Source organism: Lithobates pipiens, unplaced genomic scaffold, assembly GCF_037356315.1.
Source record: "Lithobates pipiens isolate NorthernLeopardFrog02 unplaced genomic scaffold, aLitPip1_a1.2 Scaffold_22, whole genome shotgun sequence".
In the NCBI taxonomy this organism is placed as follows: domain Eukaryota; kingdom Metazoa; phylum Chordata; class Amphibia; order Anura; family Ranidae; genus Lithobates; species Lithobates pipiens.
The window spans coordinates 259,914,119-259,975,066 of NW_027507784.1; the positions used below are offsets into that span (position 1 = coordinate 259,914,119).

At 44.3% G+C, this 60,948-nt stretch overlaps 1 protein-coding gene across 1 annotated transcript; it reads left to right on the plus strand.

Moving 5' to 3' along the window:
- Positions 1-24,157: 24,157 nt before the first annotated feature.
- UQCRC2 (ubiquinol-cytochrome c reductase core protein 2) lies at positions 24,158-60,243 on the plus strand. Its single transcript, XM_077448995.1, has 14 exons — positions 24,158-24,285; positions 27,042-27,119; positions 27,321-27,470; positions 32,000-32,064; positions 34,222-34,278; positions 34,522-34,646; positions 34,764-34,861; positions 35,351-35,408; positions 46,046-46,141; positions 48,281-48,480; positions 49,681-49,761; positions 53,375-53,451; positions 53,873-54,026; positions 59,932-60,243. Exons 1-14 carry the CDS (start codon positions 24,253-24,255, stop codon positions 60,013-60,015), a joined length of 1,356 nt encoding a protein of 451 aa, XP_077305121.1. The 5' UTR covers positions 24,158-24,252; the 3' UTR covers positions 60,016-60,243.
- The last annotated feature ends 705 nt before the right edge of the window (positions 60,244-60,948 follow it).

The window sequence follows — 60,948 nt, forward strand, 5'->3', positions numbered from 1 at the left end:
GAGACCTCAGATACCTCCAGCGGTTACCGCTTATCCGGGCAACTTTACTTGTTTTGCACTCCCAGGGAACCGTAGCGCGGTGGATCTTGGGTCATTACCTGATGACTACTGTGTGGAGAGGATTAACACGGACAACGGTGACTGGGTTGAACATGACATTCAGAGAGCTGATGTCTGGTGGATGTGTGGGGATAAGAAACTGCGAGCTAGACTACCAGCCAATGCCCAAGGGGATTGCGCTATGGTCCAGCTGGCTATGCCCCTGAGAATCCTGTCAGAATATCCGTGGACTAAGAGTCACCGACAGTATCGTAGGGACACCTCTCCCTTGGGGTCATTTGACTCTCAGATCTACATAGATGAGATTGGGGTTCCTCGCGGGGTGCCGGACGAGTTTAAAGCCAGGAATCAGGTGACAGCTGGGTTTGAGTCTCTTCTCTGGTGGGTGACTATAAATAAAAATGTTGACTGGATTAATTATATATATTATAACCAACAACGATTTGTAAACTATACTAGGGATGCTGTGAAGGGACTAGCAGAACAGTTGGCCCCCACATCTCTAATGGCCTGGCAGAACCGAATGGCTTTAGATATGGTCTTAGCTGAAAGAGGAGGGGTATGCAAAATGTTTGGTAGCATGTGTTGTACATTTATCCCCAACAATACAGCTCCTGGAGGGACCGTGACCAGAGCCTTGGAAGGACTGACTGCGCTATCGAATGAATTGGCGGAAAACTCAGGTATTAATGATCCATTCACAACTTGGCTTGAAGGATGGTTCGGTAAATGGACTGGATTTATCACATCATGTTTGATCTCAATCGCTGTGGCTTTGGCCGTTTTGGTCACTTGCGGATGCTGCTGCATTCCCTGTATTCGAGGACTTTCACAAAAACTCATTGAAACTGCAGTCTCAAGAACAATGTATCAAACCCTCTCTACCTCTGAGGATACCTATGTGGACATTGAAGCTCAACTTAATGACATACAGTCCGAAAGTGTATAACACAGGGACTATCATCGAAATGTGTTGAGATAAAATAGTCACACAGAGGAGGGAATGTTAGAAAAGTTTTAAATGTTTATTGTGTGACTGTTAGAAAAACAATAGTCCTGAGACTGATTTGTTAAAAAACTTACTTCTGAGCACATTATTGTACTAACTCATCGTATTGTTTTGTCCTAATTAACTCCATAGTAAGTTGTAGAATCATTAGATTTAACTAAATATGATAGCCTAAGAATGTACGGGAATATGGATAGCTAATAAAGGTACTAGTTCGTACCATGACAAACGTTATTTATGTTCCCTCAGCCAATAGAAGCACAGAGATGTTATTCTTATGGGGTATGTGAGGGCGGGACACAGTCTTTTGGGAGACATTTTTCTTCAGCTTTCGTCCTGTAAGCATGTCTCTCTGTTGTGGGCCACATCAGAAATAAATTTTCCTGCTTCTCAGACTACCCGGAGTTTTTACTGATCACAAGGGAAATTCCTAACAGTGTTTGTCTGTGTGGGAAAGTGAATCTGTATGGGAGTGGTTTCATAATTATCAATTATCTGCTGCACCTGCAGAGCTCTGAGGAAAGATGCAGGGTCTGCATCCCTTTAGACGTGTTCCTATTGGGAGTATCTCACCAAAAATTTAATTTTTGTTGCAGGGGATGCCTGATATCTGACTTGTATCTTAGTGCAGACTTCTGGGAAAATCAGTAAGCAAGCAGGAAATGATGTTCTGTGTAAAGAACACCTCCAGGTTGCCATATTGCATTGAATTTTACAGAAAATTACAGAGCTGCAGTGAAAAGGAAAGGTCATTTTTAACCACTTAAGGACCGCCGCATGGCAATGTACGTCGGCAGAATGGCACCGACAGGCACAAGCACGTACATGTACGTGCTTGCCTTCCAGCGGGTGGGGGGTCCGATCGGACCCCCTCCCGCTGAATGCGGCGGTCCGTTTCGCTTCAGGAGCGATCCGGGATGAGGGGATGGCCGTTGGTTTCTGGCCATCCCCTCTCAATCGCTCCTGGCGAATTAGAAACTTCCCCTGCTGTGTAGTGTAAACACAGGCAGGGAGGAAGTGATGTCATTCTCCTCGGGGCAGTCTTTTTGACCGGACTACAAGGAGAGGACATAGTAAGTGCACCAAACACTGACACGTAGGCACACATAGGCACACAAATCCCCCCCCATCACCCCCCTGATTGCGCCCCCCCCTCCCAGTCACAGTGTCACTGATTGCAGTGATCATTTATTTACTGATCACTGCATTTAGTGTCAGTTGTGACAGTAAAAACTGTCAGGGCAGTTAGTGTTAGGTCCAGGGTAGCCCACCTACCACCCCAATAAAGGTTTAACCCCCTGATTGCCCCTAGAGTTAACCCTTTCACCCCCTTTTGCCAGTGTCACTAAGCGATCGTTTTTCTGATCGCTGCATTAGTGTCATTGGTGCCGTTAGGTAGCTAGTTATTTTTTTAGGTTCACCGCCAGGTTTTTATAGCGCTAGGTACCCCCATTTACTACCCAATAATGGTTTTAACCCCCTGATTGCCCCTAGTTAACCCTTTCACCCCCTTTTGCCAGTGTCACTAAGCGATCGTTTTTCTAAACCCTGCATTAGTGTCACTGGTGCCGCTAGGTAGCTAGTTATTTTTTTAGGTTCACCGCCAGGTTTTTATAGCGCTAGGTACCCCCATATACTACCCAATAACGGTTTTAACCCCCTGATTACCCCTAGTTAACCCTTTCACCTCCTTTTGCCAGTGTCACTAAGTGATAGTTTTTCTGATCGCTGCATTAGTGTCACTGGTGCCGCTAGGTAGCTAGTTATTTTTTTAGGTTCACCACCAGGTTTTTATAGCGCTAGGTACCCCCATATACTACCCAATAATGGTTTTAACCCCCTGATTGCCCCTAGTTAACCCTTTCACCAGCGATCACCATATAAGTGCCACTGGTGACGCTGGTTAGCCAGTTAGTTATTTAGGTTCTCCGTCAGGTTTTTATATAGCGCCAGGGACCCCCATATACTACCTAAGATTTTAACCCCCTGATTGCCCCTAGTTAACCCTTTCACCAGTGATCACCGTATAAGTGTTACGGGTGACTCTGGTTAGTTAGTTTGCTTTTTATAGCATCAGGGCACCCACCATTTATTACCCAATAAAAGTTTAACACCCTGATCACCCGGTGGGTGATATCAATTAGGTTTTATGGTCAGGGTCTGCGTTGCCCCAGGCAGCGCTAGGTTAGTGCCAGTACCGCTAACACCCACGCGCAAAGCATACAGCTCCCGTAGCGGTATAGAATCTGAACAGATCAATATCTGATCTGGTCAGATCTATACTAGCGTCCCCAGCAGTTTAAGGTTCCAAAAAAACGCATTGTTAGCGGGATCAGCCCAGATACCTGCTAGCACCCGTTTTGCCCCTCCGCCCAGCCCACCCAAGTGCAGTATCGATCGATCACTGTCACTTACAAAACACTAAACACATAACTGCAGCGTTCGCAGAGTCAGGCCTGATCCCTGCGATCGCTAACAGTTTTTTTTGGTAGCGTTTTATATTTAAATCCTGAAGGCAGTGCTTGGTTTTTGGGGTCCCGTACGTGGCTGGGCTCCCAAAAAGTCCCCCACATGTGGTATCCCCGTACTCGGGAGAAGCAGCAGAATTTATTTTTCGGTGTAATTTCACTTATGCCCATAGCATGTGTGAGCAATATATCATTTAGTGACAAAATTGTAATATTCCTGCAACTTGTGGCAAAATATAAAATATTTCTTGGACTCAACATGCCTCTCAGTAAATAGCTTGGGGTGTCTATTTTCCAAAATGGGGTCATTTGGGGGGGGGGGGGGGTTTGTGCTATGTTGGCATTTTATGGCCTTCGAAACTGTGATAGGTAGTGAGGAGTGAAATCAAAAATTTGCACCCTTAGAAATCCTGAAGGCAGTGATTGGTTTTCGGGGTCCCGTACGCGGCTAGGCTCCTAAAAAGTCCCACATATGTGGTATCTCCATACTCAAGAGAAGCAGCAGAATATATTTTGGGGTGCAATTCCACATATAACTATGGCATGTGTGAGCAATATATCATTTAGTGACAACTTTTTGTAAACTTTTTTTTTTTTTTGTGTCATTATGCAATCACTTGGGACAAAAAAAAAATATTCAATGGGCTCAACATGCCCCTCAGCAATTTCCTTCGGGTGTCTACTTTCCAAAATGGGGTCATTTGGGGGGGGGGGGGTTGTACTGCCCTGCCATTTTAGCACCTCAAGAAATGAGATAGGCAGTCATAAATTAAAAGCTGTGTAAATTCCAGAAAATGTACTCTAGTTTGTAGACGCTATAACTTTTGCGCAAACCAATAAATATACGCTTATTGACATTTTTTTTACTAAAGACATGTGACTGAATACATTTTGGCCTAAACGTATGACTAAAATTTAGTTCATTTGATTTTTCTTATAACAAAAAGAAGAAAATATCTTATTTTTTTTTACATTTTCAGTCTTTTTCCTTTTATATCGTAAAAAATAAATATCGCAGAAGCAATCAAATACCATCAAAAGAAAGCTCTATTTGTGGGAAGAAAAGGAAAATTTAGTTTGGGTACAACATTGCATGAACGCGCAATTACCAGTTAAAGCAGTACAGTGCGAAATTGTAAAAAGACCTCTGGTCCTTAGGCTGACAATTGGTCCGGGGCTGAAGTGGTTAATAACATTTAATTACAACATGATTTGTGTTTCAATTGTATATCCTATATTATTTTTTCTTTATTTGCTATTTTTTTCCCCACAAAAGTGAGGATCTTCTCCACAAAAGTGAGGATCTTCACCCGGTTATAGCAAAATTGAAGACAGCAGCTATAAATACTGACTTTTAAGAACTTCCCAGCCTAAGCCCCTGTACACACGGTCGGAGAATCCGTCGGAATGTGTCCTATCGGACCGTGTCGTTGGATAATCTGACTGTGTGTGGTATGCATCGGACTGATTCCGTCAGAATATCTGTCGGACCCAATTTTCCAACATGTTGGAAATATTTCCAAACCAACTGGGCCGGTCGGACATACTCCGATCATGTGTAGCGAATTTTGATCGGACCAAGTGCCACGCATGCTCAGATCAAATTCCTACATCAAAGCTATTGGCTACTAGCCTGAATGTAGTCCCATCGTAACGAAATTACGTCATCACGTTCTGAAAGATCGGATTTTTCAACAACTTAGTCCGACCGTGTGTATGCAACAGTTTCGGACAAGATCCGACGGAGAAAATCCGACGGAGAAAATCCGACGGATTTGGTTGTCGAAATCTCCGACCGTACAGGGGCTTAGTCTAGTGCTGTCTTCCACACAGCCAATTCTGCACATGGTTTATGATTGCATTCAGGAGCTGGCTTTGGCTTACTGTCCTACTGCACGTGGGTAAGATCGTAGATTGTAGTGAGACCAGTCCTGTAGCCTCCCTCTGATGTGTGATGTGTATCCCAGAGGGCTGCAGGTAAACCAAAGGAACGTCATCCTTGCCTAAGCAAGCCTATGGTGGCAGCATGGATGCAGTCCAATAGCGGTTTTGGAACCTACCTACTGCCATCCACTGTCAATCATAGGCAGGGCAGACCTGATGGGGAACTGGTTTTTAAGACTTCCCATCAGTCTTCGTCCACCTGACAATTCAGGGTCTCTGCACCTGCTGGGTGCGGAGCCTGAAGAGGAACTGACAGAACAGTTCCTCGTAAGGTCCACCTTGTCTATGATTGACAGTGCACAGAAGTGGGTGGATTTGAAAGTGGCTATTGGACTGAATAGCGGTTATGGATCCACCCACTACTGTGCGCTGTCAATCAAAAATAAAACAGATCTGATGGAGAACTTCTCAGTTACCCATCAGACTCCACCCAGCCCTTGTACAAAATTTCTCGGCCATGCCCCTGTCAGTATGATGGGCACAGTGGCCAGGGGGAGCGAGCGCACAGAGGAAAGAGTGGACATTATAAACTTCAGTGGCCACTTACACCAAGACTCCTTACACATGGGCATCATCTGTTCAGATATCTTTTTGCTAAGAAAAAACAGATTCCATTTACATCAGTTTTTCATCTGCTTCTTTAAAGCGTTTTTTAAATGGAAGAAAAATGCAGACTTGTTCCAGTTAAAAAAAAACAGACCTGAACGGAAGCGAACAAAAAACTTGTAAACGGAAGGTATTCATTTACATCCATTTGCCCATAGAAATGCATTGCTGTCCATTTTTCATCCATATTATTTCATCCATCAACAGATGGATGAAAAATGGACAGAGGGAACGCCCTAGTAAAATGGGCCATAAGGCCTGGCTGTTTTTTTGCAGTGTTGATGTAACTCTCTGATGTTTAGGCAGGGTTGCTCTTAAATTTACCTGCCAGTTATAGTTGCCTTGGCTAATTGCTAGGGATCAACTGATTTCAACCTAAGTCTGGAATTGCTGCACTCCTCTCTTCTGCCGCTAGGTGGCTGGCTACCTGGCGACAGTAGATAAAACAAGGGCAATGCAAGGACAGATTAGGAGTATATGGGGTATCTCAGCCAATGGGCAGGGGTTTTCTTAAATCCCTTGGCCTGCTGGGGGAACCTATATATTTGGGTGGAGTCAGATGATCGGTGTTCTGTGCCACCTGGACAGCTGTCTGGGTGGACATGTGTTGTGCTGCTAGGCCGGAGTCTGAGGTGTATGCCGGGAATATCTGGCTGCTAGGCTGTCTGAGGGCCTATCCAGAAGCAAGATAGCAGCGTTGGATTGGGGTTGCCGCTTGCAGTACAATCAAAAGTGACGGTTCTGCTGGCTGCAAAATCTGTCATGATCAGAGATAGAGGGGAAGCTGTCGCCACTAAGAGACCATCCACCTTATTACCAGGGACCACGGTGAGTAGCTGAAGCAAGTACCGGAGCAGTTTTTTCACCAACCAGGGACGGTGAAGAATTGGGACACTTCAGCAGGTGTCAAGCCAGGGACACAGCCCATGGAGGTGATGCTTGCAAAGCAGTTTTGAGTGCCAAGCCAGGGACAAAACAGGCCAGTGGGGTGGCGCTTGATAAATATCTGAAGTGCCAATCTAGGGACCCAGCAGGGAAGCAGGGAAGATACTGAGTGTGAAGATTGGAAGAGCTCAGGGAATCCAGTGGCAGTGGATCAGTATGTCTAGTGAGAGAGACTGGGAGCTCAGTGGAGTAAAGATCTTCAAGAAGTGATTGTAGAGGAAGTATAGAAGTTTGTTACAACTTGTGTTAGAAACTGTTATAAGACTGTACCATAGGAGACAGCGATCCTACACATGCAGATGTGGTGTCTTGCTGGATGTCTTTCCTTGCATTGTTGTCTACCTATAGAAATCTCTGAGTCTCCTAATTAACATTGCAACTACTTAAGGATGTGCTGGCCCTAAACCCTCTCCCACAGTTCTGTTCAAGAGAAAAGAAATCTCTTTGCATTCAAGAAGTGTCTGGCACCCACGAATCTACCTTGCACTACACCCACCATGCCTTGTACCCACTCTACACAGAAGGATGTCCGCTGTCCCTAACTCTGGAGGTTCTCATTAGACCAAAGGGGATCCAGGAACTTGCTACATCTGTGATGTCCAGGTGCTGCATACATGCAGCCCACTGAAGTCTATTAGAACATGGGGCTGTATGGACAAGCTTGCTTGGTGCTGTGAACAGTCCCCAAAGCACATTCTGGGGAATTCATAAGGGATGTCTTAGAGACCTTGTGTGTGCAAAAGAAATGTGTGTTGCACCGGCAGCCCAAATTCATTAGCCTAGAGTTATGCTATTAATTGGGTAAATGCATGTTAAACGCATCACACTAGCAGTGCCCCTGCATTGTTGGGCACATTCGTACGCTACCCTTTCCAGTTCCAACCTTGTGCACACCACAGAACCCAGTGCCTGTATAACACCTAAAGTAGAACTATGGGCAAAACTTTTATCTTTGTTTTGAAAACATCAATGGAGGGTTATAGCCCCTGTCAGGTTTTCTTCGCCATCTGTGTCCCATTGTGGAGATATACCATCACTTCCTGTCCCATAGCCAAACAGGAAGTGAGAGGAAATCCCTGCAAATTAAGGGAATTCCTTGGAGACACGGAAGTCACCAGAACTAATGTCTCTATTGGAAGATTTCCCCTCCATTACTTTTACAGGGACAACCCAAAAATGGGGGTTTTCTTTTACTTTCACTTTCAACGATAATGATAAACAGGACAAATAGAAAGGGTGAATCTCCTTAATGGGTTCACAGAAAACAATAAACACTGACATGGGTTTTAATCCCTCTCCACGTTATACAAAACAAAACAAAAAAAAGTTTTGAATTTAGTTATACTTTATGGCTAGGTTACCCATGTGTGTGTCGGGAACGTGTGCAAAATCATGTGCTTTTCTGACATGCACAGAAATGTGATTCCCTTTAGCAGATGCGTGTCAGTGCCTTACATTGTAAGGCCTTGTTTAGACTAGGAGTTGGTGGGCGTTAAAAACATGCAGTTGAGCCGCATTCTTAGTGCCCCTCCTTAAAAGAGAAGTATGGGTTTGGGGGGTTTCCTCCATTATACTTACTGTCCTCCTGCCACCTCTACACAGAGAACCGAGCTGTAAGGATTAAGGTATATGTTGAAACAAAATGGTTGACCGTATGTCTTACTAAATACATGTATTTTTCTATCCTTCTCTGTAAAATAAGGACTCGTCATCTATTGTCACGTACTCATCAAGAAGAGGCCGCATCAGCCCTAAAAAGCAGTCTACGCCCAGAAGATTGTCTTATCAGCTGATAACACCCGGAGAATTGTCTTTTCTTTGAAAATGTTGTTTTTTTACATCTGCTGATGTTTGCCCTTTTCTGTCTATAAAAGATGTAATAAAGAAGCCTCAGAGCCAGAGTCAGTCAGAGACAGTCAGAGTTAACGACGGACTTCTGAGCAGAAATACTGAATAATACCTCCGTGTCTCTTTGCTTGGATAAGAACTCTAACTAACAATTGGGAAACGGTAACATAACCTGACAAATAGGTGACTTGTTGAGGTCACACCTAACATTTCTGGCGCCGCGAATAGGGACTCGCTGAAGAAACTACAAGAGGCGAACGAACATAAGGACGGAACGAAATGGTCGGGCACATCAAGAACCACAGACAAATCCTGCGCAGGTAAGAAAAGCTTTATTTTCTTATAAACTCTGTGCTTCTTAGATTTGTGCCCACCTGATCTGTCTGAATTGTTCTTCAGGTAAACACCAACCTCTGTAGTAAGCGGGTCTTGAACTTAATATTTTGGCTTATGTTACCGTTGTTTCTTGTCTGTCTACTTGTCATCTGTCTGTTGTGACTGAGATAAGCCCTGTTTGTATGGTGTGAATTGAAACATATATCATCCCAATGGGTAACGGAATGCGCCCTTAACTCGTAAGAGTACTTTGGGGGTCCGACACTTAAGTTTGATATACGCTTTTTGATTCATGAGCCTAAAAACGGGTTGAAAGTATAAGTCCTGACTGCCTCAATAAAGCAGGAATAAGAAACGAATGCTGAGAGATTCCATGGTAATGGGAAGGAAATAAGGTCTCCACAAAGCCCGGAGACCTAGTCATATGTGTTTGGCCACCAAAAGGGAATGCTTGTATATGTTGTAGCCGTCAGTCTGGTCATAATATTTGTCAGTTGGCTAGCATATAAAGTAATTCGATTTCAGAAATCTCATCTAGGAGAGGTTTTTAGTATTTTGGCACCCTAGGAGGAGAAGGCAACGAGACACTTAGTAAGTGATCCAAACGCCACCTAGGCAGGACTGTCAAAATGGGCCAGACACATGGTAAACCCCAGGAGGAATCTCAGAAATGTTATGCTGTTAAAGACATAATTACAATGTTGTATGGGAAGGATAAGGCACAGGGCACAAATAGGATTCTCAAGAAATTGGGGATGGATGGAGAAAATGGATTAAGTGTAGAAGGTTGGGAAGAAATAAAGAGAGACAGACAGGGAGAGATATTGAAAAACGGATGGGTATCACAAATACAATGTTTAATTAAGGTTTCCAACAGGGCTAAAGAGGAGGGATGGGAGTATTGTCAGGAAAAGGGTGGATGGGATATGAAGGTCCGACACAAAAGTCTTCCTTCTGCTCCCGGCGATAGGGTTAATACGGGAGATACTCCACCTCCTTATAACACTACCACACCAGGTAATGAAAGACCAAAACTTTATCCTTCCTTAAGAGGAAGAGGATGGGTATGCCGAGTATGCGGTACCCAGAATACAGACTGGGCACAGGAATGTGTGCATTGCGGCGCTCAAAGACCAGAGCCCGTAGCTCCAGTCCATAGTCGGACTAGGGTAATACAAGTAAATAATCCAAATGCGGGTCAAGCAGGACAGCCACCTACAGTGACCCGACAAGTCGTTCTGAGGACATGGACACCTTGGTCGGCTGACACTCTTATGGCATTAATACAGAATGCTCCTGATCCCGTAGCAAAACCTGCCGCATTCTGTAGATTCGTGACACAATTACTAGACACACATGAAGCAACTTGGCAAGATGGGGAAGATATATGTAGACATAAAATGACACTAACGATGTTTAATCAATTTATGAATGAAATTGCTCCACATAGACCGAATGGGGATCCTACCACAGATCCACCAGGAATACACCCTCGTCATATAGACTCTAGACCCCTGTTTATTGCTCAGTTACGAGAATTTTGCCAAGGGAAACAGCAGGAAAGGGGTTCGACAGCGCCCATAAAACAGGCTCCAGGTCAGACTGTTACAGAATTTTACCTCAACATGGAAAGCATGATGGCTGACGAAGGTCTAGATTTAGCCTTACCCGTCACCATTAGGGCTTTCAATCGACAGTTTATGGAAGGACTAGTACCCCAAATAGGTGACAAACTGAAGGCATGTACTCCCGAATGGAGAGCCATACGGGACAGAGGAACATTGTTGCAGAAAGCACAAGGCATAGAGGCTGATTTAGCAGAAACTAAACCCAGAAGGACACCGGGAGTTAACACTGTTGCCCGGGTCAATGAAGGAGGGAATTCCTCCCGTAAACCTCTTACCTGTTATTACTGCAACAAGGTGGGACATATAAAAAGAGACTGTAGGAAAAGGATAAAAGACGAACAGGAAGGAAACACGGACAGAGACACGAGGGACTACAGACAGAGGCGTACCAATGATAGGGACGATCCGACCGCATGACTTGCCCCAGTCCTAGCTGAATCAGAGAACAAAATGCTCCACATGTTGATGAAGGTGGAAGGTAAACATATTCCTTGTTTGGTTGACACAGGAGCGTCACGCAGTCTGTTGTCTGATTCAGTAGTCCCTCCACACATGACGTCCCGTGACACCATACCCATAAGTGGTTATGACGGTCTTTTGTCCGATGCCCCACTGACTAAACCTTAAAAAGTAAAAATAGGGGGAATGGCTACCACCTGACACTTGTGTATTGTTGCAATATGTAGATGACCTATTGTTATGTTGTCCGGATAACGATACTTGTTTAAAAGCCACTCTCTCATTGTTACAATTCCTGGCTGAAAAAGGGTGCAAGGTGAATAGAACTAAGTTACAGGTATGCCAGAAAAAGGTTGTCTTTTTGGGCCACTGTATATCCCAGGGTACTCGACACCTCACTGAAGACCGAGTCCAGGCCATAAGACAAATGAATGTTCCACGCAACTTTAAGCAACTTCGTATGTTTCTGGGAATGGTGTCATATTGTAGACAATGGATACCACATGCCAGTTCTCTGATGCAGCCATTATATGATTGCTTGAAAATAGTACCCTATGTACTCACAGAAGCAGGTCATGAATCTTTTAGCACCTTAAAAAGGTTACTAATTTCGGCACCTGCGATCGGGATCCCTGATTATACCAAAACATTTCATTTGTACATTGCTGAAATCACGGGACACGCAACAGGGGTGTTGACACAACAACACATCAAACAAAGGCCGGTAGCATACTTCTCGGCGGCTCTCGATCCTGTCTCTAGAGGATCACCGTCCTGTGTACGAGCAGTTGCAGCAGTGTCAATTATCATTGACAAATCCTCAGAAATTGTCTTAGACAATCCTGTAGTGGTACATACCACACATGACATACACGCCATCTTATCACAGGTCCAGCCAAAACACATATCAATGGCAAGGCAGCTGCGTCTACAATGCACCTTGCTCCTACCCCCCAATGTTACCTTTCAGCGATGCACTTCTTTTAACTTAGCACAGCTTTTACCATTACAGACAGATTTGACAGGGGGGAGTAATGATGATAATGGTGTAGATACAGCACAAGATACTCAGGATTCTGACACACTTTCATTTCATGACATAACATCTGATGAACACGATTGTTTTCAACTTATGGAACAAGAAACCACGGGGTTCCCACATGTCACAGACATACCCATTGCAAATGCAGAACACACACTGTACATAGATGGTAGTAGATTTGCCGATGACAAAGGTAAATATCACACAGGTTATGCTGTGGTAACGGACACACAGGTAATTGAGGCAAAGTCACTACCAGCACACATGTCGGCACAAGAAGCGGAACTAACCGCTCTAGAGAAAGCCCTAGAACACTTGGAGGGACAAGAAGGGAACATTTACACTGATTCCGCATACGCCTACGGTGTTGCACATGATTATGGCCACATATGGAAAGCTAGAGGTTACCTTACAGCAGCAGGCACACCTGTTAAACATGGTGAAGGAATCAAAAGAGTCCTGAACAATCTTCAAAAGGTTATAAGAGTAGCCATCATGAAGATAGCGGCACACACGAGCGCAAAAACAACTGAGGCAAAAGGAAACGCATTTGCAGATTTAACTGCAAAGAAGGCAGCTCTAGGGGAAGTAAGCCCTGAGACCTTAGCCACGGTACAGGTGAGTATGCCCGAAACCACATGGCAGCAGCTAATGGAACTACAGGAACAAGCAGGGGCTATTGAGAAGGACCGTTGGGTTAAGGAGGGAGCTGCACCAGGCCTTGACAATGTATGGAGAGAAGGAGACAAAATATGTCTACCCGCTTCTCTATACCCCGCAATGGCAGCGGCTGTCCACTTACCCACTCATGTCAGCTCCAATTCTATGTATAGGATTGTAAGCCAAGGATGGCTAGCCCCTGGATTCAGTAGTACTGCAAGGAACTACTGTGCTGCATGCCAAATCTGTCTGATTAATAACCCAGGACAGAGAGTGAAAACCCCACGTAAACATCAGGTCCGGGCCCAATATCCCTTTCAGAGACTGCAGATTGACTACATACAAATGCCTAAGAGCGGCCCCTTTGAATTTGTTCTCGTGTGCATCTGCCTATTTTCAGGCTGGTCCGAAAGTTATCTTGTGAAATCAGCTACGGCAAAAGCCACCGCCAAGAAACTGATTACTGAGCTGATACCTAGGTTTGGTCTCCCAGAAACAATAGAATCAGATAGGGGGACACATTTCACGGGAGAAATAATGCAAAATGTGATGGCAATGTTAGGGGTTCAACAAAGTTTTCATACTCCTTACCACCCACAGAGTTCAGGATCAGTAGAAAGAGTAAATGGTACAATCAAGCTGAAAATACAAAAAGCTATGCAGGAGTTGAACAAACCATGGCCTGAGTGCCTACCCTTAGCTTTGTTCTCTATAAGGTATACTCCAACAGGAAAAACAGGGTTATCCCCATATGAAATACTGTTTGGAAGTGCACCTAGATTAGGTTTATATTTTCCTCAAAGTATGCAATTACAATGTGATAGTTTAACTACGTATGTAATACAGTTGCAACAGCGTCTGACTAAAATCCACAAGAGTGTGTATTCTTCTCTTCCAGACCCTAATTCTGTCACAGGTACACATGATCTACAACCAGGAGACTATGTGTATGTAAAGAAACATACCAGAAAGACACTGGAACCAAGGTTTGAAGGTCCTTTCCAGGTGCTATTGATTACAGCAACCTCAGTGAAATTGGAAGGGAAACCTACCTGGATCCACGCTTCTCATTGTAAAAAGGAGCCAGTTGGCAAATGACAACATGTATCTTTTTATTGTTTCAGTAATTCTGGCTAATAGTTTGGTTACCTCACAGAATAAAATACACAAGGATGAAGGATTTTCTAAAAAAATGTTGTTACTGAAGTTTAAATATGCTTATGCCCAGAAGTCAGGATATGAGAAATGTTGGATTTGTAGCAAATTACACCCCAGCACAGCAAGTATACCACTGATGGCAGTTCCCATAAACTATACTGATCTTGCTAACAGTAGCATTAACATAATTAGAACAAATACCAGCGAGACAGTAATGTTTAAGTCAAATGGTCTCGCCTTTTCCCCTGATTGGTGTTTCAACTTAGGGAACACAACGGGAGGAAATGGAGAATGCCAAGACAGCAAGTTTAATTTGTCCATTGTCGTATTAAATGGAAGCTTCTACCCCAGTAATTCCAGCACACACCAGACATTATCTGACTTCCTCACTAACATTGTGGATAATAATGTTAGGTGGTTAGTATCCAACTTATCCCTCTATGGATACACCTCTCGTTATAGAAATGATATCAGTTCAAGATCAGTAGCTCTAGGAAACAATATATACATCTGTTGTGAGGATAAATGTTATACTTGGATACCTAGAAGGGCTCAGGGATGGTGCTACCTCGCAAGTTTAGTACCAGTAATGGGAGTAGTAGGTGATGAACGAGGTGATCACCTATTAGAAGCTAGCATGCACCCTAGATATCCCCTCAGGTATCGTAGTAAAAGAGAAATATTCCTGAAGAAGGACATGGCATGGGCTTGGTTCCCGTCCTGGACAGGATGGGGTATAGACTTAATGAAAAGACTAAATAACTATACAGGAATTATTAATGATGTTTTGGAGAAAAACTCTGATGACATTACTAAGTTAAATCTGGAGACCAGAGCCATCAGACAACAATTAGAATTACATGAATTAGCAATTGAAAGTATGAGTGCAGCACTGACAGGACTCTGTGAAACTACTGAGGACTATGAGTGCTGTACTTGGATACATAACACCAGCATTGAGGTACCTGACTATTATGACATCATTGCACAACACCGTACGGAAGTAAAGAATTTACAAGAGAAGGCCCGAAATATTGGTCGCGACTGGGATCCGTTTGGTGGAACTTTTAGTTTCTCAGGGTTATTTTCTTGGGTTAAGAAGGCAGCAATGACGATTATAGTGGTGCTCTTATTCGTATTTTTCTTTTATGCATGCTTTAAACTGCTCATGTGCTTTTGCAAGAAAGCCAAGGTAAATGATGCGGAAAAGATGGAACTTTTGTGAAGATAGGTGGATTTAGATCCTTGACATCACCCATCTGTCAGAAAAGCCACTCTTCCTGAATTTTAGATGTTGGTACTGTCCAGGGGGATGGGTGTATACCCCTCTGACAACTCGCGGTCAGGGAGAGTACTCTGGATATAGGCCGACTAGAACTTGTTCAGGTGGACCCAGGGCAAGAGGGAGGGGTGATGTCAAAGGGGGAAATGTAAGGATTAAGGTATATGTTGAAACAAAATGGTTGACCGTATGTCTTACTAAATACATGTATTTTTCTATCCTTCTCTGTAAAATAAGGACTCGTCATCTATTGTCACGTACTCATCAAGAAGAGGCCGCATCAGCCCTAAAAAGCAGTCTACGCCCAGAAGATTGTCTTATCAGCTGATAACACCCGGAGAATTGTCTTTTCTTTGAAAATGTTGTTTTTTTACATCTGCTGATGTTTGCCCTTTTCTGTCTATAAAAGATGTAATAAAGAAGCCTCAGAGCCAGAGTCAGTCAGAGACAGTCAGAGTTAACGACGGACTTCTGAGCAGAAATACTGAATAATACCTCCGTGTCTCTTTGCTTGGATAAGAACTCTAACTAACAATTGGGAAACGGTAACATAACCTGACAAATAGGTGACTTGTTGAGGTCACACCTAACAGAGCGATCGAACATCGCTGATGGCTCGGTTCTTACAGATCCCAGAGCACTCTGTCAATCAGCAGCTCTCTGCGCTCATTGGAGCGCTGAGCTGTGGAGGAGTGGAGAGCGTGCATTAAGGTGAAAAAACACCTGGCAGTCACTGGCCCCCCAGCCCCCCCCCCATTTTACTTACCTGAACTTACCTTTCACCTCTTCAGCAGGGACAAGCTGTCTCTCTCACCACGAGGTCCCTGCTCTTGATTGGATAGATTGATAACAGCGCAGCCATTGCCTCCCGCTGCTGTCAATCAAATCCAATGACATTCACTTTAACAGTCGCTCTTGGCTCCGTCCATCTACAAGTTTTGGCTCTTGCTACAGCCGGAGTGGGGTCATATGAGCACTTCCATTATACAGATACTAGAAAAGTCAGAGCCAGCCTATCAGAAGACTTATTCGAAGATTATTCAGATGAAAAAGTTCTTGCATGATCAGTTCAACCTTGGATCAAGAGTTGGGTTATGGCCACGTGTCAAGGTAAGGTGGACTTTAAAAGAGAAGTATGGGTTTTCTTTTTTTTAGGCTATTCATACTTACCTAGGTGGATGCCGCATCAGATCAATGCTGCAGCTGTCCCCCAGCGTCTCTGTACTGAGAACTGAGCCCCCTAACACCACCGGTTCTCAATCCTCCCCGAACGGATAGCTGCTCTGCTCCTCCACGCTCATTGGATTGCTGAGCTGTGGAGGGGCGGCCATCTCAGCGGCTCCGAGTCTGCCATCAGTCAAGGCAGCTAGCGCATCCAGACTTCTGAAGTTGGGATGACGCAGTGCCGGGACTGATATCTGTGATGTCAGCAGAGAGCGGACTTCAGCCTGCTCTCTGCTGAAAACGGGTCACACCATGCAAAAAGATTTGCACTCCTGTGACCCATTAGACCCCTTTCACACTGGGGCGCTTTGCAGGCACTACAGCGCTAAAAATAGCGCCTGCAAAGTGCCCTGAAAGAGCCGCTCCTGTGTCTCCAGTGTGAAAGCCCAGAGGGTTTTCACACTGGAGCGGTGCGCTGGCAGGATGCTAAAAAAAGTCCTGCTAGCAGCATCTTTGGAGTGGAGAAGGATCGGTGTATACACTGCTCCTGCCCATTGAAATCAATGGGCCAGCGAGGCTATACCGCAGCAATTTGCGGGTGGTTTTAACCCTTTTTCGCCCACTAGCGGAGGTTAAAAACGCGGAATATTTCCGCAAATATGTCAGTAAAGCGCCCCTAAAAATAGCAGCGCAGTGTGAAAGGGGTCTTAGCCCACGTACACACGGTTGGAGATTTTGCCAACCAAATCCGTCGGATTTTGCCCGTCGGATTTAGTCCGACGGATTGTGTCCGAAACTGTTGCATACACACGGTCGGGCCAAGTTGGCGAAAAATCCGATCTTTCAGAATGTGATGACGTAATTTCATTACGATGGGACTACATTCAGGCTAGTAGCCAATAGCTTTGATGTAGGAATTTGATCTGAGCATGCGTGGAACTTGGTCCGATGAAAATGCTCTACACATGATCGGAGTATGTCCGATCGAACCAGTTGGTCGTGAAATATTTCCAACATGTTGGAAAATTGGGTCGGACGGAGATTCGGACGGAATCAGTCCGATGCATACCACACACAGTCGGATTATCCGACGACACGGTCCGATAAGACTCATTCCGACAGATTCTCCGACCGTGTGTACAAGGGCTTAGAGAATCTCAGCCAAATTAGCTCAGGCTGATTTTTCATTTAAGCTGCAATGACAGCGAATAGGGGTATTTACATGCTAGGTCTGCAACACAACTATCCTACATATGAGGATCGACAGGCCCACAACCCATTCAAGCGAATAGGGAAATGCCACAAATGTAAGGCATGGCGGGTTTAGATGCATGTCCTTAATGGCACCCCATATATCTGCGGGCGGTAATGCATGCCAAACCACATGCATACCTCTCAACTTTTGGGATAATGACACCTATTAGCAAAAGTATGTAGGCATAGGACACACACCCTGCCACGCCTCCTTAAAGGAGAATTGTACAAAAGTAATGATTGGTTAAACCTGCGAGTGCTTTTTTTTACCACTAATACTCCTTTATATTGGCTTTTGGAATTTATAGATGCAGAAATTTAGAAATTGGATGAAAGGTTTAGCACTGGGAAACACTTTTTCATAGATAAAAAGTGCATTTTATTTACAACTATATGGCTCAAGACCAAAATGAGGGACAAATGAGAGGAAAGATGGACAGAGGGACTTTGTTCCAAATCACGGACAGTCCCTCGGAATCAGGGGCAGTCCCTCGGAATCAGGGGCAGTCCCTCGGAAACAGGGGCAGTCCCTCAGAATCAGGGGCAGTCCCTCGGAAACAGGGGCAGTCCCTCAGAATCAGGGGAAGTCCCTCGGAATCAGGGGAAGTCCCTCGGAAACAGGGGCAGTCCCTCGGATTTAGGGGCAGTGCTTCGGAATCAGGGGCAGTCCCTCGGAATCAGGGACAGTCCCTCAGAATCAGGGGCAGTCCCTCGGAAACAGGTGCAGTCCATCGGAATCAGGGGCAGTCCCTCGGAATCAGGGGCAGTGCCTCGGAATCAGGGACAGTTCCTCGGAATTAGGGGCAGTCCCTCGGATACAGGGGCAGTCCCTCGGATTTAGGGGCAGTCCCTCGGAAACGGGCAGTCCCTCGGAATCAGGGACAGTCCCTCGGAATCAGGGGCAGTCCCTCGGAAACAGGGGCAGTCCCTCGGAAACAGGGGCAGTCCCTCGGATTTAGGAGCAGTCCCTCGGAATCAGGGACAGTCCCTCGGAATCAGGGGCAGTCCCTCAGAAACAGGGACAGTCTCTCGGAATCAGGGGCAGTGCCTCGGAATCAGGGGCAGTCCCTCGGATTTAGGGGCAGTCCCTCGGAATCAGGGACAGTCCCTCAGAATCAGGAGCAGTCCCTCGAAATCAGGGACAGTCCCTCGGAATCAGGGGCAGCTGGGAGCTTTGCACATGGTGCAATAGCACAAGCGGTTGTGTGGTAGGATTTTGAAAACATGTCTGGGAATTATTTTGCGCATTCCTTGTGTGTAGTTGAAATAAATGGGCTGCCCTACATGTGATGTAAGGGAACGAATGGAAAACATGAGGAACCGTACGATGATGTCAGTCTGACCCAAATAAACTAGGGTTGCCACCTGTCCGGGATTCACCCGGACAGTACGGGTTTTGAAACATGTGCCCGGGTCTCTGACCACCTGAGACCCGGGCAAATTATTCATTTCAGACCCGTCAGTGGCTCCCTTCCTGCGCGGCCATGTCTCCTCAATTTCGGGGTCCGCAGCGGCGTAGCGCTTATCAATTTCTGCTCCTGTTTAGCTGTCTGAGTCTGAGACTCTGAGTACAGGACGGAGTCGGGACACAGAGGCAGAGGCGGAGCCTCCATGGTGCTCTCCTCCAATCCCCTGGCTGGCTGCAGAAGGGACAAGGAGGTGGGCGGAGCCTCCATGGTGCTCTCCTCCAATCCTCTGGCTGGCTGTAGAAGGGACAAGGAGGTGGGCGGAGCCTCCCCATTCCCTGCTGCTCTGGAATGTGTGCAGAGATCACGCTGGACTGCAGCCAAGCTTGTAAGGTAAGTTTTTTTTTTTTCATTGTCAGGTTTTCAAAGTACTCTCACCTCTCCTCCCCCCACCATACACTATACATACACCCCTCCCCCCACCATACACTATACATACACCCCTCCCCCACCATACACCCCCCTCCCCCCACCATACATTATACATACACCCCCCTCCCCCACCATACATTATACATACGCCCCCCTCCCCCCACCATACACTATACATACACCCCTCTGCCCTACTGACACCGTCCACTGCTCTATTGACACCGTCCACTGCTCTACTGACACCGTCCTCTACCCTACTGACACCGTCCTCTGCCCTACTGACACCGTCCACTGCCCTACTGACATCGTCCTCTGCCCTACTGACACCGTCCACTGCTCTACTGACACCGTCCTCTTACCCACTGACACCGTCCTCTGCCCTACTGACACCATCCACTGCCCTACTGACACCATCCTCTGCCCCACTGACACCGTCCACTGCTCTACTGACACCGTCCACTGCCCTACTGACACCGTTCACTGCCCTACTGACACCGTCCTCTGCTCTACTGACACCGTCCCCTGCTCTACTGACACCATCCACTGCTCTACTGACACCGCCCTCTGCTCTACTGACACCGCCCTCTTCCCTACTGACACCATCCTCTGCCCTACTGACACCATCCTCTGCCCTACTGACACCGTTCTCTGCCCTACTGACACCGTCCTCTTCCCTACTGACACCGTCCTCTGCCCTACTGACACCATCCACTGCTCTACTGACACCATCCTCTGCCCTACTGACACCGTCCTCTTCCCTACTGACACCGTCCTCTGCCCTACTGACACCATCCACTGTCCTACTGACACAATTTACTGCTCTACTGACACCGTCCTCTGGTCTACGGACACCATTTTCTGCCCTACTGACACTGTTTACTGCCCTACTGACACAGTTTACTGCCCTACTGACACCGTTTACTGCTCTACTGACACAGTCCTCTGCTCTACTGACACCGTCCTCTGCCCTACTGACACCGTCCTCTGCTCTACTGACACCGTCCTCTGCTCTACTGACACCGTCCTCTGCCCTACTGACACCGTCCTCTTCCCTACTGACACCGTCCTCTGCCCTACTGACACCATCCACTGTCCTACTGACACAATTTACTGCTCTACTGACACCGTCCTCTGGTCTACGGACACCATTTTCTGCCCTACTGACACTGTTTACTGCCCTGACACAGTTTACTGCCCTACTGACACCGTTTACTGCTCTACTGACACAGTCCTCTGCTCTACTGACACCGTCCTCTGCCCTACTGACACCGTCCTCTGCTCTACTGACACCGTCCTCTGCTCTACTGACACCGTCCTCTGCCCTACTGACACCGTCCTCTGCTCTACTGACACCGTCCTCTGCCCTACTGACACCGTCCACTGCCCTACTGACACCGTCCTCTGCCCTACTGACACCGTCCTCTGCTCTACTGACACCGTCCTCTGCCCTACTGACACCGTCCTCTTACCTACTGACACCGTCCTCTTCCCTACTGACACCATCCTCTGCCCTACTGACACCGTCCACTGCCCTACTGACACCGTCCACTGCCCTAGTGACACCGTCCACTGCCCTACTGACACCGTCCACTGCCCTACTGACACTGTTTACTGCCCTACTGACACCGTCCACTGCCCTACTGACACTGTTTACTGCCCTACTGACACCGTTTACTGCTCTACTGACACCATTTACACATACCCCTCCCCCCACCATACACTATACATACACCCCCCTCCATACACTATCCATATATACAGTCCCCCCATATATACTGTTCTCCACTCCCCAGACAGCATCCATATATACAGTTCTCACCGGGTGACACCGTCCTCTGCCCTACTGACACCGTCCTCTGCCCTACTGACACCGTCCTCTGCCCTACTGACACCATTTTCTGCTCTACTGACACCGTCCTCTGGTCTACTGACACCATTTTCTGCCCTACTGACACATTTACTGCCCTACTGACACCGTCCACTGCTCTACTGACCCCGTCCACTGCTCTACTGACACCATTTACTGCTCTACTGACACCGTCTTCTGGTCTACTGACACCATTTTCTGCCCTACTGACACATTTACTGCCCTACTGACACCGGCCACTGCTCTACTGACCCCGTCCACTGCTCTACTGACACTATTTACTGCTCTACTGACACCGTCCTCTGGTCTACTGGCACCGTTTACCGCTCTACTGACACCGTCCACTGCTTTACTGACACCATTTACTGCTCTACTGACACCATTTACTTCTCTACTGACACCGTCCACTGCTCTACTGACACTGTCCACTGCTCTACTGACACCGTCCTCTGCTCTACTGACACCATTTACTGCTCCACTGACACCATTTACTGCTCCACTACTCTACTGACACCATCCACTGCTCTACTGACACCATTTACTGCCCTACTGACACCGTCCACTGCTCCACTGACACCATTTAGTGCCTTACTGACATTGTCTACTGCCTGCCCTACTGACACTGTCCACTGCCCTACTGACACTGTCCACTGCTCTACTGACACCATTTACTGTTCTATTGACACCGTCCACTGCTCTAATGACACCATTTACTGCTCTACTGACACCACCCACTGCTCTACTGACACCATTTACTGCCCTACTGACACTGTCTACTGCCTGCCCTACTGACACTGTCTGCTGCTCTACTGACACTAGCCGCTGCTCTACTGACACTGTCCACTGCTCTACTGACACCATTTACTGCTCTACTGACACCGTCCTCTGGTCTACTGACACCGTTTTATGCCCTACTGACACCATTTACTGCCCTACTGACACCGTTTTCTGCTCTACTGACACCGTCCACTGCTCTACTGACACCATTTACTACTCTACTGACACCGTCCTCTGGTCTACTGACACTATATACTACCCTACTGACAACGTTTACTGCTCTACTGACACCGTCCACTGCTCTACTGACACCATTTACTGCTCTACTGACACCATTTACTTCTCTACTGACACCGTCCACTGCTCTACTGACACCGTCCACTGCTCTACTGACACCATTTACTGCTCCACTGCTCTACTGACACCGTCCACTGCTCTACTGACACCATTTACTGCCTTACTGACATTGTCTACTGCCTGCCCTACTGACACTGTCCACTGCTCTACTGACACCATTTACTGCTCTATTGACACCGTCCACTGCTCTATTGACACCGTCCACTGCTCTACTAACACCATTTACTGCTCTACTGACACCATTTACTGCCCTACTGACACTGTCTACTGCCTGCCCTACTGACGCTGTCCGCTGCTCTACTGACATTGTCCGTTGCTCTACTGACACTGTCCACTGATCTACTGACACCATTTACTGCCCTACTGACACTGTCTACTGCCTGCCCTACTAACACTGTCCGCTGCTCTACTGACACTGTCCGCTGCTCTACTGACACTGTCCACTGCTCTACTGACACCATTTACTGCTCTACTGACACTGTCCGCTGCTCTACTGACACCATTTACTGCCCTACTGACACTGTCCGCTGCTCTACTGACACCATTTTCTGCTCTATTGACATCGTTCACTGCTCTACTGACACCATCCACTGCTCTACTGACACTGTCTACTGCCTGCCCTACTGACACTGTCCGCTGCTCTACTGACAGTCTACTGCCTGCCCTACTGACACTGTCCGCTGCTATACTGACACTGTCTACTGCCTGCCCTACTGACACTGTCCACTGCCCTACTGACACCATTTACTGCTCTACTGACACTGTTACCATTTACTGCCCTACTGACACCATTTACTGCCTTACTGACAGTGTCCACTGCCTTACTGACACCATTTACTGCTCTACTGACACCGTCCACTGCCCTACTGACACTGTCCACTGCCCTACTGACACCGTCCTCTACCCTACTGACACCATTTACTGCCCTACTGACACCATCCACTGCTCTACTTGCTGACAGTGTCCACTTTTAAGGTAGGCTATTTTCACTGACATTTCTTTTATTAATCGAATCATATTTTATGGGTACACTAAATGCTTTTGTTTTATTTAATCATGCCACTTTAAGTCCCCCCACTTTTAATGCAATTTGGCTATAGCAACTGTTCACTGTAGCACACCTCATTACTACTCTTTTTGGGTAACCCAAGGTATTTTACAATCCTATAGCGTGTACTACAAAAAAATTGCCATGCGCCGTGAAAATGTTCGGGTTTGGCTTGAAGAAAAGGTGGCAACCCTAAAATAAACGCCTCAGCGCCACTAATAGTTCCATTTTCTAGAACAAAAAGGAGAATACAAAATGAAGCATGCACCATAGCGCACACACAGGGTGTAGCGGGATACTTTGGTTTTCTCTCAGTAGTTGTGTATGCGGGTGACCTCCACTCTGCCTCTAGTACAGGAGGGCACAGTGCCAGCTCAGGGAATGACTGACCCAGCAGCGTACTCTGCAGCACTGACAGAGTTAAAGGGGCGGCGCCGGGCATGCCGGGTAAACGGAAGTGGCCGTCCGGTCTTCCTGTCAGCGTCTGAAGGAGAGAGCGGTCATGAGGGTGATCAGCAGTGCCCGGGTCCTCTCTGTAAGCTATGGGGGGTATCTGGGTGGTGTCCCGGGCTCTGCCCGGACAGCGGGGGTTCTGTATAGCGGGACAAAGTTCGGAAGAAGAGCCCCGTGTCTGTGCGGCCTGTACCCAGCTGTGTCCCCGCACGGTGACCCCTCGCAGAGGAGGTGACAGGGCTAAGGGACGGGGGTGTTGGCGGTGACAAGCCGGGCTGTGTGAGGGGTGGGAAGACATGGAGGAGGGTGAAGGTCACCCCCTCTTCTCTGTATATGGTGGGCACACTGGATCCCCCATTCCTTGTGTACGGTGGTAATGATCTCGTGAGGTAAAGTTGTATTACCCTCAGATTTTAACCGCTTCGTTACTGAGCACTTTCACCCCTTTTTGCCCAGGCAGACTTTCATATTTCAGGCCTGTCACACTTTGAATGACAGGGCTTTCTTTTGATGGTATTCAATCGCCAGTTTTTTTTTTTTTTGTTTTTTGTTTTTGTTTTACTTTTTTGGTAAATAAACAAATATTTAAGAAAAAAAAAGGTTTTCTTTAGTTTCTATTATAACATTTTGCAAATAAGTATTTTTTCTTCTTCACTGATGTGCTCTGATGAGGCGGCACTAATGATCAGTGTACCCAATGCACTCATTGTACCTTGTCACACTTGCCGGTTATCAGTTCTCCTCATACAGAGACGGCATGTGAGGAAAGGATAACTGATAAGTTTATGTACCTATGACCAGCTGTGATTGGACACAGCTGATCTTTGGGTAAAGGTCCACTGTGATTGGCCATTTACCCAGATCTGTGATCACAGCAGTCACAGAGTGCTCCCCAGGGGGCACACAGGAGGCACGTCTCGGCTGTACTGCAGGCAGGAACTAGTTAAACCTGTACCTGCAGGTAAGCTTGTAATATGGCTCTTACCTGTAGGTACTGTGACTATCTTCTAAACATGTGACACTTAGGGGATAATCACATTGGCTCCAATTGATGATGTCACTGTGCATGCGTTCTGTTCTGCATTCTGTGTCCTAAGTGCTGGGTAAGGATGAGCTCAGGCGTGTTCACAAGGCGCATGTGCAGAGCCTGCCAGAAGTGCAGACTTCTTGGCGGGCTCTGCATGTGCGGCTTGCGAACACGCCTGAGCTTATCCTTAGTGCTGGGCTGCGATTTTGCATGAGTGACATCATTGTTGCCAGAGAGAAAGCAGAGAGCGCAAACCCAAAAGGAAGAGCAGCTGAACATGGACTACCTGGAGCTGTGACAGCTCAGTGCTGGAGGGATCTGCTTGATAGGTAAGTCTGCCATGATTTGTTTATATGCGATGCATCCTAGAACATTATGGCATAACACTGCATTGGTTAATTTTTATTCATTTAGTGGAGTTTACTAACACTTTAATAAAAAGTCCTAACAAGGCTTGTTAGTGGAACACAAATTCACCTCCCTGGGATGTCAGGAGCAGACAAGCTCAGGGCTGCAGTGCAGTTTTGAGTACATGGCTTGAAGAGCATGAAATCATTTACAGATCTCAGGAAACTCCGCTTCATGATCTGGACTCCTGATCAGAAGCAGTGACCAAGTCGGTGACCGCTTAGCCAGTGTGCTGGAAGTCCATGCTCAGCACACAACCTCAAGCCTCCATGGACACCTACATTATGGGTGGTAAATGGGTATTGTGTATGCCTATATATGTAAGGGCTCATTCACACTGGGCATACTATACCCCACCCCCATGCACGGCCATGTTTACCCACAAAAGGATGTTCCTGAAGTCCCATTGATGTCATTTGGGACACAGGGGCTGCACAGGCACAGCTGCTGTGTCCCAATATGACATCCAAGCAGTTGTGTGTCCCCAAACTCTCACTGTCTGTGCTTTTGGGGGCACGTATCCACACAAAACATATTGGGACACAGCAGCTTTGTCCTTATTAACATCAATTAGGACTGCTTGCACAGAATGCATGAAGCACCTGTACATCCATGTGTATGTGAACATGGCCCAGCATGGGCATACAATACAGTACAACCAGCATGAATGAGGAGTAAAAGTTTGTTCTCATGGGTGGCAGGAACTGCAACTCCTCTAAAAATTGATCCAAGCTTAGATTGGTTTTCAGAGGGGTTTAACAGGCACTAAAGAAGCAATATGTTGCCTCCTCACTATATAACCGTATAATTGCCATACTAGAGTGCCGCAATCGCATTGCACATGGTTGTCATGCAGTTGTGGCAAGGCCCGCCAGAACTGTATTAGACATAGATTTGGGGGTCAGCTCCGTCAGCGGAAAGCAACGCGCTGCTTTAAGTTACAGAGCCGGAGTCCATGGCCCCGGAAGGAAGAGGGGAGAAGATGAACGCAACCACCAGTGGGGACAGCACGGGCTTCATTTGCAGGTAAGTGGCATATAATGGGTTAGTATGCGATGCATACTAGCCCATTATGCTTCTACTTTGCAGGGAACAAGAGGAAGAAAACCCCATCAGGGTTTATTTTCTCTTTAACTGCTAAAATGTCAACGTGAAGACTTGTCTGGGCGTAAGAAGATGTCTGCTGCCGCCTTTGTGTTCTGTCAGGTTAGGAAACCTATTGGAACACATAGCACATGCTCAAAGGGCAATTTTGTTAGCAACGTCCCTTCCATTGCGTTTTCTGATGGGTAGTGGTATTCTGATAGAGTCCCAATTATGTGTTTTTATTTACATTTTGGATCGGAGACTGTAGCATCAATAGAAATTATTTAATGTTTGTTTAATGTTATGCTTTATTACAGAGGAGGCTTTACTCTGCAAAAGCAGCCACAAAGCCTGAAGCGGCTGGCAAGGCTCACCTTCCTCCTGAGGAGCTTGAGGTAAGTTGTTCGCACTCGGGGGGGATTCTGTTTTTGTTACTGGTTTTCTGCGTGTATGTCTGTATGGTGCATATGTGTTTTTTTAATTTTTTTTTTTCTTTGAGAAGAATGTGTCCTCCTTACAGGTTTTATATTTTGCCATTTTATGTATCTTATCACCAGCTTCTAGCTCTTGATACATGCTTGTATATTGTTTTACAGATTACAAAGTTGCCAAATGGGCTGGTTGTCGCCTCTCTAGAAAACTACTCCCCATCTTCTAGGATCGGAGTGTTTATAAAGGCAGGAAGCAGATATGAATCCGCCAACATTTTGGGTGTTAATCATGTTTTACGACTTGCTTCTAACTTGGTAAGTCTCATTCTTAAAGAGGGATCTTCACCCTAGAAATAAAAAAGTCACCAGTTACAAATATTGTAGCTGTTAGGAAGAACAGCAGTGCTCAATCTGAGTGTAAAAATATTAAGATTTATTGTGGTCAAAAGACAAATGGCAACTCGCATTGTGACAGTTAAAATCAGGCTCATCATATAGTAAGGGCTTCCAATGGAAGTCTCACAACAAGGGAACCTTAGACCAAGATAGGCGTACTGGTTGGATGAATAAACTTGCAGGATCAAGTAAACACAAAAGCGGTTCACCAAACTAAGTTCCGCATTAATAGTACTGAGAAATGCACGTATATCAGTAACTCTCATGGGAAGAAAAAATTGTACTTTTTTTGTTTGTAATCAATGAGCGGTCGGCCCATACATTTGGAATGGGGAGCCTCTTCCTTCAACTTACAGCCTGTAAAGTCCGGATGTCAGGCTGGATGACAGTTAAGATGAGGAAATACTGTAGCTGCTGACTTTTAATAAAAGGAATTCAGCACTGTCCTCATCTGAGCCAGTTCATCTGCCTTCAGGTCTCCGGTGCCTGCATGCTTACTGCAGGAAGTTGGCTGGCTTCCCACTGCATATGTACACCCTGTGCTTTGCGAGTGTTCCTGCAGCCTTCTGGGACCTTTTACGTATCCCAGAAGACTGCGGACAAAGAGGGGGGGCAGAACTTCCACTCAGATTGCCTAGGTGATGCAAGCAAAAGTGGAAGCGGGTAGCTATCAAAACCATGTACCCACTTCCCAAAGAAAAATATAATATCCAGATGTGCTAGGGGAGGAGGACATAAATCAGAACTTCCACTTTTGGGAGTTCTGCTTTCATTTACCATGTGTCTGAGAGACTGTAATGGATTATCCCCTAAAACACATGGATACATAGTGACTGGTATAATTGTTGCACCTGCAGAAAAAGTTTTTAATTTAAATTCACTGCTGTCTTTTGCAGCTTCTTAGCAGTCTACAAATACTGTATAAGTGCAAAATGACATTATTCAGTGTTCTATTTGTGTGTATGTACAGTATCTCACAAAAGTGAGTACACCCATCACATTATTGTAAATATTCTATCTTTTCATCTGACAACACTGAAGAAATTACACTTTGCTACAATGTAAAGTAGTGAGTTTACAGCTTGTATAACAGTGCAAATTTGCTGTCCCCTCAAAATAACTCAACACACAGCCATTAATATCTAAACTGCTGGCAACAAAAGTGAGTACACCCCTAAGAGAAAATGTCCAACTTGGGCCCAATTTGCCATTTTCCCTACCTGGTGTCATGTGACTCTTTACTGTTACTAGGTCTCAGGTGTGAATGGGGAGCAGGTCTGTTGAATTTGGTGTTATCACTCACACTGTCTCATACTGGTCACTGGAAGTTCAACATTGCACTTCATGGCAAAGAAATCTCTGAGGATCTGAAAAAAAGAATTGTAGCTCGACATAAAGATGGCCTAGGCTATAAGAAGATTGCCAAGACCCTGACACTGAGCTGCAGTGTAGTGGCCAAGACAGGTTCCACTCAGAACAGGCCTCGCCATGGTCGACTAAAGAAGTTGAGTGCACGTGCTCAGCGTCATATCCAGAGGTTGTCTTTGGGAAATAGACATATGAGTATTGCCAGCATTGCTGCAGAGGTTGAAGGGGTGGGTGGCCAGCCTGTCAGTGCTCAGACCATACGCCGCACACTGCATCAAATTGGTTCCATGGCTGTCGCCCCAGATGGAAGCTTCTAAAGATGATGCACAAGAAAGCCTGCAAACAGTTGTCTGAAGACAAGCAGACTAAGGACATGGATTATTGGAACCATGTCCTATGGTCCGATGAGACCAAGATAAATGTATTTGGTTCAGATGGTGTCAAGTATGTGTGGCGGCAACCAGGTGAGGAGTACAAATACAAGTTTGTCCTGCCTACAAGCATGGTGGTGGGAGTGTCATGGTCTGGGGCTGCATGAGTGCTGCTGGCACTGGGGAGCTACAGTTCATTGAGGGAACCATGAATGCCAACATGTACTGGGACATACTGATGCAGAACATGATCCCTTCCCATCAGAGACTGGGCTGCAGGGCAGTATTCAAACATAATGACCCCAAACACACCTCCCAAGATGACCACTGCCTTGCTAAAGAAGCTGAGGGTAAAGGTGATGGACTGGCCAAGCATGTCTCCAGACCTAAACCCTATTGAGCATCTGTGAGGCATCCTCGAATGGAAGGTGGAGGAGCGCAAGGTCTCTAACCTCCACCAGCTCTACGATGTTGTCATGGTGGAGTGGAAGAGGAATCCAGTGGCAACCTGTGAAGCTCTGATGAGCTACATGCCCAAGAGGGTTAAGGCAGTGCTGGAAAATAATGGTGGCCACACAAAATATTGACACTTTGGGTGCAATTTGGACATTTTCCCTTTAGAGGTGTATTCACTTTTGTCGCCAGGGGTTTAGACATCAATGGCTGTGTGTTGAGTTATTTTGAGGGGACAGCAACCTTACACTGTTATACAAGCTGTACACTCACTACTTTACATTGTAGTAAAGTGTCATTTCTTCAGTGTTGTCACATGAAAATATATAAAATATTTACAAAAATGTGAGGGGTGTTCTCACTTTTGTGAGATACTGTATGTATACACACACCGGCCACTTTATTAGGCGCACCTTGCTAGTACCGGGTTGGACCCTTTTGACTTAAAGCGGACCTCCACCCTGAAGTGGAAGTTCCGCTCATCTGATCCATCCCCCCACCCCCCACCCCCGGTGCCACAATTGGCACCTTTCAGGGGGGAGGGGGGTGCAGATACCTGGATAATCCAGGTATCTGCACCCATTTCCGGGACAAGCTAGCCGCTAGCCGACAAGATGCCCCGCCCCCCGTTGTGTTCTGGGAAACACACAGTTCCCAGGACACAGCAAAGACCAGTGGAGAAGCGCATCGCGACTCGCGCATGCACATTAGGGAACCGGGCAGTGAAGCCGCAATGCTTCACTTCCCGATTCCCTGACAGAGAATGGCGGCGGGGCAGCGGAGAGACAAGCGATTGCTCGTCATCTGCCGCCGACATCGCTGGACCCTGGGACAGGTAAGTGTCAATTTATTAAAAGTCAGCAGCTGCAATATTTGTAGCTGCTGGCTTTTAATAATTTTTTTTTTTTAAAGGTGCAGAACCGCTTTAAGAACTGCCTTAATTCTTCATGGCATAGATTCAACAAGGTGTTAGAAATATATTCCTCGGATTTTGGTCCATATGACATGATAGGATCACGCAGTTACTGCAGGTTTGTCGGCTGCACATCCATGCTGTGAATCTCCCGTTATACCACATCCCAAATGTGCTGTATTGGATTGAGATCTGGTGACTGTGGAGGACATTGGAGTACAATTACCTCATTGTCATGTTCAAGAAACCAGTGGTGAGATGATTTAAGCTTTGTGACATGGTGCATTATCCTGCTGGAAGGAGCCATCAGAAGATGAGTACACTGTAGTCATAAAGGGATGGAAATGGTCAGCAACAATACTCAGGTAGTCCGTGGCGTTTAAATGATGCCCAATTGGTACTAAGGGGCCCAAAGTGTGCCAAGAAAATAGCCCCCACATCATAACGCCACCGTGAACCTTTGATACAAGGCGGAATAAATCCATGCTTTCATGTTGTTTAAGGCAAATTCTGACCCTACCGCTTGAATGTCGTAGCTGAAATCCAGACTCATCAGACCAGGCATCGTTTTTCCAATCTTCTATTGTCCAATTTTGGTGAGCCTGTGCGAATTGTATGCTCAGCTGTCCTTAGCTGATAGGAGTGGCAAATGGTATGGTGTCTTCTGCTGCTGTAGCCCATGTGCTTTAATGTTCGATGTGTTGTGCGTTGAGATAATCTGCATACCTTGGTTATGAGTGGTTATTTGAGTTACTGCCTGCCTTTCTTCATCTTGAACCAGTCTACCCATTTTTCTCTGACATCAACAAGGCATTTTCATCCACATAACTACCACACACTGGATATTTTCTCTTTTGCAGACCATTCTCTGTAAACCCTAGATATGGTTGTGCGTGAAAATCCCAGTAGATCCGCAGTATTTGAAATATTCAGACCAGCACCAACAACCATGACACGTTTCAAGTCACTTAAATCCCCTTTCTTTTCCATTCTGATGCTTGATTTGAACTTCAGCAAGTCCTCTTCACCATGTCTAGATGTCTACATGCGTTGAGTTGCTGCCATGTGTTTGGCTGATTTAGCAGTTTGTGTTACCAAGTAATTGAACAGGTGTACCTAATAAAGTGGCCGGTGAGTGTATGTGTTCTCTGCTGTTGAGGCAACTAAACTGGATTAACATGTTCTTCAGTCATGACAGTTTATGGGAAAGCACTAAAATGGTTTATTTGTAATGAGAAATCTCAGATGTGTATTGGGCACAGAACGGGCTTGATACCAGGGGCATACTTGTTTTACATAATTTAGGCATATGTATTTTACCAAAACCGTTTTTTTTTTCCTAGACAACTAAGGGAGCCTCCGCTTTTAAAATTACCCGTGGTCTTGAAGCTGCTGGTGCTAGCTTAAGGTTTGTGCTTTAATTCACTGCTAAAAATCTCATGGCGGGTGACTGTAAAATGTTGGCTGTGCCAGTCTTATAAAATACAGTGCGTCCGGGAAGTAATTACAGCACTTCACTTTTTCTACATTTTTATGTTACGTTGATTACAAAATTGATTATGTTTATTTTCCTCAATTCTACAAACAATAACAACATAATGACAACGTGAAAAAAGTTTGTTTGAAATCGTTGCAAATTTATTGTAAATAAACAAAAAAAATCCCATGTACATAAGTATTCAAAGCCTTTGCCATGACACTGAAAATTAATCTCAAGTGTTTCCTGTTTCACTGATCATCCTTAACCACTTGCCTACTGGGCACTTAAACCCCCCTCCTGCCCAGACCAATTTTCAGCTTTCGGTGCTCTCACACTTTGACAATTACTCAGTCATGCGACACTGTACCCAAATGAATTTTTTGTCCTTTTTTTCCCACAAATAGAGCTTTCTTTTGGTGGTATTTAATCACCTCTAGGTTTTTTTTCTTTTTTGCGCTATAAATTAAAAAATAACGAAAATTGCGACAAAATAAATGCATTCTTTATTTCTGTGATAAAATTTTGCAAATTATTCATTTTTTTTTTTTCTTCATAAATTTTGGCCATAATTTATACTGCTACATATCGTTGGTAAAAATAACCCAAATTAGTGGATATTATTTGGTCTTTGTGACAGTTAGAGAGTCTACAAGCTGTGGTGTGATGTACTGGTGGCCTATCTCATTTCTTGTGACCCGAACAAGCCAGAAAATTACAAATAATCCCCAAATGACCCCTTTTTTTGAAAGTAGACATTCCAAGGTATTTAGTAAGAGGAATGATGACAGGTGGCACTGGGGGCAGGTGGCACTGGGGGCAGATGGAACTGACGGGGCAGATGGCAGCGGGGACAGATGGGCACTGCATTTTTTTTTTTTTTTTTTTTTTTTTTTTTTTTTTACACTGACCGCTGCAGAGATGCAACGGTTCATCTGTCCCTCCTCACACACTGTGTGCTTACATATGAGATCATCTCTCATTGGGCACGCCTTTTACATTGTAAACGTCCGCTGTGATTGGCCGTTTACAACGATCTGAGACTGGCTGTGTCCGAGGGAAACGGCCAGCACAGAACTTCCCCGATGCGCGCCCAGGGCGGCGCGCATAGGGGAAGTTAAAGGGAAGATGTCCAGGGATGGCCTCGCGGCAGAAGGCGTCCGCGCTGCAGCCGTCTTTTGGCTGTAGCGCGGGCGAGAAATGGTTAAAGTGGTTGTAAACCCTAAAAAAAACAAAAACCTCCAAGACAAAGGCATAATGAGCTAGTATGCATAGCATGTTAGCTCATTTATGAATTACTTACCTGAGATTGAAGCCCCCGCAGTGGTCCTCGCTCACTGCTCTAGCGGTTGACATCTCCCCCGGGTTACATCTGGTTATCGCGGTTCTGGCTTTGTGATTGTCCGGAGCCGTGATGATGTCGTTCCCACGCTTGCTCGTGGGAGCCGCAGGTAACGCCACAGTATAACTGAAGCAACGGCACGTTGCTTAAGTGTTATTTCTTCAATGCTATCACATGAATAGATATAATAAAATATTTACGAAAATGTGAGGGGTGTGTGTGTGTGTGTGTGTGTGTGTGTGTGTGTGTGTGTGTGTGTGTGTGTGTGTGTGTGTGTATGTATATATATATATATATAATTTTAGTTTACAAAGACTTCAAACTTCTTTCACGTTGTCATTATAGGGTTTTAGAATTTTGAGGAAAACAATGAATTTAATCCATTTTGGAGTAAGGCTGTAACATAACAAAATGTGGAAAAAGTGAAGCTCTGTGAATACCTTCTTGGATGCACTGCATAGCTGGTGTGGAGGAACTACTGAGATCACATACGGTCATCATTTGTGTTTTGAGTCACTAAATGTCTGTTTATGCTTTGTGGATTACAGGTTCATAGGATGTGCTACAGAAATAATTTTTTTGATTTTTATATATATATATACACACACACACACACACATATTTTTTTTTTTTCCTATGTACATTTTGGATTATTTTTTATTTAGTTTTTTTTCCTTGAAAAGTTCTACTAAGCTCTTCTTGCAGTTACTGTGTGGAAGACTGATATGGTATTTGTTTCTCTGCAGTGTGACATCAACAAGGGAAAACATTGTGTACTCAGTGGATTGTCTTAGAGATTATGTGTAAGTAAATCAAAATACTTGGGTGATTTGTTGTAGAGCCAATGGCTCCTGCTGCTGTCAATCTACCCAGTGAGGAGGGAGAGAGTGCAGAGCACAGCCCTGGATCGAGTTCTCAGACTTAACTTAATGGTTGGAAATCCAATACTAGTAATTCCCTTTTGGATTTTATTTATAACAGATTTTAGATGAATATACGAACTACTCCAAAAGAATTTGGAATTTGATTTTCTTTTTTTTTCTTAGGGATACTGTAATGGAATATCTTATTAATGTTACAACTGCTCCAGAATTTAGAAGATGGGAGGTCGCTGAACTTGGTGGCAAAGTAAAGACTGATAAGATTTTGGCTTACCAAAATCCCCAAGTTGGTAAGCAGTGAGGGTTATTTTTCATTTCTATTGATGTTGTGGAAAGTGTATTTTGTGAATAAGTGTTTGAAGTGTTAAATATTTTAATATGAAGTGTCTTATTTTTTTCTTCTACAGGTGTCTTGGAAAATCTTCATGTTGCTGCTTACCGTAATGGTCTTTCTAATTCGTTGTTCTGTCCTGACTATAGAATTGGAAAAGTTTCTCCAGATGAGGTAACCAGTTTTTCACCTTGTAAAAAACAAATCTACGGGCTCAATTTACAAAAGAATATTGCTTGCGATCTTTAGATCACGTGACTCATTTGATCCAAATATCGCATGCCATATTGAAAATCTAAGTTCACTATCCGTTTATGTGGTATTTGCAAAAAAAAAAAAAGAAATGCATGGGAAATACCGCATACACAGATCTAAAATGTATTATTAAAAAAATTATAATTGTTAAATGCAGACTATCCCCTGCACTTTTTATTCAGCTGTCAGCCGTGGATTCCCAGTTGACCAGTGAACACAAAGGAGCCAGTGTCGGGATTCCCCTGCAAGCCATACCCAGGCCCTTTGGGTCTGGCATGAATTTTTCTTGCACAAGATATAAACATGTTTTTGGAGATGGAGAAAGGGAAATTGAGTGTAGAAAGGTTTGCTTCAGCATATGTTTACATTTATCTTTTTTTTTTTCTTTTCTTTTTCTTTCTCCTTCAGTTGCAGCAGTACGTGCAGAATCACTTCACAAGTGCAAGAATGGCCCTCGTTGGTTTGGGTATGTATATTGTGAGTTGAAATTGTATATTTGCAGAACATAACCAGAGGATCTAGTGTGCAGATCCAATGCTAGTAAGATCATGCACTTGAACCACTTGCCATCTAGGGAAATGAAGACATTTTTTCACTTGCATGTTAAAATCTTAATTTTTTGCTAGTAAATTACTTGGATTCCTTAAACATTCTATAGTTTCTGAAAGCGGAGGCATTGCTTTTATATTGCACAATATTTTCTCAGCCATTTATCAATAGATTTTTAGTGCACACAAACACAATATAATACCATCTTTTTTGTAAAATATACATGACGTTGCACTGAGTAAATGGATACTAAAAATGTCAAGATTTAAAATTGTGAATGCTTGTGAAATGGCGACAAACTACCGTACCTAAATTATTCCTAGGCGGCACTTTGAAAATTGTCTTTATTGAGAGTATTCACACATACAATATGGGACAGTCAAGGTGTGGTAAAACACATGAAAGGACATCAGGCATGAAATAACATTGGATAACGCACTGATTGTAGATACTGTCTTTCTGCGTACTGTCACTCCACGCTTTGCACCCCACGTGGGATCAGACTGAGCTAGGGGTAGCCGGACAGTTCAGCCCATTACTTCCGTTTACTTCAGAGTATTACTAGAAAAATTATCAACCATTATAATAAAGAACTGTTAGGTCTACGACCCTGGGCTATGGTTGACTAAAGTTGTTTAAACCTTTAGCAACTGTAGAGTTAGGTGGGACGAACGTTTTTGAAAGGGAGTTCTATCACCAATAATACAAATCTTTTGCCTACAGAGGCTGATAAGTGTACTGGGTACAAGAAGAGACGGGAGATGTTAAGGAGAAGCAGGAAGTTGGGAAAGGGTGAAGACTCTGATGTGTCAGGCCTAGGGCTCCCAGATACGTTTTGAATTTCTTGAAAGTATCTAGGATAGTGTTGGAGATCTTTTCTTGGGGCATAATCCAGGAGATTTTTATTTATTTTTTTGTTTGGTTAGGTAGTATGAGACTGAGGGGGATTTCCAGGCCAGTGCGATTGTCAGTTTGGCCCCTAGAAGTAGGAAATTAATTAGAGCCTGGGGGGGTTTTGAAATCTTTGGGATCCATTTGATTGAGGAGGGCAATAGAAGAGTCTTGGTTAACCGCAATCCCAGTGGTCTTGCGGATTAAATTGAAAATTTTATTCCAGTAGCCCCTAATTCTAGGATATTGCCGCATAGTGCGGAGAAGTGTGCCCAAGTGACCGCAACTTCTGAAGCAGAGGGGGAAACACTGCGCATAATTAGCGAGGCGGGTAGGATCCGGGGTACCAGCAGGACATGACCTTGAGGTTAGCTTCTATCAAGGAGGTGTTTAGAATCCCTTTTAAATGAACAAGAAAAGTAAAGAATGCCATGTGTCTATCCCAATGTATCTCAAGGTCACGTTCCCAGCTCAACATGTACAACGCTTTCTCCGATGCATCAGCCTCTTGTATCCATGGCTGTGGAACACCATTGCTCATATGGGGTGACTGTTAGAGGATGTGTATTTCGGGTCCAAAACAAGTTTAGGAAATTAGATATTTGGTAGAAGTAAAATTTTTCAGAGGGGGGCATTTCTAGTTTGGTAATGCAATGGCTTAAATTGAGGCATCCATTCGAGTTGAAGTAGTGCCCAATTCGATAAAGACCTTTGATCTAGCCACCACTGAAAGGCCTTGATAATCCATCCCTGGGGGAAATTAGGGGTTGTGAAAGATGTGAGCTGATGGTTGCCACGCAGATGTTATGAAGTTCAATTTATAGAGTGAGTCGCATAAGGCTACCGAGTGAGACAATGTTGGGGATAGATTGGGGGGGGGGGGCGACCTCCTGGGGGGGGGGGGGAACGCCATAGCAAATAGTCTATCATATAATTTGGATTCGCCTGTCATTCCATCCCTATCCAGTCAGGTTTTGGGCCCCTGGAGCAGATGGTAAATATTTGTCTCAGTTGTGCCACCTGGTAATACCACCAGAGGTTAGGTAGTCTCAATCCCCCTTTCAGTCTAGGTCTAAAAAGGACTTTTTTATGTTTATTTTTTTTAAGAGAGGCGGTGACCTGTTTTATCCCAGATAAAGCGAAATATTGCTGACTCTAGATTGTTTGTTCATATGTAGTTTGGTGACTGGGATAGGAAGGGAGTGGAATAGGTAGAGAATCCTTGGTAAAAGGGTTATTTTGATTGCATTTACTCTTCCCATCCAGGACATGTTATACAGTGACCATTGAGCAAGGTCTGCTGCTAGTTTTTTTTATTTTATTTTTTTGAACATGGGCGTCTATGCTTGTACAGAAGATTTATAGCGGCCATGAGGTGAATACCCAGGTACCGAATGGAGGTTGTGCTCCAAGAGAAGGGAAAAGTGGCTTCTTATTCTGTCTACTAGGGTCGGGGTTGTCGATACATTGAGGGCTATAGATTTAGACAAATATTAACTTGCGGGCCTGAGTCTCGCCGAAAATTTGTTTAATAGCTGGAGAATATTAGGGGTTGAAATAAGAGGGGATGTTAGGAATAGGAGGACATCCTCTGCAAATAGTACACATTTATGGGTCAACTGGCTACATTAGACTCTGTGGATGTCGTCTGATCGCTATAGCTAGGGTTTCTATGGCGATTGCGAAAAGGAGAGGGAATACGGGGCATCCCCGCCTTGTTCCTTTTTTGTAAAAAGTCAAATTAGTGCAGTACAATGTGTAAGTCCCACATGCTAGTATGGATGCAACAGAAAGTTCTCAACAATAAGAGGGTATTGATACCTCCTTGAGGAGAGCAAAATTCTGATCCGCTGTATAGTCTAAGTGACTGATCCTCCACCACCAAATCCAAACTCTTACCAGATGAGATGGACCTCCTGAAGGTGCTGACGTCACTCACTAGTTTGACTTTTTATTCTATTTTTGAGGTGTTGATATGCCTTATAGTGTTCAGCTGTATTTTCTCCTTGACTTATATTTTGTGTGCGCTGATTGGTTTATTTATATTGTTACATTTTGTAATAGGGAAGAGATCTGACTTGTGCCTTAGGGTGGGAGTAGAGGGCCTTCAAGATTTTTAGAAAGTTGGGACCAGAGCCCCATCATTCCAGTGTAGTGAATAGGTAGGGCCATGTGACGGTGTTAAAAGCCTTTTTGAAGGTCTATGGATGGTAGGTAGCCCTCCTGTGGAGGTCTGCCATCCCAGCCTGACTTCAAGAGGGATATGACATCTACTGTCCTCCTTATCTGGCCTGGCCCTGTCTCCCTGGAATAAAACCCCCCTGTTCCTTATGAACATATGGCCCTATGAAGGATGCTAGTCTGTCTGATAACATTTTCGTCATTATTGATTGAGATCGGTCTGTAATAACCTACTTTACTCGGGTCTTTGCCAAGTTTGGGGATCACGTAAATATATGCTAAATTTGCTGCAGAGTCTAAGGGAGAACCCTTGCTGATGGAATTAAAGAGGGATTCCACCTAAAAAAATAAAAATATTAAAAGCCATCAGCTATAAATACTACAGCTGCTGACTTTTTTAATAAATGGACACTCACCTGTCCCGGGTTCCAGCGAGGCCGATCGATCGCTCGGCTCTCGGCTGCTGCCGCCACCATTCTAGGTGAGGGAATCAGGAAGTGAAGCGGCTTCACTTCCCGGTTCCCTACTGCGCATGCGCGAGTCGCGCAGCGCAATAGGAATTGTCCGCGCTGTCACTGGGACCCGTGTGTCCCAGCAGACAGCGCGGCAGGACAGGAAATGACATAGACTCCCATGGGAGTCTATGCCCGGAAGTGGGTGTAAATACCTGTCTTTGACAGGTATCTCCACCCCCCTCCCCCCTGTAAGGTGCTAATTGTGACACCGGAGGGGGGGGAGGGTTCCGATCAGCGGAAGTTCCACTTTAGGGTGGAACCCCGCTTTAAAGAATCTGACCAGATATGGAGAGAGGACATCAACAAACGTCTTACAGTAGTGTTGAAAAATCATCTGGGCCTAGGGCTGAACCCTTTTTTTAAAGGTCTTTAATGACTCCTCTGACTTTTTGGGGAGTCTAATATGGAGCGATGGGGATCAGAGAGTTTAGAGAGGGGAATGTTATCTAAAAAGGTATTACGTTTTTGAGTTGTGCTGGGGCTGGTCTCGGTGTAAAGGTTAGAGTAGAATGAGTGGAAGGCTTCTAGCATATGTTTTTTTTTTTTTTTTTTTTTTCTTGGTTCTGGGTCAAAGAACAGGCCAAGGATTTAATTTTGGGTAAGGAGTAAATCCTATATTTAGGGGATAGTTTAGCCACGAGATGAGGACCAATTTTATAAGTGTAGAGGTAAAACCGGCCACTCACCCATCTTAATTGTTTTTCTGCACTGGAGGTAAGAACCAAATTTAGGGCTATTCTAGCCGTTTCCAGTTTAGCCAGAGTATCGGGCGTGGGTTTGCGTTTGTGCATCTTGCTAAGTGACTTCCTTCTCTAGGTTTGCTACATCCAACTGCTGTTCCCGCTTCAAACGTGAGGCTAGCTGGATAATTTTCCCCCTCATTACTGCTTTATGAGCCCCCCCCCCATAGGGATCTCGGAGAAATGTCGGCTGTATCATTAATTTGAAAGAATTACCAGAGTTCCTTTTTATAGCATTAATCGGTGTACTGGGTTGGTCAGGAGGGTTTCATTAAAGCGGGAGTCCACCGGGACTCCGCGTTTGTTTGTTTTTTTAAAAGCCAGCAGTTACAAATACTGCAGCTGCTGACTTTTAAAATAGTGACACTTACCTGTCCAGCGCGCCCGCGATGTCGGCACCCGAAGCCGATCTGTAGATCGTATCTCGGGTGCTGCCGCCGCCATCTTGGGTATGGGAATCAGGAAATGGAGCCTTTCGGCTTCATTTCCCGGTTCCCTACTGCGCATGCGCGAGCCGCGCTGCGCAATAAGGACGGTCCCCCCTGCCTCTGGGATCTGTGTGTTTTTTCCCAGCAGGCAGCAGGCAGCGGGCACTTGCGGAAAGGGGCGTAATATACTCCCCTTTCCGCAGAGAGCTATCCCGGAAGTGGGTACAGATACCTGTACTGTACAGGTATCTGCACCCCCCCTCCCCCCTGAAAGGTGCCAATTGTGGCGCCGGAGGGGGGGAGGGTTCCGATGAGCGGAAGGTCCACTTTAGGGTGGACCTCCGCTTTAAGGCGCCACCGCTGAGGTCCCGTGGGGGGCTAGGGATGAATGGTCTGACCAGGGTACCGCACAGATAGTGGCATGGGGTGCCATGTGAATCTCTGGGGTGGGGACGAAGATGTGGTCTATTCTAGCATACGTCCTATGTGGGGCTGGGAAATGTGTGTAATCTTTTGATGAAGGGTTTAATTCTCTTCAAATGTCTATCAGGCCTAGGGAGTGTAAGAGCTGTGCTATACGAAGGCTTGGTTTGGGAGGTCTTTTTAAATGGGGTATGTCTTGTGCTGATTTATGCAAAAGGTGGTCAAAGGTGATGTTGGAGTTGCCTCCCATTTATTACCTTGCCTTCAAAATGATGGGATGGGGCGGTGACCTTAGAGGAAAAGAAGGGTACTTGGCCTTGGTTTGGTGCATAAACCTTGACTCCAATGTATCGACCCTCCCGGTCCCTAATGGTTTGAGAGTGCGTAAATGAGGTCCATTTGGAAATGAGGATAGCTACCCCTCACTTCTTAACATCTACGTTAGCAGGATAAAAGGTGGGGTAATGGTGATGCAGAAAGGAGTATACCTTTCTTTTCTTACATCGGGGGACACAGAGCCATAGTAATTACTATGTGGGTTATAGGGCCACTGATGGGTGATGGACACTGGCACGCCCTAAGGCAAGAAGTGTACTCCCTATATAACCCCTCCCACTACTGGGAGTCCTCAGTTTTTTTTTTTTTTTTTTTTTTTGCCACTGTCTCAAATAAAAATGTGCTGTGCTGAGCTCCACTGGATGCTTCCTTGCTGGGGTTAGCCATGCTGACCGGATCCATTCTGATGTCCTTTTCATGGGCTAAATGGATGGTACCCGGGCCTCGTGTGTTAGAGACTTGGATCCAGTACTTTTTGGTAGTAAGGCCATAAAGTTTTTACTGGAAGGGTGCTGTCGCAGGTCCAGGGTTGTGGGTAACCTGAGGTTCCCCTGTTCCTGAAGGTTTTCTAAAGGTCTCGGAGCCCACCGTGAAGGGTGAAGATTGGGTTTTTATCTCGGATAAACCCTGCTGCGAGGATAAAGTAAGGGAGATTTTCTCAGGGATTTCTCCTTCTTCGATGTATAATGTTGTCATGCCTATGTGTCACCATTGGGGGTTGTATTGAGCACTCACCAACCTGATGCTGGAAACAGCACAGACGCCTGTGATTTTGTCCTCTCCTTTGACCACAACAGATCCTCCGGTAAGATGGGGGCTCCTCCTGCGCCCCCAATATTGACCTTTTTCCCCTTCGGGGGATTGACATAAAAGGTAGCTTCTTCTTCTTCTTCTTCTTCTTCTTCTTCTTCTTCTTCTTCTTCTTCTTCTTCTTCTTCTTCTTCTTCTTCTTCTTCTTCTTCTTCTTCTTCTTCTTCTTCTTCTTCTTCTTCTTCTTCTTCTTCTTCTTCTTCTTCTTCTTCTTCTTCTTCTTCTTCTTCTTCTTCTTCTTCTTCTTCTTCTTCTTCTTCTTCTTCTTCTTCTTCTTCTTCTTCTTCTTCTTCTTCTTCTTCTTCTTCTTCTTCTTCTTCTTCTTCTTCTTCTTCTTCTTCTTCTTCTTCTTCTTCTTCTTCTTCTTCTTCTTCTTCTTCTTCTTCTTCTTCTTCTTCTTCTTCTTCTTCTTCTTCTTCTTCTTCTTCTTCTTCTTCTTCTTCTTCTTCTTCTTCTTCTTCTTCTTCTTCTTCTTCTTCTTCTTCTTCTTCTTCTTCTTCTTCTTCTTCTTCTTCTTCTTCTTCTTCTTCTTCTTCTTCTTCTTCTTCTTCTTCTTCTTCTTCTTCTTCTTCTTCTTCTTCTTCTTCTTCTTCTTCTTCTTCTTCTTCTTCTTCTTCTTCTTCTTCTTCTTCTTCTTCTTCTTCTTCTTCTTCTTCTTCTTCTTCTTCTTCTTCTTCTTCGACAGAACGCGCGGCCGCTCAGCAGAGGATTTTAAAACACCCCCCATTTGGGGATGTGTTTCCCTATTCATGCCGCTTGCTTCGGCAGCACATATATACTAAAAAAGCTTATGTACTGTATTTTCTGGTGTATAAGACTACCTTTTACACTTAAAAAAAAATGCCCAAAAATCAGGGGTCGTCTTATACGCCGGGTATACAGGTATACAATGCTGCCCGATGGATGTCAGCCCCCAAATGTCTGCTAATACTGTATGTGGCTTCAGCTACAAATGGTATACGCCGTTGAGCCAATCCCAGCGAGCGATGTATTCTATTAATGAATACAGAGCCTGCTTGGATTGGAGTAACAACCTCTGCCAATCCGAGCAGGCTACATAGAGTAGCCTGCTCGGATTGGCTTAGAGAGAGGCAAGGGCTGATGGTGCTACAGCCTCTGCCAATCCAAGCAGGCGTTGTATTCATTAAAATAATACACCGCTCACCATACTTCCCTGGGTAAATCCATTCACTGATCTCCTACTACTATACATCCTGCTATTTGCCTTTGAGGTCCCAGGCACCCAAGAGGGACAGGTAAATCTGGGACATATGACAGGAAGGTTATTAAATGCATTTTGGTGGACAATTCCCATAGACTGTAACCCAAAAGTGGCATAGGTTTGGTTAGTGAAAAATTCTACTTTCCAGAGTTGTGGCATTCAATAGATCTCTGTTTGTGTTATTATTGTTTGATTTACTTTATGGCATATCACAGCATGGCGGATGAGTAGTTGGCATTCTTGCTTTGTGTTTTTTAATGGTTCTAATGTTTTTTTTTTTAATAGTGTTGCCTCAGAAGGGGGGTAGTCTTATACCGCGAAAATTGCCCAAAACCTGTTTTCACTTGAAAAATAGGGGGTCGTCTTATACGCCCAGTCGCCTTATACGCCGGCAAATACGGTATTCTGAATGGGAACATCCAGATAAACAATATTGCCCTCCCAAGAAATTCTCCACACTTTATCCTATGGAAGAGAATTTCTATGAAAGAGAAAATGAGGGGGGTTCCAGCAATTGATGCTGCAATCGCCTCAGCGAGCAAGAATCTCACATGTCCGGTGGATAATGCACTGATTTTAGAGGATCCAACGGATAAAAGTTGGAACTTCTTGCTAAAGACTTCTTGCTTTTAGAAAGTTCAGTAGTGCAGTTGGTTCTTGCTGCAATTGGTGTATCAGTCCATTAAGGAACAGTTTGTGGAGATACTTAAAATTCTGCCTGATCAACAGGCCCAGCAATGGCTGGTATATCAGACACACTGTGTTTCACAGTAGATGCTATGAAAGACTATCATTTTAAGCCTCATGTCTTGTGCTTGGACTAGTGCATTCTCGCAGGGTTCTGTGGCTGAAAAATTGGTCAGCCGAAGCACAGTGTAAAAAGCTCTTAGCCAGTTTTCCCTTTCATGGCGAACGGCTATTTAGAGAAGATCTGGATAAGTATGTTCAAAGGATCTCTAATGGGAAAAGCTCTTTTACCAGTAAAAAAAAAAAAAGTTCAAACATTCTCCTTTTTAATCATGCTGCCTCTACTGTGCCAGGGGCATCAGCCTCTAGGAAGTCTTGACGGCCTCACCGTCGGGTTCAAGGGGAAGTCCCCAAGGGCAGCACCAGAGTCGGAAGAGATCTTGGGGCAGCCCACAAAGCAGAATGCTAAAACCTCCTCCTGAAGGGGTGCCCCCACTCAATTGGGTGCAGGGAAGGCTCCTGCAATTCTCAAGATCTGGCAGGAACAATGTCAGGACAGATGGGGGGCTTCTGCAGTTTTTTTCTCTAGGTTATGACTAGCGTTCCGAGAGTTTCCGTCTCCTCGTTTTTTTTCTAAAAAAAAAAATGTTCCCAAGGATTCAGAGAAAATTAAGTCTTTCTGGCTCTGGATCATCTTTTATCCCAGTCGGTGATATCAGAGGTTCCCTTAGTGGAACAGGGCACAGGTTTTGATTCAAACCTTTTACGGTTTCAGAACCAAACGAAGAGGTAAGACCCATTCTAGATCTCAAAGATCTGAATCTGCACTTAAACATCCGATCCTTTCGCATGGAGTCCATGCAACAGGTTATGTCCATCCTGCAAGGAGGGGAGTTTTTTATTTATTTATTTTCTTTGTTTGTTTTTTTTGGCTTCAATTGATATCAAAGATGCATATCTCTATGTGCCAATATTTCCTGCTCACCAGAAATTTCTGCGCGTTGAAATTTTAAATCATTTTCAGTTGTGGCCCCGCCATTCAGTTTAGCCACAGCACCACGGGTGTTCTGAAAGATTTTGGCACCTCCTTTAGCCAGATTAAGGGCTCAAGGCATAACGGTCCCAGCCTATTTAGACTATCTACCTTTTTAATAGATCATTCAGTCTCAGGTCTAAATCAGTCTGATCACAGCTGTAACTACTTCGAATCTCTGGGTTGGATACTCAACCTAGAAAAATCCTCCTTTTTATTTACATTTATTACCTTTTTTACAGTACTTGGGGCTGATTATAGATACCGTACAGAAGTAGGTGTTCTTACCCCAGACAAGAATCAGTTCCATTGTAGGACTAATTCAACTTATCAAAACAAGGAAAAATTCTTCCATTCGACTGTGCATGAGATTGCTGCCCCCCCTCCTCCGGGAAGGAAGGCCCCCCTCCTCCTCCGGGAAGGAAGGCCCCCCTCCTCCTCCGGGAAGGAAGGCCCCCCTCCTCCTCCGGGAAGGAAGGCCCCCCTCCTCCTCCGGGAAGGAAGGCCCCCCTCCTCCTCCGGGAAGGAAGGCCCCCCTCCTCCTCCGGGAAGGAAGGCCCCCCTCCTCCTCTTCCTCCGGGAAGGAAGGCCCCCCTCCTCCTCTTCCTCCGGGAAGGAAGGCCCCCCTCCTCCTCTTCCTCCGGGAAGGAAGGCTGCTCCTCCTCCTCTTCCTCCGGGAAGGAAGGCTGCTCCTCCTCCTCTTCCTCCGGGAAGGAAGGCTGCTCCTCCTCCTCTTCCTCCGGGAAGGAAGGCTGCTCCTCCTCCTCTTCCTCCGGGAAGGAAGGCTGCTCCTCCTCCTCTTCCTCCGGGAAGGAAGGCTGCTCCTCCTCCTCTTCCTCCGGGAAGGAAGGCTGCTCCTCCTCCGGGAAGGAAGGCTCCTCTATGTCCTTTGTAGTGGTCCTGGTGGAATGGTAGAGCCCGGGTATAGGGGGGTTCTGTTTATATATAAAAGAAAATTGTTACTGAGATAATGGCTGCAGCCATGATTCTGGTATACATGCTTCCCATTCAGGATGTGTACATACATACGCTGGATGAAAATGTTAATTTGTGTGTACTGTGTATGAGCCAAAAGTCCTTGACCTGTATGAATGAGCATTATAGTTGAATTACACACCAGCTGGGTAGTCATAGGTGTGATCTGTTGGTATGGTTTTGTTTGCAAATGAGCAAAGCTTATTAATAATCAGTCACTTTAACTGGTGATTTTTAGGTGTATAATAAAGAAAATATTTGCCTGTTTTTAAGATGTGCAATAAATCATTGAATGTTTGTTTTTTATTTATAGGTGTCAGCCATTCTGTCCTAAAACAAGTTGGAGAACATTTCCTCAATATTAGAAGTGGTGCTGGTCCTGCAGCAATCAAAGCTCAGTATCGTGGAGGTACATGGGTTTAATTTTTCTATGTTTTGACTTTTCAGTGGGTAAACTGCCTTGAAAATGCTTTTACATCTTTCAAATTCCTGTTTTACTGAGTCTACTGGTAACACGTATTAAATTAGTGTGACACCTGTAGCTATCAGGCCAGGATATCTGATGGGTTTTTATCATAAACTCAACTGTCCAGATACTATTATGTTTCTGTACAACATATACCTAACTGAGAACTTGGTGATAGCTATGTACTTTGCAGCATAGAGGAGTATTTTATGAGTGCAGAGAAAAAAAATCCCATGGTAGCCATGTAGATTTTGGGTTCTACAGTCTTTTCAGATTTGCTTTGGTAAAATTGCATCTAAAATCTGGTAGCTGTGGAGGAGTGTACCCTAACTTTTTTTTTTTTTTTTTTTTTTTTTTTTTTTTTTGTTCTAAAGGTTTATTTTAAAGAAGGGGAAAGGGTTTTCTAATATTGCATGTTTATACTGTCTACAAAGAGTTTGCATGTACTCCCTATGCTTTGTGTGGATTTTTTAAAAGTACCTTGGTTTCCTGCCACACTTCATAGGCATGCTGGGGGGTTGTTTGCTGTCCAAATTGGCCCTACTTTGTGTGCATATGAGATAGGAACCTTAGATTATAAACTCATTGACAGTAGAGAATTATGTCAAAGTACAGTATGTAAAGTACTGCAAATTGATGGCACTATATAAATGCCTGTAAAAAATAAGTTATAACAGGCTAGTTAGACCGTAGGTTTGCATATGCATCTTAAAAGTGCAGTACCTGAATACAGTTTTCTAGGTAGGGGAATGCAGCCAGCCAAAGGGGGTTTGGGTTCTGACCACTGCCTACAGAACCGCCTACAGAACCATACAGCTTCAGTGGTACCAAGAGCAGAAGTTGGCACTGGTCCTCTGTGCTTCATCTGCATCTATTGCACTCTCCTTACGAAATTCCTCTTTCATGGCCGCTGGTATCTGTACCTTCTTGGCAATATTCCTATTGCACATGTTCCTGGCAAACGAGGCTCATAAAACGGTGCTGCAACATTTACCAGCTGGGTCCTGGAAACATCAAGCAAATGTACATGTTCGCCAGCACACCATGGATCAACAAACGCTGTCCCTGCTCTCGTTTTCATAAACAAGCTCTCATCAGATCACTCAGATCTACCAGTAGACATCTGCTTTACATCTCTGTGCCCAAGAAGATCCGGTGTGGTGGTTGGGCCTTCTCCCACCAGGATGCCGTACTATGGAATAGCCTCCTTGTCGATCTCCAGGAGGCCCCCGCTATTCCGGTATTCTGTGGGCTACTGAACACTTGGCTTTTCCTGCATAGTCTCTCTCTTCTACCCTTTTGCCGCTCTGTGCTGCTTCTGGTCCCTGGGCCCTCTCTTCCCAGGAACTCTGCTATGCGCGCTAGGACCCTTCAGGGTAAGACCGTGCTATATTAAGATCCCTCTCAACTCAAAGGTTTCTTTATTGCAGAAATCACATCACAGAGTTGAGTGCAATGTTTCAGAGCCACACAGGGCCCCTTTGTTATCGCATGCCTGACGAAGGGGCCCTGCACGGCTTCAAAACGTTGATCATCTCTGTGATGTGATCTCTCTCCAATAAAGAAACCTTTCACCGGTGATTGTTGATCCATGTGGTGCTGGCTAATATATACACTTGGTATCTGTACTTCTCCTCTTCTGTTAACTGGACTTTAGATTCCGGTGGAGATTTCAGATGTGTTTACAGTAAGGAAGTCTTATCCCACCACTTGCCACCAATGTGACAATTTTTATTCTCGCATGCACACACAGAAGCATTACTAGGGTGTAATATTGTAGAGGAAGGGTTTGATTAAAGTTTGAAAAGTAAACTGGTGTGCTGAAATGCTATAAGTTTTTTATTTTTATTTTTTGTGTGTTGCTATTGGGGTGGAGAAAATCATGGGAAATGTATTTTGTTTTGAGGGGTTTTTTATTTATTGTACTATGAAAAATGTAATAAATAATTGGAAAAAAAAAGATTGCTGTTCTATAGGTATTGGCAGTAAAAATCAATAAATATTTATTTCTGTTTTGTGATGGGTTTGTTATAAATAGAAGTACATCTCTCAGAATGTTTTGCTATACCTTGTGGTGTACAGGTGAGATCCGAGAGCAAAATGGGGACAGTCTTGTCAATGCTGCAATTGTGGCAGAAGGAGCAGCAGTAGGGGGGCCTGAAGCAAATGCTTTCAATGTCCTCCAACACATTCTGGGTGCAGGGCCTTACATCAAAAGAGGCAGCAACTCGAGCAGCAAACTGTCCCAAGCAGTGTCCAAGGCAACCAGTGAACCCTTTGACGTAAGTATAAGATCCATGAAAGAATACTGCTTTGTTGTGATCCTGAATTCCCACTCGCATCCATTTTGTTTGTTTTTTTTTTTCCTTTTTATTTAACCACTTGACCTTTGGAAGATTTACCCCCTTTCATGACCAGGCCATTTTTTGTGATACTTTGTTGCTTTAACTGACAATTGTGCGCACTATACCCAAATTTTTTTTTTACGTCCCCCCCCTACAAATAGAACTTTCTTTTCGTCACCTGTTTTTTTATTTTTTGCACAATAAACAAAAGAAGACTAACCATTTTGAAAAAAAACACACTTACTGCTATAATGCATAGGCATAGTCAGTAAAAAAAAATGTAAAAATCTTATTTCTTCATTAATTTAGGCTAATATGTATTTTGCTACATATTTTTGGATTAAAAATCCCAATAAGCGTATATTGATCAGTTTGTGCAAAAGTTATAGCGTCCTCAAACTGTGGGATTTTTTTATTTATTGTACTAATAATGGCGGTCACTATAAGTGACCTTATAGTGCAGCTGACATACTGACACTTATGATACTTTTTGCGGACCAGTGACGCTAATACAGTGATCAGTGCTAAAATATGGCAAAGCTTTCCTACCTGGAGCTCCAGTGAGCATTGAAGGGGCAGCGCAGAGCAGTGACCGATGCTGCAGCATGGAGGTGAGTATGTATAATTGTGTGGGTGTTTTTTTTTTTTTTTTATCCTGTAATGGGCATTGCCAGCATGAAAGAAGATTTCAGCCTACAGGGAATAATGGCCCGTACACACGATCCAAAATAAAAAAATGCCGCTTTCAACGCCATCATATGATCGTGTGGTTAGCACAGAGCTTTCAAGAGCAGATTTATTATCCGATCGGACAAACCTGAAAATTTTTCTAATGATTTTCGTTTTTAATCAGTACAGTTGTCATCTGAAAATACAACACAAATACACTACAACACATGATATCACTTCTGATTATTTATTTTTATTCTGTTGTAGGAGAATTTTCGTTACTTTAGTAAACTCTATAAGTTTGATATATGACAAGCATGCAAAAAAATAAAATAAATGGACAAGTTATAGGGTGCTAGGGAGAGGGGACATAAACACTTTTTACTAAATTTGCTTCACTTATTAAAAACACTTGAACATTGCAAGCAGTTTTCAATCTGTTAACTTAAGTTTCCCTGTCTTCTCAAGGTTTCTGCATTCAGTGCAAACTACTCGGATACTGGTTTGTTTGGCATCTACACTATATCCCAGGCTGCTGTTGCAGGAGATGTAAGGAAAATACAAAGTTTTGTGTATAATGCTAATGAACTTATTCTTAGTAAAATTTGTTTGTACATAAATACATAAATGGGTGCACCCTCATTTGCAAGTCGCCGCTGAGGTCGCGGCAGGTCGCGGCACGGCAAGTCGTGTCGCCTCACGTCGCCCCCTGTGTGAACGGAGCCTTACAGATTTGTCCGAAAACCTTTTACTTTACTTTTCAGAATCAATATTTTCTATGGGACACTATACTACAAAATACTCCCACAAATGCTGCCCATTGATTGCAACCAAGATTTGTTAATCTGCACACAAAGTATTTTTCCTAACAAATTCATTCATTCATCCATCAAGACCATGTTGCAAAAATGAAAACGCCCCAATGAAAGTCTTCGTAGCAAAGCTAAATTTTAGACAAAATCCTAATAAGCAAGAACTCGACTACAGGTGAATCTGATTATTCTTTAAACAGGTGTCTAGCAGACAGTTATAAAAGGGTGTTGCTTAACAAAGAAAACCTATTCCCATTTTATGCTATCGGCAATGACGCCACATGAAGGAAATGTCAGAAAGCCTGAGAGAGAAGAAAATTTATTTACACAAGAAAGGCGAAGGCTACAAGAGGATCAACAAAGCTTTACTTATTAGTCAGAATACTTTAGAAAAAGTGATACAAAAATGTCCCAAAGATGGAACTGCAACCATTTCAGAGACGTCCACAGAAGTTAACACCTTGACAGCAGAGATAGGCTCGGTGTGTTCGGGTTCCTAGCTCCTGCCCAGTCCCACCAGGAAGCCGATACTGCACGCTGCTAATCCTAGACAGACATTGCCTGGTCTGTACAGCTGCAAATATGCCGAGCCCATCGCTACTTGACAGGAGCGTCTTCTAATAAGGGTTGTAGAAAAAGCGCCATACAAGTTTACTGCAGTTGGCTAAAGGAGTAGAAAGCCAAACCCGGGTAATTGTTTCCCATGACATAATATGGCATACACTGCAGAGGAATGACATGCATGGGTGTCATCCATGAAGGAAGCCTCCCCTAAAGCCCATGTACAAAAAAAAGTCCACCTAGAATTTGTCAGGGCCCATGCTGAAAAAGACCACTGTGACTGAAAATGATCCGAAACACACATCTAAGGCCACTGTTGCATTTGTGAAGAACGGTGAAAGTGATTCAGTGGCCAAGTATGTCTTCTGATCTGAACCCAATAGAACACCTATGGGGAATTCTAAAGAGACAAGTTGCTCCATCCAGCATCCAGGCTCTAAAAGAGGTTGTTATTGAAGAATGGAAAAAGATGGATGTTGCAATATGTCCCCAACCTTTTCATTCCATGCCTAGAATACTTTGTGCTGTCCTTGCAATTCACGGAGGTCATAAACAATGCTAGATGTAATCGTTTTTGTTATGGGGTGTATCTATTTTTGTATCAACTAATTTAAGTAAAACTGAGTATTTTGTCATTTAAGTTCTATAGAACTCAGTTTATTAAAACTTTGCGAAGGGTTGTACTCATTTATGCTGGTGTGTGTGTGTGTGTGTGTGTGTGTGTGTGTGTGTTTAATAAAACCATTTATTTTTTTTATTTTTACAGATTTTGTATTTTTAGATGCATTTGCTTTGCAATCATAGCGACTAAAATTACATTTAGGCCTTGTACATATGAGATTCAATATGTAAAAGACTAATGTGTACAGCAAGCTTTTACAAAATGACTTTCTTGGAGTCATAAAAGCAAACTGCAATTCCAGTATAGGGGTGTTAAAGCCTTAGGGTAGCTAAAACAATAACACAAATCGGCACAGGGGACATAACTTGGTCAGTAGGATATGTCCCTTGTGCTGATTCCAATTCTGTTAGTAGAAATCCTCCCCAGTCCATGAGTCTCCTCGGTCTACTAACAAAATTGGAAACTGCCCAAGGGACACATCTTCTGTCTGTAAGTTATGTCCCTCGTGCTGATTTTTTTATTTTTATTTTTTATTTTAGCTACACTTTAACCACTTGCTTACTGGGCACTTAAACCCCCCTCAGTCCCAGACCAATTTTCAGCTTTCAACGCTGATGCACTTTGAATGACAATTGCGCGGACATACAACACTGTACACAAATTAAATTTTTATCATTTTTTTTCCCACAAATAGAGCTTTCTTTTGGTGGTATTTAATTACAGCTGGGAGTTTTATTTTTTGCTAAACAAACAAAAAAAGATGCAAAATAAAAAGAAAATAAAAAATCATGTTTAATAGTTTGTTATAAAATTTTGCAAACAGGTCATTTTTCTCCTTCATTGAAATGCGCTGATGAGGCGGCACTGGTGGGCACTGATGGGCGGCACTGGTGGGCACTAATAGGCACAGATAAGGTGGCACCGATAGGCACAGATAAGGCAGTACTGATGGGCACAGATTGGGTGGCAGGGATGGGTGGCACGGATGGGTGGCACTAAGGGGCACTGATAGGTGGCACTGATAGGTGGCTCTGCTGGGCACTGATGGGCGGCACTGATGGGCACTGGTAGATGACTGATGTCCCGATCACGGCCGCCGGTGATCGGCTTTTTTTTTTCTCTCCTCGCGCTGTCAGCGCAAGGAGGAAAAATAGCCGATTACCGGCTCTGTTTTGGCACATGATCAGCTGTCATTGGCTGACAGCTGATCACGTGGTAAGGGGTCGGGATCGACCCCCCTTGCTCGGATTGGTGATCAGGCGAGTCTCATTGACTCGCCGATCACAGAGCGCGGCGCGCAGGCCGCTCGTGCACGGGACGACGTCAATAGACGTAGTCCCGGCAAAGGAGGTCCGCGCTGTAGCCGTCATGCGGCTATAGCGCGGATCTCAAGAGGTTAAACACAGATCCTTATAGAAGTGCTCACTGTCACATTAAGCTGTCAGCATGTTTTAACAAGTTTCAAGTTGTGGCGAAGCCTGCTAGCAGCTTGTTTTAAAGTGACAGCCTGCACTTCCATTATATCTGTGTTTTTTAATCTTCCCAAACTGATGCTTAAGGTGGCTTTAAAAAATTTAAAAAAGCTGTTTGCTAAAATGTAAAGCGTTTGTAACGCTAAACGTTTTGTGAAAGCTTGCTGTACACAGTTCTTTACTACAAGCTGAAGCCCATAAGTAAATGGCTTTCTTGTTATTTAAATGTAATATTAAGCCAGAAACCCCATAGGTCACAGCAACAGAAAACTGAGATTTCAGCTTTGGATAGGTGCCAACTGCAGAAGTCTCCCAGCTTCAAAATGTAGCCATCGGCATGTACCCATTGACGGCAAATATTTGTCTGCCGTGGCCTGCAGGTCACATTTGCCTAGATTCCAGTTTGTATGTGAAAATGACGGACAAATCAAAAGGAACCTGGCAAGCTACAAATATTAGACCTGCCATTGCTGAGGTGTTTTGAAGGTGCATGCTTTGGGGCTGTCATTCTCATCCTTGTTTCACCGACCCATTAAACACCAGTGATTATCAGGTGCTTCTAGTTGTAACCAGCTACATGCTTGGTACAAGTCAGTGGTTTATTATGTTGTAAAGCAAAGATGAAGCAAGTTTCATTTACGTTGTTGGGTTAAATTCTCTGTTAAAAAAAAAAATATATATATATTTTTTTTAAGGTAATAAAAGCTGCACTTAACCAGGTGAAAGCTGTTGCTGGCGGTACTGTATCAGAGGCTGATATCACAAGAGCAAAGTGAGTACAAAAATGAATGGAATTACCCCTCTGTTATAACACTGGCAGTCTTCTAGGAGAAAAGTAATCGTAAGGATATAGGCTGGCTGTCTCAACTCTCTTAATCAACATTGTATGAGACACAACGCTTACTAATCAGCCCTTATTTGTAGTGGATTGAAGTGATAAGAGCCGTTTTGATATCATTGACCCATTTATTAAAAAAATAAAAATAAAAAAGTTTTCTTTAATCCAAATAAAAGTTTAGTCTACAGCTTGTGATGTCGAAGGTTTGGTAGCTCTATACAAACAGTTTGAAGTGTAAGCTCTTTACACCTTATGCCTTCCAGACATAGAACTATAGTGATTTTGCATTCATGTACATACCTGAATACTGTCAAAGTTTGTATTGATATGTAAAGGCAGTAATTTGACATTTCAGGAACCAGCTGAAATCCCAGTACCTTCTATCTAGTGAAAATTCCTCTGGGCTGTTGAATGAGATTGGGTCCCAGGCACTGGCAGCCGGTACCTATACATCACCAGCTGCTGCCATCCAACAAATCGATTCCGTGACCAGCGCAGATGTTGTTAATGTAAGTAGTTCATCTGTTTAGTGAATTTGTTATGTTACAGTGATACCATCCAGGGTCTGTTTTTTAGAAGCAAATGTTTGCTGACTTAGAAGATCAAGGTGCTTTTGTGAATCCTTCTAAATAAAGGGAGCTCCCTGAATGCTAGCTGTTGATATGAAAATAACGCAAACTCTAAAGGCCCCATTATATCTGGCTATTCTGTTGTGTTGCTGCACGCATGTGGTATTTTACATGTTAACATGGATCGTGTTAAGGAAGCCCATTCATTTTGAATGAAATCCAAACTGGGCCTGCAGGATTACATGCCCAGGAGGTAAAGGCCCTCCCACCTAACAGCACATATAGGGACGTGTGTGTGAATTTTTCCCAGGCCTAAACCATAGTACACACAGAGATGGGCAACACACAGACCAATAACATGAACAGTCTGAAAATAGACACAACACACCGAGTATACATGTACTTTACAATACCCCTTTATTTTGTGGTAGGCATTGTTAGGAAAGCTTGGCAGCAGCATAGTAGAACTTCTATTTCTAGCTTTAAGTCAACCTTGTCTTTATCAATGATACAAATCTGAAAGTACCTTGCAGAATAAAGGAATGCTCCCTTTCTGGTGAGCAATATGTTGAAACTTAGACCGAAGCAGTGCATAAAGCATTTCAAGATGACAAATGTTTTTATTTTTTTACTGATGTAGGATTTGGTGACCACAGTAGCCAGCAAGGGACACCCCTGACATTGTGAGCTACACTATATTACCAAAAGTATTGGCCCATAGGGTTCAATGTGGAGTTGGCCCACCCTTTGCAGCTATAACAGCTTAAACTCTTCTAAACCTTGTGGACAGCCTTCTCGGGAGTGTGTCTGTGGGAATGTTTACCCATTCTTCCACAAGCGCATTTGTGAGGTCAGTCACTAATGTTGCATGAGAAGGCCTGGCTTTCAGTCTCCACTCTAATTTATCCTAAAAGTGTTCCATTGGGTTGAGATCAGGACTCTGTGCAGGCCAGTCAAGTTCCTCCACCCCAAACTCCTTTCATCCTTGTCTTTGTCTTTATGGACCTTGCTTTGTGCACTGGTGCGCAATCATGTTGGAACTGGGAGGAGACATCCCCAAACTGTTTCCACAAAGTTGGGAGCATGAAATTGTTCAAAATGACTTGGAGTTTCCTTCACTGCAACTAAGGTGCCAAGCCCAACCCCTGAAAAACAACCCCACATCAGAATCCTCTCTCCACCAAATGATTTGGACCAGTGCACAAAGCAAGGTCCATAAAGACATGGATGAGTGCGTTTTGGGGTGGAGGAACTTGACTGGCCTTCACAAAGCGCTAACCTCAACCCAATAGAACACCTTTGAGATGAATTAGAGTGTAGACTGCCCACCATGCCTTCTCATCCACATCGGTGTCTGACCTCACAAATGCACTTCTGGAAGAGTGGTCAAACATTCCCCTAGACACATGCCTAAAATAGCCTTCCCAGAAGAGTTGACGCTGTTATAGCTGCAAAGGGTGGGCCAACTCAATATTGAACCCACCGGACTAAGACTGGGATGCCATTAAAGTTCATGTGCGTATAAAGGCAGGCATCCAAATGCTTTTGGTAATATACTGTAGCAGCTGTGTATGGGGCTTTTTAAGATGACATTTTAGCCTGCTAGAAAGGTGATTATTCCTCCTCTTTTTTGCAAGATACGTTCATATTTTATTTTGTTTAGGAAGTGACAAGGTTGCTTTTAATATAACGCTGATGTTTCTCATGAATATATTGTTAGTGGTTCTGAACTAATGAAGACAGGCAGTAGAGCAAATAGCATTTCTTTTCGTACATCACTGGACACACAGCCATAGTAATTTTTATGTGGGTTATAGTCCACCTTCAGGTGCTGGACACACCCTCCCTATATAACCCCTTCCACTACTGGGAGTATCTGTTTTTTCGCCAGTGTCTAAGGTGTTGGTCACAAGTGAAGATGTGCTTTGCTGAGCTCCTCTGGAGCAATCCTTGCTGGGGACAGCTATGCAGCCGGATCCATTCAAAGTGTCTTTTGGGCCGAATTCAATGGTACCCAGGCCTCGTGTCTGAAGAAACAAGTTTTGCCTGTAATGCTTCTCTTTTTTTTTTTAGAGAGCTGGACCCTGGGATCCAGTGCTTTTGGTATTCAGGCCATAAAGTTTTATTGGCGAGGTGCTTTTTACAGGTCCAGGATTGTGGGTTCCCTGAGGGTCCCCAGTTCCTGAAGGTTTGTTAACTGTACCCACCGTAAAGGGTGAAGATTGGGTCTGTTGGTTTTACCACAGAAAACCCTGCAGCGGGAAAGGTAAGTGAAGTTTTTCTACAGAATTTTTAAGTTTTTTCTTATGAAATGTCTCTTTAAAAAAAAAAAAAAAAAGTCAGCAGCTACAAACACTGTAGCTACTTACTTTTAATAAGCACACTTACCTGTCTAGGGTGCCTGCAATGTCAGCTGTCCAAAGCCGAACCGTCCCTAGGGTCCCGGCGCCGCCATTCTATCTAAGGGAAACGGGCAGTGGAGTCTTGCAGCTTCACTGCCAGTTTCCTACTGCACATGCATGAGTCACGCAGTGCTTTGTGAATGGGGCGCGCTGTGTTCTGGGAACTGCGTGTGTCCCAGAGCACAGCGCCCCCCATTCCTCAGAAGACAACGCAAGGAGAAGACTGAAGATCACCATGGTGTAGGAAGTGGCAGATTAGGACGATCTGCCTAGCAACAGCCATTTCTGGTAAGTTAAAAAAAAAAAAAAAAAATTATTTTCTTTCTTTCTTTTTTTTTTTCTTCAGATTTTTTTTGGAACATATTGATGTAATTTTTTTTTTTTTAGGGTGGCCCTCCGGTTTAAAGTAAATATCATGCCTAAGTGTCACCACTGGGGGCTGTATGGAGCACGTACCTTCTCATGCTTTGCACAGAGTCAGAAGAGTAAACAAAAGCATGAAAGAGGTTTTGGTGGTACAGGCATTTCCTATTTAACACGTTTACTATTTGCATCAGGCTGAGCATTAATAGCTGCGGCTATATTATTGCTCAAGCAGTGGATGCGATTTATTCTGGTAGTACCTCTGCTTTGTGCATCAGGCTATGGTCAGAAGGGGGGGGGGGGGTTAAAACCCCCAAAAAAAAGAGCTAAAGGGGTCTCCCTCAAGCTCTGGAAAGCCTACTCATCTCTACAAATGGCATCCTCCCGCAAGAGGGGGTGGCTGGTCAGTGAGCATCAGGGCCATAAAATGTTTGCAACTGTATTTATTTAACACTGCAGCCCCTACTTATTTTATGATATTAAAAAAACAAAAAGTTTAGTGGTCAAAATGCGACAGGTTCTCTTCCATTACTCAGGACCCTCATACTGAAGAGCTAGGGGCAGAAGACTAATATCCATCCAGAGACCATGGGGAGGCTGATGATGCCTCTTCCGAGGTGTCAAATGCGGAAGAATCCGCAGTTCCAGTCTTAATGTTGATGGTGCAATTTCTTGCCGACTCATCACTCCACATTTATGTACCCTTAACTGAGTGTTTGGGTTCACTAAAGCCTCCTCAAGCTGTGCATGCCTTTTGTCTGTCCATTTGTTGCTGTAAATTTTATTTTTTTTGTATCTGAGAGGATCACCCAGATAAGCATTTTTTTCCCTCCTAAAAAGTTTTCACACTTTATCCTATGGTGGAGGAATTTCTCTAAGTAGGGTATACCAGCAATTAACACTGCTATATCCTCTAAATAAGTTTGACTTGTCTGGCAGACCGTGCTCAAATGCTTAGGAATCCAACGGATAAAAAGGTAGGGGAAAAAAAATAAAAATTTCTTTGGCAGATTGAGTGTCTCAGCCTGTGCTGACAGTAATTGCTTAATCATTGAAAGATCAGTTTAAACAGGAGGCAGCCTCCTCGATTTCTCAGATCGAGCATTTCTAAGGATCCAAAGAAAAAGTGATCATGAACTGAATGGTTCCTTCACCCCAATATCTTCATGTCAATATGTCAAAGATGGGGGATCCCAAACGTAGATCTGTTTGTGTCCAGGTTTAACAAAGAAATCAACAACTTTGTATCAAGAACAAAGGAACCGCTAGCATGCGGAACAGATGACTTGCTAGTTTCATGGAATCAGTTCTCACTGATTTTATGCATTCCCTCCTATTCTACCTGCATTCACGACTTCTTCGCAGGATCAAGCAGGAAGGGAAGTCATTGATTCTTCGGGGGCCAGGGAATCTTGTCATACAGAGATCGTAAAGATGGCAGTGGGGGACCCTACCATCACGGCCAGACCTTCTCTCGCAAGGTCCACTGTTCCATCCTACTTTACAAACACTAAATTTTGACGGTCTGGTTATGGAGACCCACACTCTGAAGAAGCGTGGCCTGTCAGGTTCAGCAGTTTCTACCTTGGTTAATGCAAGTGAGCCGGCCTCCATAATTCATATATTGTGGAGTCTGGGAAACATATGTCTCCTGGTGTGAAACCTGGAGTTGCACCCCAGGAAATAGGTCAAAGGTAGAATCCTTGACTTTCTGCAAATGGGGTGAGAAATGAGACTGGCCTTGAGTGCTTTCTAAGGACAGGTCTCGGCCTTATCGGTATTATTTCAACGACCACTTGCTTTGCATTTTTTGGCTCGTAACTTTATTCAGGGGATAACATGGCTTAATCTCTGGTTAGGTAACCCCTGAACCCTTGGGACTTGAATTTAGTTTTGTTGGCATTACAAACATGAGACCGATGAGACCTATTCCTTTTGGTCGTTTTTTTGACCAGGAAAATATTTTTTCTGGTAACCATATCTGCTGCAGGAAGGGTATCCGAATTGGCTGCTCTTTCTTGTAAAGAGCCATATTTTTATTCAAGTATAAGGTACTATTGCCTCCTCAATGCTAACTTTTTACCGAAGGTAATATCAGGTTTTTAGCTCAACCAGGATATTATTCTACCTTAATTTTTCCAGAACCCTGTTCTATGGAAGGAAAATCACTACATTCTCTCGATGTGGTGAGATCAGTCAAAGTCTACTTAAGGCGACTGCTCAGATACGGATGTTATGTTCGTGTTGCCTGAAGGTCCTAAAAGAGGACAGGCAGCATTGAAATCTACTATTTCTAAATGGATTCAACAAGAAATCGTTCAAGTTTATGGTTTAAAGGGGTAGTTCTACCCTTTCAAATCAAAGTGAACTCCTCTAAGGGCTGTTAGTGCTTCGTGGGCAGTGCATCACCAAGCCTCTGTGGCTCAATTCTGCAAGGCCCCAACTCGGTCTTCAATCCATTAATTTACCAGATTCTATCTGGTGGATGTAAAGACATTAGGATGTCGCCTTTGGGTGCAGTGTACTGCAGCCAGCAGTATAAAACCTCTGATCTCATGGTGCCCTGGTTGTGTCTCCCTCCCCTCAGTTGGCATTGCTCTGGGACATCCCACATAGTAATTACTATGGCTGTGTCCCGTTATGTACGATTAAAGAAAATAGGATTTTTATAACAGCTTACCCGTAAAATCCTTTTCTTTTGAAGTACATCACGGAACACAAGTCCCGCCACTCTTTCTAGTATACACATGTATTGCTTTGCTCCAAAACTGAGATACTCCCAGTAGTGGGAGGGGTTATATAGGGAGGCAACTTCCTGTTTAGGGTGTGCCAGGGTCCTGAAGGTGGACTGTAACCCACATAGTAATTATTATGGCTCTGTGTCACGTGATGTAATTCAAAAGAAAATGATTTTACAGGTAAGCTGTTATAAAGGTCCTATTTTTCAGAAGTAGGTCAGCAATGTTAACCTACATAGAGATAGGACACTATCGCTGTAACTATTTTGTTGCCTGGACTTAAAATCGGTGACAAATGTTAATTCCACGTTAATGCCTAGATTTTACTCCCTCTTTTTGTAGGCTGCAAAGAAATTTGCATCTGGAAAGAAATCCATGACGGCAACCGGGAACTTGGAAAACACCCCATTTGTTGCAGATCTCTAATTCTTTTCCAGCAAGACACTTCTACAACAGCATATGCTTTTGGCTAAGCCCTTAGAAATGTACCTTCTGTAAATTGTTATGAGAGGGAAATGTAATTATTTATGCAGCCAAAACCATACATGCGACAGGGAGATTTTTTGAAGCCTTCTCCTCTAATGTGATCTGTGAAAGATGCTCATCTGTGTGTTAATCTGCACCACATACAATTAAAGATTACTATTTCTATTATGTTTTGTGTGTGTCATGCTTCTAATTTTAAATCAAGCATGATTTATTATATTTACTTGAGACTTTTGCAATAAGCTGAAGAAAAATGCACAAAATGTAACAAATTTTCTTAAGTATGTGTATGTGTGTGTGTGTGTGTATATGTATGTGTGTGTATGTATGTATATATATATATATATATATATATATATATATATATATATATATGTATGTATGTGTGTGTATATATAAATATAAAAAAAAATTTTTTTTTGGAATATAGCTGAGAATTTCTGTTCAGAATGTCTTGTAGAAAAATATTTATTCAAGGGTCCATTTATTAGTGGCAGTTACCACATGATGCACAGAAACAGTTTGGCCTTTTTAGGTGTTTAGTTGACTTATTGCAGACAGTAATCTCTTGGGCAGTTCCAGATTGGACAAAAAATTTTAAGTTGGTCCCCAGCTCCGGATCATAGTAATAGTACCAATCCAGGGCCATTCCTTTTCCAAAGTGAATGAAGTCTTAGCAATTCACACTTCATGTGAACCTAGGGCTTTAAAGTTGCCGAATGCAGACCCAGTATAATTCCCTTCAGAGAAGCTGCTTGGGTACAATGGATGCCATGAGAGGGGGAGTGAGCAGAGTTGGGGGGGGGGGGGGGGGTGGAGAAGAGATGGTGGGGTGAGCAGAGTTGGGGTGGATGGAGAAGGGGAGTGAGCAGA

What these genes read in the sequence shown, in the direction of transcription:
- UQCRC2 (XM_077448995.1), top strand. Translation starts at nt 24,253, where the DNA reads ATGAGGGTGATCAGCAGTGCCCGGGTCCTCTCT. An exon ending in GCAGTGCCCGGGTCCTCTCT is followed by an intron (nt 24,286 to 27,041) that starts GTAAGCTATGGG and finishes GCTTTATTACAG; the next exon opens with AGGAGGCTTTACTCTGCAAA. An exon ending in GCTGCTGGTGCTAGCTTAAG is followed by an intron (nt 32,065 to 34,221) that starts GTTTGTGCTTTA and finishes GTTTCTCTGCAG; the next exon opens with TGTGACATCAACAAGGGAAA.